Source organism: Pempheris klunzingeri, chromosome 15, assembly GCF_042242105.1.
Source record: "Pempheris klunzingeri isolate RE-2024b chromosome 15, fPemKlu1.hap1, whole genome shotgun sequence".
NCBI lineage: Eukaryota > Metazoa > Chordata > Actinopteri > Acropomatiformes > Pempheridae > Pempheris > Pempheris klunzingeri.
Genome location: NC_092026.1, coordinates 3,340,784 through 3,406,275, shown reverse-complemented (window position 1 = coordinate 3,406,275; position 65,492 = coordinate 3,340,784). Strand labels below are relative to the sequence as shown.

Here is a 65,492-nt window from a genome sequence, read left to right as displayed (position 1 = left end):
CAGACAACGTGCCAGTTCTCTCATACTGAGTCATTAAGACAATGACAACATGGTTTTCCAGTGGCCGATAAATGGCAAATTTGAGCAACACCTTCACAGGACAATCATTGGCTCGCCAGATGTGCATTTACAGGTGTGAAGTGTTGCATAACGTGTATTTACATGGGTGCCAGTCTGGCCTGTAGATGCACAATGTAGTGCAGACATGAAGCGTTTTCACAAGTCTCAGACTCAGTGGTTAACACCCCTTGAACACAGCCTCCCACCTTAACTTACAGGGGACATTTCAGCAGCTCTGAATGTCTGAATGTGCGTTCACGTTCATTGGACAGAGTGAGAAAGAGAGCGACACACTCTTTCTCCTGCATGTGCTGTGATGTAAGTAGCCGAAGCCCAAATGAGTCACTGTGTTTGATTCATGCCGTAGAATGAAAATGAGTGTTCAGTGAGCGTGAGGTGTTTCTGAGAAGAGCATTAAAACCAGCCTGCCGTCTGCTGTGACTGTGAGGCTATAATCACAGTGGATCCCACGCCGACACACACGAAACCCGAAGTTCGCAGCAGCACAGTAGGTGTTGTTTGGTCTTAATGCAGGTGTTACACCAGAGGTTCTCATTACTGATGCAGACATGGCACCAGAGCGTCCCCCCTCTGAAAACACACATGCAAACAGGTCACATCCAACTGGCTTAACACAGTAATGGTTCAGCCTGTTTAACACAGTTTGGGTTCCCAGGTTCCCTCTGTCTCACAGGAAGTGGTTCTTAAAGGTGTGATGAGATTGTATCATCACTTCCTTAATACGACTACAGCCATCCTGTGTGTGTGTGTTAGCATGCTAACATTTGCTAATTGGAATTTAAGTACAGCAGAGACTGATGGGAAGGCCACTAAAGTGTTGGACCTGATGCTAGTGTGAGATGAAAGCTCAGTGGGACACATCCTAACATTAAAGATAAAACACATTACAACTACTTACTACGATTAGATTTTTTTTTTTAAGGTGCTTACATCTGTTTTGCCTTGTACATTATCTATAGCTAATGTCCGTGTCTCTGTCGTTTGTGACACTGTGTCATCTAAATACACGGCGTCGGAGTAATGGAATTCCTGCTCACTGTAATTCCAGTAATACTTCTCAGAGCATCTCCCTCCAGGCGTGTTGTTTTTATAAGTATGGGTTTACAGGATTCCACTGGTTCTAATGCACACGGTTTCAGTAAATTCCTCTTTTCTGACCTGCAACACACGTCATTCCATCTGTGTGTGTGTGTGTGTTGTGTAGTAAGTTGGCTGTCTAAAGGTGTGCGTTATGTAATGGGGCCACTGCTTTTTCCCCCATTAATGACAGTTTTACAACAGGACCCTTCCGCTGTGGCGCAAGTCAGGCGAAAAAAAGAAGTCAAATGTGGAGCCGTGAATAGTTTGCAACCAGGCACGACTCAAACTCAAACATTGGTCTGTTTACATCTTGGAATGACAGGATGTGTCCTTCGCTCATCTCAGTGGCCTTGTAATCTCATTTGAGAAAGGAAGAATGATCAAGGTGAACTGAATTCCTTCCGTGTGAGCTGATCTGAATCTAAGGCTGTATCAAATTCACCAGCTGCATCTGCTGTGTTCGTCTCTTCAGAGAAGAAAACAGCGACCTTAATTGCAACTGTGGCTCGTGCTCCGGTACGGCTCAAACCAGATGCACTGAGGTCATTCGGTGGGCTCGGACGAGGTGAGCAGCCAGCACCATCCTGTCCAAACACGGTGCTGCAATGAAGCATGGGTAATGGATGACTCCGGCCGATGATGGAGTGGCGGCTGGAGACCAACATGTTGATAACTGCTCTCCCCGGCCTTCCTTTGACCTGCGGCCAATAATTTGTTTTCCACCAGCACTGCACCATCTGTCTCTTATTCAAAAGACACATACAATTACAAACAAATGCACATGAGCACACTCGAGCACAACGTGCTGCGTTTCATTGAAGGAGAACTCGCATGCTTCCTGGGATGTTCATTTTCAACCTTCATCCATCCTCCATCTGTACAGCTGGAGGATCTACTGCACTGCACATGGGCCAAGCTGGCAGAATAATACAAACACCTCATGCAAAGGACTTTAACTTAGAAATAGGAGACAACTAATACACATTAAATCATTTGTGCATGTGTTCACGCAGCATAAAAGACGGCAATAGCATTTTACATGCCAGTAGGAACTAATTGAAGAATTATAAATGCACCAAAGTACATTTTTGAGAAACTTGACCTTCCCTTGAGGATTTCCTTTTAGTGCGAATATCTACTCAACCACATCTCAGAGGGAGAAGATTTAAAACGTGCCAAATTATAAGCTTATAAAATATGATGCATTGTTAACTTAACAGTCAGTGGTATTTAAAATGTGTTCTCCCTCGACCAGACGAGCATGGTGTGCGTTAAAATGCTGCCTACACACAAACACATCACTCATGGTGATAAAACATTACAGCATATAAGACTGAAAGGGACCATTTTGCTACAAAACACATTACAGCACATTTCTCTGATAATAAATCTCATCGTATCCTCATAATAGAATATTTGTATGTTTTTGTATTGTTAATTTTACTAGAATAAAAGTGAATTAATATCACTGCTCTGCTACTATACTACAATAAAATACTGTATAGCATTGCAGTACGATGCTTTATCATATAACACATAGTGCATTGTCTTCTATATTCATATATAATATTATCTATAATGTATAAATTGGATGCCAATCAATTCTGTGTTGTTTTATCTGTACTTCTGTCAGCTACAAAGCTACACAAGAGCGATCCTCGTAAATGTAAATGAATTTAAAACACTTTCGGTGAGATGTGAGGGTGGAAGGGCTGTCCTTTGAGTTTTCAGCTCCGCTGAAAACATCTCACGAGCATTAATTCCTGGAATTACTCCAGTCCAGCTCTGAGGCCCCTGAATCACCCAGAGCCTCATTTTAATGGCGTCGCTGCTGTAGGTGGACAGGTCAGAGCCGAAGTTACTGCCAGATCCTGGTCTAAAAACAGGCCCGACTGTAATTTTAAGCCTTAAAAGCTGACCTGGAGACGGACTCTCGGCCACCCCGGATACCTCAGGAAACAGGATCTTTGGCAGGAGATGACAGGGGTGCTTCAGAGAGAGACAGAGAGGGGTCTTGGATTGATGTGTGATATCACCGGATACCCCACAGATGACCCACAGGTCCAGTTTTTATGTCTCTTCACAACATCCTGGCAACGGATCCAGTCTCTGTTTTCTGAAAACACCAGAGATGCAAACACTTTGTGGCAGAACATGCACGATCCTATTTGAGGTCCCCCCTCCCCATGATTTTGACTTTATAACCCTCTGGCATTATCACATTCCTGCTGATCTTTCTTTAAATGATGGCAGATATCAGTCGGGCCCAAATGCAGAGCTGCAGTGGCCAAGTCGTTACTGCCACCTAGTGATCTTCCAGCTCACTGCAGCATGATGTGACCCATCTGTGGAGGCCTGACCATGATGAAAAGGGCAAATACTGACTAAATCAATAAGACTCTACTGTCACAGGCAGACTGGGCAGGAGAGAGAGGGGGAGGGGGGGTTGTGCACAGCTTGGCCTACTATGTCTTCGATTCATATCAGATTTCTGTAGCAGAGAGCAAATTAGATCTCTCCTCGCAGATCATCTCACATCCAGCGGAGGAGAGCCACTTGTTATGTGGCACAGAGGTTGTCCTGAGAGAGGCTGAGGCGGAATGGCAGCGTCCTTTTCCGCATGACCGCCTCCACCAGCCCGGGCCTGCTGTGACAATCTGGGGCCGAGCATCACACTTTTTTTTATGCGTGTGTGTGTGTGTGTGTGTGTCCAGTTATATCAAACCCTTCTGGGCTTTTATGTTTCCGAACGAACCGGGGCCTTTAGTGTCAATGTCATGAAAGGATGGAGCTCATCCACAGCAGTGTTTTTCCACATGCGCAAAGCGAGGCGACATGAAATGACTGTGCCATGTATGAAATTTACGCCAGCTGGTTTCTGCTCCTACTGCGGGGATCTGAAGGAGCGCATCCACCTCTTCTGTTGCAGCGATGCGCAGCCGTGCCGCATGACTCACAACGGCAGAAATGGCACGGATGTAAACAGGGGGCGGGCTCAGGTAGGCCTAACCTGCACCCGCCCGGCCAATGGGGCGCCGCGTCTGCCTGCCTCGTCTCCGATCCCGCCGCTGCCATTGGTCCTCCGCCGCGTCCATATTGGTGTAGGAGCGAGGCGCAGCTTCGCAATTACACCGCGGAACGGAGGAGAGGGCGAAAAAATGATTAATCTGTCAAAGGCGAATTTGTGTTCGGGATGAAACCGCGCTGACACTCAGCCGACCGGAACGCAGCCCACAGGCGGACACAGGAGCGGGAGATCAGGCCGATGCACCGCCAGAGCAGGTGGTGCTTGTATAATCGTCCGCGGTCTTGTCACTCGTCTTTGCTGCCGGATCTGCGCGTCGTTTCAGCACTGGACAGCGACCGGGACCATCGGACACCGAGAGCACCGAGGGAATCCTGAGGCGGGGTAGGCTCCCAGCTCCCGACCACACAATGTGGGATTAATGTGTCCCCCCCCTCCACCCCCGGACACTCTGTTTTGTGGTGTATATCTGCGGTTATCTGCGCGCTTTGTTTTGCCTTTATTACGCGTGTGATTCGTGCGTGATCACCGTGGAGCCCGGAGAGAGGAGCGCACGGGTTCGCTCAGTTTGGCTGCGTGGAGCTTATGGAGCTCCACTCTCCAAATGCCCTTGAAACTATAGGCTTCGTGTGTGTGTGTGTGTGTGTGTGTGTGTGTGTGTGTGTGTGTGTGTGTGTGTGTGTGTGTGTGTGTGTGCGCAAGAGGGGGGCTGGGGTGGTGGAGAGAGAGAGGTTGTGGTGGTTGTGGTAAGCAACTGCGCAATTGTCTGTCCCTGTCTATTCATATCTCTCTTTTCTGCACCCACCCCCTTCCCCTTCCCCTTCCCCTCCCTCCCGCTCCCACAGTCGGTCCGACCCTCGCTTGGCTGGGGGCAATGCGCGGCTAGATGACTTCACTACATCAACAAGCACCGCGGTATCCTGGACTAATATAGCAGCGCCACATCTCCCCCCCCTCCTCTTCCTCCTCTCTCTCCATTCGCTGATCCCGAGTCCCTCCGTCTAAAGGCACCATGGGAAACCGTGGCATGGAGGAGCTGATCCCGCTGGTCAACAGGCTGCAGGATGCCTTCAGCTCCATCGGCCAGGCCTGCAACCTGGACCTGCCGCAGATCGCAGTGGTCGGCGGCCAGAGCGCAGGGAAGAGCTCCGTGCTGGAGAACTTTGTCGGCAGGTAAAATTGACCACCAGAAATAGGATAATCCCTTCTCCTTCTAACCTTGAGGATGACATAAGAGGCCTATGGGGCCAATCTCTCTCTGCAGAGTTCAAACCATCTCTCCCCGGCTTTAAGTCACTGCTGTTGTGATGAGCACAGACCTTCAGCTGTAGTCTGTGCACCACATATATATATATAGATATAGATATTTAAACACAACACTGCCTGAACAGAGGAGGGAAGCTGTATTTGGGTTACAGGAGCACCTTGGGGAATCAGCACCAACTGCAGTCAGGCACCCTCACAGTACTAGAAATATCCATCTCTTTTTCAGTTTTTCCAAGCATCCTTCCAAGGGCATTAACATGCAGCTGACCCTGTAAAAAAAAAACGACGGTGTCATGTTCCCTGTTGTGTAAAACGCAGATTGCAGAGACACGTCACTGCAGGTAACCATTTTAAAATCACCATCCACACTGTAAATGCAGCAGCGTCATCTCCCACTCCTGCAAGCACACATGAATATGCATAATCTCGCCCTGGATTTTGGTCACTCATGACAAATAAATTATGAGCAGCTGCATTTTTTTCCCCAAGATAAGGATCAAGCCCTTCCCCAGCCAGGGATGTGATTCTGCATGTAGCACCAGTTGTAGTGTTTATTTAAGCTAAAACATGGATCAGAAACAGAAGTGCATCCAGGTCCCACAACAACCGACCGACAGCTACTACATGATGTGCTTTTGTCTGCTGCAAGAGCCGAGAGAAACAGTGAAAAGGCCCTTTTCTGTTTTATATTCCTGCATTTCAAAGAGATGGAGGACCTTTTAATTGGGGGCTAGTTATAGTACACATCAATGTTCTAATCATAAAGAGAAGCGCTAATCGCTTAATCTCAGGATTTGCTGAAAAATTAACTGCTTAAATTGATTCACTTATTGCAGTGTCTCTGTTTGCAGTGTGTGTGTCTGTGGCAGCTGGTATAATACGTGTGAAATTAAAGGGTCACTCCGGTGATTTTACACAGAAATGTCAGATTACTCTTCGCTTCTCCTCTGTGGCTCTGGGGGGAGCTTTTTTAATGTCCCGAGTAAGTGACCCTGAATGTGTCATCAAGGTCATTTATGATGTCATCTGCGTTGGTTAAGCTCGGCTTTAGATTGGAAGTGTTTAACGGGAAATGTGTGATATAAACTGCAGGTGTTGAGCTTGAAAGATGAGAGCAGGGAAGGTCTAATGAAAGATGCTATTGAGTTGCATTGTGGGAAATGTAGGCTCCAGTGCTTTTGGAGCTTGACACAAGCTGGGGCCTGAAAGTTAGAACACTTCAGCCTCTGATGCTTCATTGTTTGACTGCTCTTCACGAAGCACTTGCTCTAAATAACTGGATTACCTCTCTGCCCACCATTTTACCAAACATGCAGCAATGTGCAATTAGCTAGATCGTCTTCTTGTGCAGCTTCAACATGCATGTGTGCAGGTCCAGATGGATTCATTGATTTAGTCCTGTTCCAGGCCTCGTTGAGAGGCGTGATGCTGAGTAATGGTCCATCTGTCCAGAACTGGCTGTGCACAGCGCTGAATGGACAAGCAGAGGGCTCGTCTCGTTTTTTTTTTAAAAAAAAAACTCATCCCACTTGAGGGAATTCCGAGGGTCGATATGTCTTAATAAGGTTTCTTGGAACGGACCCTCAGCATAGGAGGTGGCTGTGATGGCTGTCGGGTGTGTGGCATGCTAGTGTGTGGAGCCCCGTAGGCAATGGTGAAGTCATCGTTTTTAAACTAGAGAGCTGCCTGTCAGCGATGCAGCTCTTCATTTTGACCTGTTGTTTACCAGGTCAGATTGTCCTGTGCTGTTGCAGCACTTAGTTGCAGCAGCAGCTAAAAGCTACAGGAGTTGCTGTGTTTTAAAATGGCCCCTATTAAACTGTATTTAATGGGTTTACGGCATGCCAGATGAGTGACACTGACTGCTCTACAGTAGCGTGGCATGCTGTTATATGGGGTGCAATTATAAGAAATGTGCCTTTAAACGGTTCTAAAGAGAAAAGAGGAATAGAGATGTCATTATGCCACCGTGCCTACACTCTTTGATAAATGTTTACATTGGCTGCGGTTTGATATAATGAGTTTTGTCTTTCCTCAGGGACTTTCTGCCTCGTGGATCTGGTATTGTCACCCGCAGGCCCCTGGTTCTGCAGCTTATCAGCGCCACTGCAGGTGGGTGTGCACACATTTTACACACCTACACACACACACACACACACACACAAATACAAACAAATGCAGCATCCCCCTCGCCCTTTTTAAAATGGTACTGCTTTTTCCCCCTTGGCTTTTTTCCCTCTCACACTGGCATTATTTTCCTCTCATACACATGCAGCACTGCCAGCACTAATCTCAGCCTTGTATTCTTCATTTTCATCCTCCCAGAATGGGCTGAGTTCCTCCATTGCAAAGGGAAGAAGTTCACTGACTTCGATGAGGTACGCCAAGAGATCGAGGCGGAGACGGACCGCGTGACGGGGGCCAACAAGGGCATATCTCCCGTCCCGATCAACCTGCGGGTTTACTCCCCTCACGGTGCGAAGCCTTAACTCCGCTTCCTTCCTTTCACTGCAGAGTAACAGCATGCAATAACACTTTTGAATCAGAGTGGACTCTGACTAGCTGTGAGTCACCATACTCTGGCTCCTTGTGTTGTTAGCTGGCTGAAAATGCTTTCAGAAAATGGGTCATTAGAAACAAAGAAAATGGTTTTACCAGTGACATGATTATGCATGAATGGATTTCTAAAAGGAGTCAGCCAAACAAGTAGTAGTGTGAAGGCTCTGCGTGGTTATTACTGAATACTGTACTAATGCAGGACTGATGTCCCTTGAAGTGAATGTGAAATGATGGACTAGTTAATTCACCTTTCTACCATCTGTGACCCTCGGCCACTTGCAGAGAATCATTCAGAACAAAACTGATCGTTATTTGTTTTGGATTTAGCTTTTAATTATTAGCTATTAGATCATATCGTTCATTATTTCTGGTTTAAAAGTGATAGCATGTAAAAAAAAAAAACATTAAAGAACATTTGAATTCACTATATCTGGTTAGGCCTAATTGACAATTAATCACAAATGTATTGATCTTTTTATTTCTTTATCTTATCTTATCTTAATTAAAACAAGTTTGTCTCACAGACGCTATTTTTCACATAGAGGTTACTTCATATTTACAGGTAATGAAACTCGTTGTTTGCTAACATACAACCTGTTCAGGGTGAAGACTAGTGTTAGAAGAGGTTTGTTTCATAAAGATTTTAAATGCCTCAAATTACAAAACATTACGCCAATACTGGTAGCTTAAATGACCGAGAGTCGTTCATTACGTTAGCTAAATCAGATAAATCCAGGTCTGTTAGTACAACTCACTGTTAAACAGGAGAATATCTAGGTTACATTTCTAAAGGATTGTCTGTTAGCTACGTTTATTCTATAGATTCTCCTCCTAAAACTGGGAAGTTCAGTTCATTACTTGTTCCCGACTCATTACTATTATTATTAGTTTGAACCTAAGTAGTGAATTTACAAACAGCTGGTGCAACCCAATCGTTTCAAGGTGAAAGAGTCGTTTGCGTTTGGTTATGGTATTTTGGGCTTTATGTTTTTCCTCTAACTACAGTTCTAACTGTTTTGTACCGGCTAAGAAACATAGTCAAATTCAAATTTAGTTGTATTTTTATCCCAGCTAAAACAATGCAAAGGAACTAATGAAGATCCCCCTCTAACTAACAATAAGCCACATGCATGCCTCATGTTGTGCTCCTGTGACTGTGCAGTGCTCAACCTGACGCTCATCGACCTGCCGGGGATCACGAAGGTGCCGGTCGGAGACCAGCCTGTGGACATCGAGCAGCAGATCAGGGACATGATTATGCAGTTCATCACCAGAGAGAGCTGCTTGATCCTGGCCGTCACTCCGGCCAACACTGACCTGGCCAACTCTGATGCTCTGAAGCTGTCGAAAGACGTAGATCCACAGGGTAAGGAAGGGGCACGGGGAAATGGAGATGGAGAGGATATTGGGAGTAAAGGACATTGTTGCAGAGATGGAGAACGTGGACTGGAAGTAAATTAGAAGCGTAAAAAGGTGGCCTTGTGGTGCTTGATGTGCAGTGTCTGACCTTGTCCTTTGACCTCTCCAAATGTGGAAACAGAACTGCCCCAAAGCGATCAATCAAATGTCATATTATTATTAGTGACAAGGGGCTGAAAGGAGGGAAAATGGAGGCTAAGAAGGCCATGAAACAATAAATTAGGAGAAGTACAAGGGAAAAAGGAAACCTGGAAGAGGTGAGGCTGAGGAGAAAGAGACACTGGAAGTGGGATGATGAGGAAGGGTAATGAAGGAGAAAGGAATCAACTTAATTTAATGCCTCAAGAGGTTGACCTTCAGACGGGAGAGGAGGACGGAATTAGCAAGGAAGAGGAGAGCTTGGACGAAGTAACCTTGTGGGAAGGATGAATGATATCAGACAAGGAGAGCGAGGTGGATACTGGAAGGAGAGAAGAATTAAATACGAGTAAAGAAGAAGAAAGAAGGATGCATTATAAACTGGGCAAAGTGGCCACAGGCCCTCAGGATCCCAGACTGATCTTGTGATAATGCTCTTGTTGATGCTCTAGGTGACATCTTCCTAGTCCAAAACCCCTCATGTTCAATTTACAATGACATACAACAGAAATAACTCACACTTAAGAAGGTGGTACCTGCAAATGCTGCGTTTCTATTGCAGAAAAGTGACCCAAACTATTAATCAACCATCCAAATGTTGCCTTTAAATTTCCAAAAAAAGCGTGTATATCTCAGTTATACGCTTCCTCACTCTTTTTGTTCCCTTTTCCAGGTCTGAGGACGATTGGAGTGATCACCAAGCTGGATTTGATGGACGAGGGCACTGATGCCCGAGATGTCCTAGAGAACAAGTTGCTGCCGCTGAGAAGAGGTGTGTGTGTGTGTGTGTGTGTGTCACACTATCCAATATCTCTGTCCTTGTCTCACCTTCCACTGCTTGCTTTTCTTTTTATCTTGCTCGTGCCGCTGTTGCCTCCGTCTCCCGGGATTATCGTTTCATTATTCCTCTCCATTTGTGTCTTTGTTTATTCATTCCCAGGTTATATTGGTGTGGTGAATCGCAGTCAGAAGGACATCGATGGGAAGAAAGATATCAAGGCAGCCATGGAGGCGGAGAGGAAGTTCTTTTTGTCCCACCCGTCGTACAGGCACATGGCTGAGAAAATGGGCACCCCGCGCCTGCAGAGAGTGCTCAACGAGGTGATCATAGATTTACTCCCAGTGCTTCCTCACGGTGCACTTTACATAATTAATAAGACGGCTGCCTCTTTTTTTTTATTTCCTTTGTATGGCACACCAGTGTGGGTGATGCAGACTGTCAGTGGGTGGAAAAAGCACCCGCTGTTCCCAGTTCAGCTCCTATCAACTTCTAATTTCGCACAGGCATTCCACACTTTCTCCGCGTTGTTGTTGTGCAAACGTTGGCTCGTCTTTGATTACGTGATCGGTAAATCACAATGCCAGTGACATAATCTATGTATTGTACTTTTTTTCTCCTTCATTTTGCTGGCTTTCTGTCTCCATAGCAACTGACCAACCACATCCGGGACACCCTGCCAGCTTTCCGCAGCAAGCTGCAGTCCCAGCTGTTGGCTCTGGACAAGGAGGCCGAGGAATACCGGGGATACCGACCTGATGACCCGTCCCGCAAAACCAAGCAGCTGTTGCAGTCAGTAGCCCCCGTTTTCTCACAACAACAGCATTACAATAGATTTAGTTCATAAAAACCCTGTAAAATGTCTTTCCTCTGAAGACATAATTACTTTTTTTTCTATGGTAGCCATTGCTTACCAGCTTATATATTTGTGTTCAGAAGCCACTGCTGTTTTTTTGTTCACCATGTTTTGCTTGTTGCTGTTGTTGCAGGATGGTGCAGCAGTTCTCTGTGGACTTTGAGAAAAGGATTGAGGGCTCAGGGGATCAGGTGGACACAGTGGAGCTGTCTGGTGGAGCCAAAATCAACCGCATCTTCCATGAGCGTTTCCCCTTTGAGCTGGTCAAGGTGATATATTGCATGTTAAAGACACTGGTCCTGCAAAAAAAATCAGCTCGGTCCAATTATTCGAACACACCTGTAGGAAATTCTGACCTGGACATGAAATGTAGACTCTAAACTCCTTCCTGGTTGCTAAAAATTGCTTTAAAAATGGAAAAATACTCAGTGATAGCCATGGCTCTGACTAATATGCCTTGTTTAAAGACAGATTCCTAAAACAATCTAAACTGCACAGGGAACAAGTGAAATAATGACACCCTCAGTTCACATTTGTCTTCTTTTTCATTTAATTTTATGACAACTAAGTCTAGAAGGCTGACAAAAACACTGAATGACTTCCAGCTCGTCACACACCCTGTACAATGGTTTTCTCTTGAATGATCCCTGAATAGCTTCACTATTCTGTTAAAACTCATTGTACAAGTGAAGTTTTGCTTCGATTCCCCTCTCTCCTCTCTTTATCTCTTTATCTCTGTTATCCACTGTCAAAACTCCTCGTCTGTGTTCCCCTCAGATGGAGTGCGATGAGAAGGAGATGCGCCGCGAGATCAGTTATGCCATCAAGAACATCCACGGTATCAGGTAGGATAGGTGTCTACCCAAAAACATGATCGCTGGGATCTTTCATTTTCTCGCCACACTTTCTGCCTGTTAGCATTATAAATATATAAATATATTTAGGTGGATGTGAAAAACATGATAACAAGTAAAAATTACAGATGTTTGAATATGGTTTGCCAAAAATACAACGTTTGGATGGGATTTATGAACAAGGGAGGAGCATGTTGTCTTTCTTTCTCTCTTATGGGTTACGGTTCGCCACCGCAACCATAAAACTTTAGCCACCAAATAAGAGAGAGTCTGACATTTAAAGAAACACCAATTTTTAGCTTGAGTTCCCTCTAAGAATAGAATATATACTATAATATGACCATATTATTTTCACCAAGAAAAGGTTTTGGCTGTTTCAAACACAGACTGTATGTAGAGTAAAGTCTATGGTTGCTCCTGGTAGAGCCGTCGAAAAGGAACACCACGTTTCATCTCCGTTGTGACCTTGTTTTGTCAGGACTGGACTCTTCACCCCAGACATGGCGTTTGAGGCCATAGTGAAGAAGCAGGTTATAAAGCTGAAAGAGCCCTGCGTCAAGTGTGTGGACATGGTCATCCAGGAGCTGATCAACACCGTGCGCCAGTGCTCCACCAAGGTAACTCTTGTGATCTGTGCGGGTTTGGAAGTTTTTGAAGGGAATGAAGGGTAACTGGAGGAAGACGGGATGGAGAGGGATGGATGAAACAACATTTATATTACTCATTGAGTGATGAGCTGCGTGGTGTGTTTTCAGCTGGAATGCTTCCCCATGCTGCGCGAGGAAACGGAGAGGATCGTGACTTCTCATATCCGAGACAGGGAGAGTCGGGCCAAGGACCAGGTAAACACTGGTTTCACTTCCAAACATACACATTTGTTCCTGAGGGAAGGGCTGTGGCATGTACACACACACACACACACACACACATGCATGTAAAGCCAACTTCTTGATATCATGTTACACACTTAAAAACATGGTACGTTTAATCAAAAACAGATTACTATTAAATTACATACTGTATAGCACATGATATTTTGGGATAAATGTCACTCTTGTGTCTGTATGATAAATATAAAGCTGCCACCTGCAGCTGGTTAGCTTAGCTTAGCTTAGCTTAGCACAGAGACCAGAAGCTAGCATGGCTCTGTCTGATAGTAACACAGAACCCACACACTAGCACGAGCACATCTTGTTTGTCTAACGTGCACGAAAAGCAAAGTAAAAACGGCACATCGTGGTTATACGACACAAGCTAGCTGGTCTCCACTGCTCCCAGGCTTTATGCTATGCTAAGCTAACCAGCTGCTAGCTGTAGCTACATATTTGGCGTGCAGACATGAGAGTGGTATCCATCTTCTCATCTAACTCTCACAAAAACAAAACAACAACAACAACAAATAAGTCTTTATTAATTAAATGACTGTATTCCTTTAAGAATGGGTTCCTTCATGTCAAATGTCTTGTGTTGTTTCAGGTTCTGCTGCTGATAGACATCCAGCTCTCTTACATCAACACTAACCACGAAGACTTCATTGGCTTTGCTAAGTAAACGCTCCATCTATTAGCTCGGCTCTACCGTGATGAATTATTGATGCTTAAAGATGTCAGGCCGGTGAAGACGAACGTTTAGAAGACCTCCTTTCACCCGTGTCATGTTTGTCTCCTTGTCTTCCCTCCGTGTCTCCCGCCACCCCTGTTTTGTCGTCTCCCCCGCCGCAGTGCGCAGCAGAGAAGCAGTCAGACTAATAAGAGCCAGAGTTCAGCAGGAAATCAGGTGAGCATTTGTCACGTCTTGTCTGTCATGCACCAACAGCGGAGCACAAGGTCAAGGAAAGACTGCTCACCCACACACACAGCAGAGGATGGCTGCTGCAGACAGACTAAAAGACAGAGAGATGCTGAAATGAGAGAGATCTGTTCTGAGATACTCTTTCATTTCAGTAAATCCTTTGCATCCCACAAATGTTATGTTGTGTACATTTCATCCCTATACTTTTATTATTATTATTATTATTTCGGATTTTAGTCATGCATGCTTGTATGATGTTTAGTGGGGCACCAGGTGTGTTGGTTTTATGATTTTATCAGTAAAAGAATCACATTGGGTTCTATTACTTTATGCCACCATCATCACAGGTATTGTTGTTGAGACATTTCCCTTTGTTTGAACCCCTCCTGTGTCATCAAGGTGCCACTTTGCATTTCATCCCCATCCCTTAGTGAGAATCTCAGCTGCCCTCTTATGGGTGTCTGTTGGTGAGTATCGCTCATTGTGGGTTATGGTTTGCAATGTCATTTGTGCCTGCAGTAACACTTCTGCCCATTACGTGGTGCTCTCCAGCACCATTACCTGTCATTGTCTCATTTTTTACTCTGACAGGCCAATAATTGGCCGTGTAAGATAATGTTGAGCAGAGGCATTCACTTAATGACAAGTTGCACAAGAAAAGTTGCCATTTTTTAGTGCCGAAAGGTGTCTGAATCCCACACATTCCTTCCCGTTGCAGGCCTCCTCTCCTCCCGCATCAGGCCTGATTGTAAGAATTTACTATCTGACCGTTTACCCTCTAACACCCCCTTCACCCATCAAGGTCCGCAGACTACAAGGGGTTGCCAACTAGACAAATAAAACTTGTATTTTTCCTCGGTTTGGCAGTGAGAATACCATCTGTAGGACTAAAAGTGTTAGAAATATGATTTCTCTTAGTATCCTGCCGTGGATCCAGGCACAAAACAGCCTTCTAATTTGTGCCTATGACAGAAAGGCTTTGTAATGATTTGGGTAACCTCCTTAGTGAGTCTTAGGCGGTTGCAAGACTGACAGTAATCTAACCTAATAATCACTTGGCACTGTGCCCAAAGGCCTGTTCATGTAGGGCTTGTAGCTTTAATACACTTAACACAGTAGACACACACACATGCTTTGTCGTGTGCTTGGAGCACTTAACACAATGGTTACTTAACAAGCTAACACGGGCCCCTGCTTGTGGCATTGTGGAGACAGTTCCTTGCATGAGACTGCACTGACACTCAGTCACATGCTCGGCGCTGCGTGAGTCACAAAGACACGATGACACACCTAACCTGACCTTCACGCACATTTCATTGCAGTTCATGCGTTGATGACTTGCACAGATCTGGGCTAGCGTTAGCCACGATGTGTTGTATGGATTTATTGTTTTAGAGGTTGTTTTTTTTTCTTCTCGTAGTATTGTTTCATTTACCTGTAACATTATTTCTGACTGTGTGACCTTACCTTCCCCTCAGGTCATTCGCAAAGGCTGGCTGACCATCAACAACATTAGCATCATGAAGGGAGGAGCCAAGGAGTACTGGTTTGTGCTGACCGCTGAGAGCCTCTCCTGGTTCAAGGATGATGAGGTGAGTTTATAAAGCAGCTGTAATCAATATATTACTTTTTGTATTGTGAAAGGGTTTCGCTCGTCATAACGGACCAACAGCAAATTATCAACTGGCTCTGCAGGTCCCCTCAGCTGTTCAGAGCATTTTAGTGTCTTTCAGCTGATTGTTTCGGTTTTCTGGTCAGTAACATTATTGCTTTAGTTCAGCTTTAAAAGCTTTATACACTATGTGTTCAGCAGCGTTAGCCACTTTAGCAGGTGCCTGTAGCACGCAAATAGAGACGTTGTTTTCCTTAAGAGTGAGAGGATTGGTCGTTTTTTAATTCATACTGAGGATGAGGATTTATTTTCCAGTGTTGGTTCGATATGAATACATGCCAGGTGTATGTTTCATCTGAATGTCTTCTGACTGCAGGGTGTAAAGATATTCAACGACTCTATGGGATTGCTCCTTTACTCTTTTATTAGGAATATAACCCCAACAATAATCTGATGGATAAGACAATGTGATGTTGTGGAGAATAACTTTCTAGTGGTGGATTAATGCCTCCAGTCTCTCTTTTTTTTTTTTTAAAGAAAGCAGAATTTTTATTATTTTATTTCCGTTATCATTGATGATACATCAGATACATCACACATCATCATACTGCTTTCAGAGGAAAGAAAAGTCCATTGCATCACCAGGATGCAGCATGTGGTCCGTCCTGCTGGCTGATTGGGCAGGCTGATGTCTATCTGCCTGTCTGTGCCTGCTGTACAGGTTGGAGGATATTCTGCACAGCAAGTGTAGATAGGCAGACACACCGCAACTCCTTCAGCCAGTTGGTGCTGTTGCTGCATTGTTGTTTGTTTAGTGGACCTTGTTTAGTCTCTTGCCAAGGTGCAGCTCCACAAAGTAGAGAGCGTAGAGACAACAGTCTTCTCTCCAGCCTTGATTGTAAAATAGATTTTTATGGAGATTGTCTTAACTTGTGGCCAGTTTACTGTCTGTGAGCATTCAGCCTTTGTTGAAGCGTGGATCACCACCACTATAAAGCAGTTTACCAGTTAGATTACATATGTGGCCGTGATCCTGCCATTCACTTGTACTTTCCATTCATCTTTCTCTTTGTCTCGGAGTTTCCCTTCTATGCTCTCTCTCTCCTGTCCCCACCTCTTTCCACTGGGAGTTCAGGCATTCGCCTCTTCTTCGCAAAATTTGGAAGACTCCCAACCCCAACCAAATGTTCACTCACAGACACCCAAAATATATGAAAGCACACTCAGCCCTCAGACAGCACATGGGCCGCACAGCGCTGGGTCCACAGATTGTCATTTGATACGTCAGTGTGGTAATATGGGAAATTATAGACTCTGCGGCTTCGCCTTGTATATTTCTGTTTTTTACACTCCGCAAACTTTCTATAGTCACATACGCATGCACGTGCAAACGCACGGACGCACATACACACATTCGCACACCCTCCTCCCTCTCTTGGTGTGGTTGGCAGTTACTTTGGAACTGCTCACATTCTTGGCAAGAGAGTCACAAGTTTTTAATCCGAGCATCAGCCTTCAGTGTTTCGGCAGAGAGAGAACCCCTCTATTTCATACCAATATCCCCGACTCCCCCCCCCCAAACGCTTCCATTTCTATTTCTGACATTCAACTTCATAACCAGCTATCACTTCAGGACACTGAGTCACCTATACAGTACGTAATATTCCACATACAAAAGTGAAAGAGTTGCATGTCCGCTTTTAACTTGTCCTTCTTCCACAACCCAACAACACCAGAGCTCACTCAAATAGACTCATTTAACTGACTGGTCAAAACATCCGGTGTGTGTATATATATATATATATATATATATATATATATATATATTCTTTGTGCAGTGGAGCTTTTGGATTGCTTGCAAAACACTTTTCCTACCAGCTTTTTACAGTTATTTGACACCACAGCAATCTAGCATACATCAGTGTCCTTTGCCTTAAGTCCATTTTGGCCACCCACTGAAATAACTTCACTGGAGGTGTCTGACTGTATTTTCAAACTCTATTTGATTGATTGGCCCTCGTTCCTTTGGCCTGTGTTAGATGCTTTGCAGCCACATTCGCTCCTCCCCCTTCCAGTGGACCACATCTTCATCAGAGCACCAGGCTAGCAGCCTGCACACTCACTCATTCATGCTATAAATTATGTGAGCTCCCTATTTTGTGAGCTTTGGCTTTAGAGCTTTTATCATTCTGGCTCAAAATTTCGACTCGACCTTTGTTTCCACAGCAAGTTGTCAAATCTGCAGTTAGTGTTGAAAGTTGGTGTTGTATGTTTATTCCAAAAAAAAGAAGTGAAAAGGAAGTGGTGAGTGTTAGAATGCACTTAGGACAAAATACAGATGAATATGGACCACATACAGATGATCAATAGATTAAAAATAGCAGAGGGTGAGGAGGAAGGAACAGATGCAAAAACCACACATCTTGGAGACCTAAAATGCCAACAGACAGACAGAGACAGCGACACAGAAAGACAGACTGACAGAAGAGGGTCCATGCCCAGTCTAACCAATGTGCAGACTACTGTACACCAGTATGACAATGAACAGGTAGTCTGAACACTGGGTGGACGGAGCCGGAGTGTAAGAGCCAGGCCTGGTGTGCTGTTTTCCAGATGCTCGCGGCGGCTCTGTCGTCTGCGCCCTCCCTTCGCCCCTCTCCATTTTGGCAGAAAGGATCCCGTCTATCGAAAAACCCCTCAACGCTGCGACTCGCCTCATCCACGTTTGCCGCCTTCAACAGCTCTTTGGTGCACGTCTCTTGCCGTGTTTATTTGCTTTGCTAAGATGTTTGAGCTCTGGGTCCCCTCGCGGTCCGTTTTGGTCACGCCGGCCATGAAGAGTATCCAGCCTTGACGTGGCATATTCGCTCAGACGACTGGGACAGACTGGCTGCACGCTCAGGGAGGGGATATTACAAAAAAGAGGGAAAGAGAGAGACAGAGGGGGGGGGGTGAGTGAGTGAGAAAGGGAGAGGAAGAGAGAGGAAGAGGGAGGGGACCTGCGTGACCATATTTGGGCTGTAGTGACCCCTTGGGGAATACAACACAGAAGAGTCTGCAGAGTTTTCTTGTCTTCTCTTTCGTCCTCTCTCCTCATCCTCTTTAATTCTTACCTGCGATCATCTACCACCACTCTCCGGACCCTCAGACCAGATGTGGGCTTTCTTCTGCAAATCTTTCGCAAATCCACTTTAGTGTTGCTTCTCCGTGGTCGCTCTCCTCCTCCTTCACCCGCCGTCTCTTTAACTTCTCCCTCCTTCCCTGGTTCTCTGTGTGCTGCTAAGCACTACCAGATGTTGAGTTTTAACGCCAGGCTGTCATTTAATCTCTCTCCCTCTCTCTCTCTCTCTCTCTCTCCCTCCTTCTTCAAAAAAAATCAGGCAGGAAGTGGGCCCCTCTGGAATGGAAAGAAAAAATATTGAAAAAATATAGAGGGGGAGGGATAAAAGAAAAAAAAGACAGAGAGTCAAGAAAGATGGAGGGTAGGATGGAGTAAAAGTGAGGCGCAGAGTCGCTTCAGGGCCAGTTTGAGTGTGTCACAGTCGTGCTCGAGCTTCAGAAGATGAACATTGTGTCTGAGCAGCGCGCTGTCCGGACCTCCAGCGCCACACATGCAGTATAAGTGCCTTTTCTCCGTCTTTACCTCTGCCGGAGAATCCTTCCAGCTCTCCCCGTGCAAAAAGCACCGTGAAGAACGACTGTGTCTTGACCCACACTGTAATGACTTCCACATGTGCTCTCCTTCTCCCTATTTCTTTCTCTGGTTCTGCTTCCCCCTTCTCCACCCGCCGCCCCCAACCTCCCACTCTCATTTCTCCCCCATTCCTCCTCCCTCCTGTCACCCCCTTTTCTCTCTGCTTACCCCCTCTCTCCCTCTTAAAAACCTGATTTCACCTTTCTCTCGTAGACGTAATCTTGCACAATTGTTCGCGCTAAAATTCATTGCACAACAATTGAGAAAAATAACAAACGGGGCAAATTGCATTCGTCATAAAAGTGCCCTCAATCCATACCTTCTGTTTTCCTCGTTTGCAGGAGAAGGAGAAGAAGTACATGCTCCCTCTAGACAACCTGAAGGTCCGCGATGTGGAAAAGAGCTTCATGTCCAGCAAGCACATATTCTGTATTTTCAATACAGAGTCAAGGTCAGCTGCTTAGACCATAAAACTTATACTTCTTTGTGAATTTGCAGCTTCAAATGAGCAAAACCTCTGACAGCAATCGCATGCAGTACCGAGAGTTAGAGAGTTCAAGGCCTGTGTGCTGGTGCACCGAGCGAAATATGTTTTGGATTATATGGTTTGAAACAGTACGTATGTATGCATGTATGCACGACTGCAGGCTCGAACCAAGTCGACCTATTTCTAACAGATCTTCAGCTCACTTTATGAAGTGTTTCATTTCTATCTTGTGCTTTTAAGAATCAGGCAATTACAATTATTAGGAATTATTAGTTCAGTGTAACTTTAAGGTCTTGATGTTGTAACAGTTGGTTGATTGTGATAACAAAAGGCTGGTCGCTGACAGGACTGAAATGCTTCCATAACATGGAAAAAACTGTATTTTGTACCCGGCTCGAGCCTTTAGCAGTTTGTTTTATGGTTATTCAGTTTCCTCATCGATTTGAAGACTAAAAACCGAAAACAGGGTTAAACAACAAAACATCCCGCATGGAAGGAGGCGCATAACCTGATACTATCAATACTTCCAGATGTCCAAGTTGAACTCTTTTGGTAACAATGAGGAGCATTCACTACATGTTGTTAAATAATTAATCATTGATGGATCAGTTCAGTCAAATTATGATGATGATGATTGATTAAATACACTGCCTCCACTTTTCTGTTTTGACGCACGGTGGTGTAGAATGTGAGTTCTTTGATGACCTCCATGAGAGCACGTTCTCCTGTGTCATGGTCTTTAGGAATGTGTACAAGGATAATCGCACCCTGGAGTTGGCCTGTGACTCTCAGGACGATGTGGACAGCTGGAAATCTTCTCTCCTTCGCGCTGGGGTCTATCCTGAGAAGACCACCACGGTCAGCAAATTCATTAATCCCCCATTTAATTGGTCTTTTACTCCCGGAGTGACACTTTCATTGCTTTGGTTCCCTCTTCTATGTTGCTCATTTCATTACTATTTGAAAATAATAGCCTTATTTTATCACCTAGTTTCACGGCTTTTGAAACTTTCCACATTTGATCATAGTTTGTAGGGCAGTATTGGAAAGAAGCTCATTTGGCACTTGTAACATTTATACTTTAGGAGTGCTGTTATTTCAGAACAAAAAGCAAACATCCTGTGTTCAAGACTCAGTCAGATTCATATAATGCACCAAAATGCATTGTAAATACATTTTTTTTGCCATTGTCTCATTTCCTTTTCTCCTCTCTCCCTCTACAGGTTGAGAGTGAGAGCACCACCACCTCAGATAACTTCTCCATGGACCCTCAGCTGGAGCGTAAAGTGGAAACCATCCGTAACCTGGTGGACTCCTACATGGCTATTGTCAACAAGTGCATCCGGGACCTCATGCCCAAGACCATCATGCATCTCATGATCAACAATGTAAAAAAAGATTACTCAGATGTTCTTTTATTTGGGCTGTGAGGACAGCTTTCCTTTGCATTGCTGTATTAGTTAAGTATATGGTGTAGAAGCTATCACATTCCGACTAATAATAATAATAATAGTGACATGAGTGAACCACCAAATGGTCTATACTTCATTTCTGCAGTTTTACAATTGTAATTATCATCCTGCGCTGCCTCTTCCTGCCACCAGGTGAAAGAGTTCATCAACGCAGAGCTGCTGGCCCAGCTGTACTCTGCCGGCGACCAGAACGCCCTGATGGACGAGTCCCAGGAGCAGGCCCAGAGGAGGGACGAGGTGCTGAGGACCCACCAGGCCCTGAAGGAGGCCCTGATGATCATCGGGGATATCTCCACCTCCACCATCACCACCCCCATGCCTCCGCCGGTCGACACCTCCTGGATGGGAGGAGCTAGTCGCAGGTAGAGTTACCGGAGTTAAACTGATCGTATACATAAACACCTGTGCTTTTACTCAACCATATTCAACAGTACCTCCTGTCCTTTCTCCAGGTCTCCTCCACCCAGCCCCACTGCCCCCAGGAGGATGTCTTCAGGCCAGCGTCCGGCTCCTCGAGGGGCTCCACCACCACCGAACCGCCCAGGACCCCTGGGCCCCTTCAATAACAGTGCTGACAGCCCTCAGGCTCCCAGCCGCCCTAACAGGGCCCCTCCTAGCATCCCCAGGTAAATGTAACCTTCACATACCTAATCTGTTGGGAAGACGCTACGTATACTTCTACTGTATCAGAAAAAAGTCATATTCTTTACATAGAACTGGAAATATAACAACACTGTTTGCTAATATAAAGTTACTGATATTCATCATTCTCAAGCTTTACTGCTCAGGATCAAATCTCAGCTGCTCTGTGTCTGGACTTTATGCTGCTGTCTTCATGCAAAGCTAATCTAACACACTGGTATCAATCTTCTCATCTATCCCATAAACTACTACTATCCCATAAAAGTGCTTCGTATGTTCAGTCACATCTTTGTTTCTAACAGTCTTTGCTAATTCTGACTGTGTGTTTAAGATACTGAAAAAGTAACATCTGCTAAACTTGTGTGAAGACTGAAGACTAATGGGTTTTTTTTCCCCCTCCCATGTTCCCTTTCTCTCCTTATCTTCCCTGTCCTCTGACTCTTCACATTATTATTCACTCTCTAAACCAAAGCCGACGGCCCCCGCCATCTCCTACAAGACAAGCCCCGCCATAAGCATCTGAAGGGGTTCCACACACCCATATCTCTCCCCATCACCCACTACATCCCTCCTCTCTTAGCCACGGCTCTGCCGTCCTGGTCTCTCCTTAGTGCAGACACTGAAGTCTTTGACCCCTTGACCCTCAATTTCCTGCCAGGTGACGATGTCCATATATCTATGTACAGTATGGTACTTGTCTTGTGGTGTATGTGTATGTGCGCTTGTTGCTCGCCTGTGGTCCAGGTTTGCTTAGCAGATCCACTACCCAGTATCAGTCCCTGGAACCTCTACCCGTCCCACACACACACACGAACCCCTCACCAAGTCAGCCACTACCCCCACTTGCTGCTTCTACATGAAAATACGCTCAGCAGTCGTACTGCCCTACTCATTCCAAAATGCAGCATGGCACATAAGCTGCTTTTATTGCATGGGAGTGTGTGTATGTAGAGTGTGTGTGCGTGTGTTTTGTGTGTATGTATACGGGGGAGGGACTAATTTGCCTATATGTAGGCTGAGGTTAATTTAGTATTGTATTAATTTATTGTATAATGCCCCCTTAAGTGTTAATTATCAGCTTAATGTTCTCTTAGGAACAGAAGTTGTATCTTAGTATGTGTGTGTGTGTACATGCGTGTTTGTGTGCGAGTTATCCTGTGTATGTGTGTGTGTGTGTGTGTGTGTGTGTGTGTGTGTGTAAGAGTGTGTGAGGACACGTGTGCATGTCCTGTCCGTCTGCACGTTTGTTGGCGTTTCAGTTGTATTTGTTTTCATGGTCAAAGCTGTTAATGACGAATCATAAAACCCTCGGGGGTTAAATTTAATGTTGGACTTTTGTGAGTTGTTCCTGTGTTGTAGTAGCAGCCATACACACATAGCAAGGCTGAGGAGCACCTTCAGTATTCTCTATATGGAAACAGCCTCAATAATACATTTAACCTTCTCATAGGTGTCCACCTGTGCTGTATCAGTGGTCAAGTTGTGACCCTTGCAGCCTTGCGCTCTGATTCAGACGCTGACTTGTGAGATGGAGCTTAAAAAAAGAACAATTCAACATGGCTCCTACTTGAATAAACAGAGAAAACATGCATTTACATGTTTCCATTTAGCCTTTTTCTCAGGTTTGAAACATGCAACTCCATGCACATCACACACACTAGCACTCTATCTCTTTTCTCAACTCTTCTAGCCGCTCTTATTTCCTTCACTCTCGCAACCACTGAAGCCAGTCAGACAGTCAGCGTCTGCACCAGAGCTTAAGGTGCTATTGTCAGCGTTCAAGTGCTTCTCTGTCAGTTTGTTATTGTGTATGTGGGCCTAAACTGTGTTCTGATGTATATAGGTAATGATAAGGAGATACTGTACCTGTGGACTATAAAGACCTCATCAAGGATCCTAGCGCTTTAATCGTTCTCTGTGTCTCTATTCACTAAATGCTCTCTTCTCTCTAATTTAGACTGCCTTATCGGCATGAATTACAATTCTGTATTGCCAAAGCTAAATGTAGAAAGAGAATTGGAAAGTTGAAAAAAAAAAAAAAAAAAAGAAGATAATAATACACCTGCTGAACACCAACGACAAAATGGTTCCAGTTGTAGTGTGCTCATTGTTTAGCAGAGGGCATAATGTTAAACAGGGGAATTGCATCAGTTGTTATTTTTTGTGTCTCTGTATCGCTCCTCAATAAACTTCTTCCTCATAATGTCTCACTTTGTCAACAGAATCTTTATTGGAGACGTTTCTGCAGATCTCCTCCCCGGAGTGCTGCAGAATAATATGTCGTTCACAAACAACGTGCTGTGGCTTGTTTTCTTACTGATGTATACTGAAACTTTGTGTTTTCTCCGTGGGTTTAAATTGTCTACCATGTCCGTGAGGTTACAGCTAATTCTGTGAAGCCTCAACCACAAATAGTCGGGCAGCACTGTAAAATACTACGCAGGCCAAAAGACTACGAGCACGTCTTTATACATTATTAATGGTGTTTTCATTTAGTGGGATTTTTCTTTAGCCAGAGAAATGGCACTCGCAAATCATTTTCAGTGTTGTATACACAAGAGTACAACGGCTAAGTTAAAGCACAACTGGTTTCCATAACATAAAACCTAGGAGCAGTTCAACTCAAAGAAGATGACGAATAGATTTAATCCTGTTTTTTTTCTTAAATACCAGCTTCACTGAATTAAAACACCAGCTACTGTTCAGTATTAATCAGATAAATAGTAGTAGTCTATTGGTTTGCTTCCTGTGCAGACTGTAAGACCTCCAGCAGCACAAATTGTTAGGGTGCCAGGTCTTTTCACCATCTCCTCACCAAAATGATATATATGATATATCGGTATATTAAGTTGGCAGCATTAACTCATTGGGATGTTTGTACTGTATATGCAGCCCACAAGCTCAAAAATGACTTCCTGTGTAATAAACAAGTCAAGTAAAGACAGCAAAACAGCCTGAAAGATTCTATAGGAATCAATAAATGCCTAAACCAGTGCATGTTGTGATGTTTGTGTTGCACAGAATACTATTCATACTGAAACCCCCTCTTTTGAACACCAAACTAAGGCGATCAGTGAGGAGTCAAAGCACGTTTCCACTGGCAGCCACAGGATGGCGGCAGAGTCCTTGTTATTATTAAACCTTAAACTAGTTTAACAAATCTCACATGGTGTCACTGAGGCACAGGGGTTCAGTTTAATGGGGCTTGATCAGAACATTCAGCAACAGGTGGCATATGAGCTGATGATGAGGTATATCTGTAATGTTGGGACTCATGCTCATGTCGTCCCCTGTAGGGTCAGTGACCACCGGCTGCTCTCATCACGCTGCTTTCTGATCACCTGAGAAACGAGCTGAGTAGAGGACTTGCTCCGGTGATCCCAACACAAACATGGTCATGTGATTATGTGTACTTATATATAAGTATGTGTACACATATAAGGGATTCATTTCTTTCAGTTTCAAAAATAATTTACAGGAGGACAGAAATTGACAAATTGACAACAGAGTCAGAAATAAACATGGAAATATTGCACTCAGACAACTAAGGGGAAAATCTGCGTCTATGTAAAGAGCAAGAATGAGCATCAACATACAATATCTATGTATTATGATATACTATGATATTATGACACTACATGAAGTGGGTGGTTGTGCACAGTATATACATGTGGTATATATATATCAGGCAATATTTATATCCAGCACTGATGGATGATATAGACATGTTAAAGCATTTAAAGTGTAAAACTGTTCTAGTGTTAGGGAGTTATTGATACCATACAGATGTAATTGTTTTTCAGAGTGACGGCCTGTGGAAATAAAGCGTTTTACAGTGGAGGACTTCTGGGATTATGAATGCCAAAGCTGAAGACTACAAACAGGATCCCTGCAGACGGTGTGTGTGTGGGGAGTCGAGGTGTTTCAGGGTGTGTGTGTGTGTGTGTGTGTGTAGTTTGAAGCCTGCACACTGCAGGCTGCATTTATATGGCTGTGATTTATGTCCTGCAGGACATGAAGCTCTGAAAAGTGAAAACTGAACCCCCCACAGTTGGAATGACTACAGGACACTTGCTCCTTTTGTTGCACCTGTTTTTTGCAACAAACGGATGCATTATACTTTGCACTAAGTTGACTTTTTACAGAATGATATACAGTATGCTACGCCATGTTTTCAAATGAAATTTTACACATGGATGTATTATTAGATAAATAACTATTGGGATCTATTGCACTCATATCATTCCATTCATTTCATATTCCTGTCCATACTTGTACATTTATGTCCATAGTGTAAATATTTATTTATCATTACAACATATGTTTATTTATTATTGCTTATTTTCTACTGTTTTCTTTATTCTTTCCTTTTTTATCTATTACTTGTTGCTGCTGTAACATGTTGAATTTATCAATAAAGATCAATAAAGAAAAGTCTAAAAGTGGACTGATGTGTTTTCAGGGGGGGTGCATTGCTTTTCATCAGCTGTTGAGACGGCTTCCACGTTATCCACTCACTCATTAGGCAACTCGTGCATGAGTGATATTCATTGCACACATTTATCACATCTTGACTCGTAATTACCACAATTCAGATAACATTTGGAGGCAGGGCCAGCCTCCCTTGCCCGGTTTTAAAACAAGCTCCGCCCACTCGGGTGAGCACGGACGGCGAAACGAGCGCTCCCGACACACACGCATGCACGCACGCTCAGTTTGAACTGCGCAACAGCCTCTCTGGCTTCCTATTGGACGGCTGACGATGACGCGCTGACGACCGGTAGCAGGTTGTGTGGGTGACTGACAGCGGCTCGCCACAACCATCACACCTCCGCCGTGAGACAGCCAGCCAGACAGCCAGCCAGCGACAGACAAGTTGGCAGGAAACAAGCGGGGGAGTTTGTTGCTCTTCGCTGCTCTGGAGGCCGCTTGCTTGGGGGGATAAAACGGTATTTCTGAGCACGGCGAGGATGTCCGACCCGGCGGGAGAGGGATGAAGATGACACCACTGTTATGGCGAGTTGTGTCAGTGTGGCTATGTGTGGCTGTAGCCTGTCGGTAAGTTCATCAAATTTAACTGTCACTTTGATGTTACTGACTGACAGTGACTGTGAAAGCCAACAAACGGCCTGACAAACGGCACCAAAGGTTTAAATCAGACTTAACGCATCATTTTAGCTAGTTAGCTTGCTAGCTAGCTTGCTAGCTAACATTATTTAGTGATGTGGCACCTGGCTGACTTTTGACTTGTTGTCAGTGTCACGAGTTAGCTTGAGTTTCTGACCACAAGTGCTAGCATGTCAGCTAACACAGCTACCTCATTAAACAACACTGTGTTCAGGTTAGCAACCATTTAATACACACACACACACTTCATATGACTGTGCTACCATAAGTTTAAACAGCCGCCACAAGTTTGTGTCAGTGAGTCTCCTTCATGCACCAGCTGACAAACACAGGCTGTGACTTCTGATCAAAACAACCACAGGATCTCTGCAGTCTGCTGGTGATCTGTGGCTGTTGATTCCCACGAATAAGTAACGTTAGCCGACGTCTCGCAGCTTTGGCTCATCAGCTCCTGACAGGATTACAGGCCTCTCACGTCAGTCCTCTTGATGGCTGCTGTTTTCTGGGTCTGCGTGGATCTGACAGGACACAGTAAAGCCAGCAGAGAGGGAGATTATGGAGGATGATTATGGGCTCCAGACATGATGTAGGAGGATAGTAACACGCACTGACTACAGCACTTCAGATGGAGAGGGAAGGGAGGGAGGGATATGATGTAATATGGTATTAAGATCCATGCTGGTGATGTTGCCCTGGCCTACTTTCATGAGCATTGCTTTCGTTCTCATTTTTTAGAGCGAAGCCATATGACTGTTTTGATCCTGTAATGTCTGTCGTCTATCCTCCTGGGACAGCACATTTCAGTGAACATAAAGATGTCGCAGTTGTAATGCATTTAGGTTATCAGTCCCAGGGGCTGCACACCGTGCATGCATGGATAAGTGGACTGTCATATTGGGACACTTAATGGAGGAGTGACCGAGCCGTCGTTAATTTCATTAATCACACCTGTGCTTTTCTTGCTATGACATGTCTGACTGCCCACTGTGAAAAGGTCTGTCTGAAGAATGAACCTCACAAAGATGGATTTTTGTTTTGGATCAAACAGGGGTGGCTGATATTTACTGTGAGATTATATAACTTTGTTCACATCGTAGCCTTTCGTCTCTATCCCTTTAATATATATATATATATATATGATGATACATGAGGTTGTATTAGACTATAGTTATTAAAATTTAAGGAATTTGAATAAGGATTTAGTTTAGTTTAGTTTAAATAGTAACTCATAAAATCCTATGACAGTCTTTTGCCCACAAAAGAATTACAATCACAAATAGCACATGCGATATGCCTCAGTATTAGTGTGTTTCAAGAGATGACATCATGATACTGTATGCCACAATATCAATAACTTGCTCTATCTCTAATTCAACTCAAGTCATCATGTACTAATTTCATCAAATTATAATTCAGGTCCAAAGTTGTCAGTCAAAGGTGTGTCTCACGGACACTTGAACGTGATCTTTGCACTTGTGAGAGACACGTTTATCTATTTCACATGTTGCATAGCATCTTAAAAATTGCATCATCTTCTTGCATATTCTTGAGTTTTGTTTATCCCGTGAATATTGAAAAGTTCATCACTGTATGTACAACATATTTGGCTAAACATATTTTACCACGAAGGATACACCTAATACCTCTTTCTTTTCCTGTCATCTTCTTTGTAACGTCTACTGTTTTAACTCTTCGTCTGTAACCACTTAGTTAATTATTTAGCAAGGCATGTCTTAACACCGCTCGAGCTCCTTTGGGAGTTATATTGTGGCTGCTGGCTTTCAATTAGCAAACAAACCCTCTGTTGTTCACTGTGGCGGTTGTGACTAGTCTAGCCTCTCAAGTCAGATCAACAAAGAAGTTGCGCCAGCCAACCCAGTGGCCAAGTAAAGTACTTGACCTGGAATCCCGAATAACATCCAGATAATGGCTTGGATTGTTGACAGTTTGCAGGTGCTGTTGGCCTTTGGACGAGGACAACCTTTTACCCCACAGGAACGTGCCGTCATTATTGCAATTATTTAAAGCCTTGTTAAGCTAATTATCATTGTTCTCCTGCCAGGGGAGAGGACAGTCACTTTGACCCTGACCATGGTCTGGCACAGCATTACTCAACAGAACTGTGGTGTTTAAAACAAATGAACAGGGTTTTAATATAATCTATATACAGAAAATTAACTCTAATTAAAATAAAAACTATGAAGCAAATGATGTGGAGATAATTCATGCTTTATTTTCACTTAAATGTGTTTTTTTTAGTACAGTACATAGTAGCTTTCAGGCAGTAAACCACAAAGAGAACACACTGACATGTTTTTTTCAAGGCCATACACGTAGGTTTTGAAATGTGCACCATGTTTAAGGTGTATCTCATGACGTTGGCAACATTTCCTTACTCTGCATGCAGATAAGATAAATTGTCTGTGTTGAGGTACAGGCCACCAGGTGACAAACTGGGCCACAGGGCCACAGTCTCCCTTGTGTGTGACTCACTGCACACAAATAAAATGTTTAGTGTGCTTGATTTAGGACTTTATGCCCTACCCATATACGTGTGGTAACATCAAATGATGCATTGATGCATAATCAAATGACTCCTATTCAGACAAACGGACTCTGGTGTTATGACACTGATCGTCTTTGTCTCGCAGGTACCCTAGTTGCTATGTCGGTTGCACAGAGTCGCACCAAGAGGCCGAGAGGCCCTTGTCCTCACAGGACGTCGGTTCGGAGGAAGAGTCTGGGGAAAAGCTTCATCATCACAAGGTAGCATCAACTCTATATTACTAAACTGTTTCATAGGTTTCTGTATGAAAACTTTCATGTGACCATACACACTTTTTTTTAGCTTATTCATCCACACAGGAAAACCTGATGCCACGTTAGACATGTTATCCGGTTAACAGCAGTTTCGCAGCTGCTTAGGAAAAAATGTTGCTCATTCAGCGTTGGGAGTGTTTTTGCTTCTGTGGCTGAACTCTCTTTATCATAGTGTCAGTGGCATCTGTGCACGTACAGCAAGCATTTATATGCGTGTGTGTTTTTATTCTCGAGGTTGAAGAAAGCTGGGTCTTACCTGCCGAGTCGCTGTCTGAAAGTGAGCAGCTGATGGAGGATGATCGGCAAAAAGAGGAGCAGACAATACATGAGGTGGACAAGAAACAACATTCAGAGGTAAACTTAAACTTTGTGAAATGCTACATCTATAAAACAAATGAATTACGTGCTGTGAGGTTTGCTTAATGCATGTAAATGATAATGTCACAGACATAAAGTAAGATTTCTAAAGCTTTTACTATAAGCAGCAGAGCAGCACATCAGGTTAAGACCAGGATAAACAGTCAGATGCATCATCTTGTTATTGATCGTTCCTGGAAGATTTGAAGCTTTCAGTGCTTGGTTTATCACTCACCACTCTGGCTAATGGGCCAACCTCGACAGCTCAGGTATCTCTCTGATTATCCATCAGGCCTTTGAAGTGGAGGAGTCCACTGTAGAGGAAGAGTTGGAGGCAGACAAAGTGATTTCACAACCTGAGCCAGAACCTGAGCAAAGCTCAGCAAATCATCATCCTGAAACGCCCATCGCTCAAGACCAGGACTCAGCCTCCCTGCTGCCCTCTACTGACCCCGTCTCTGGCTTTGCTGCTGAGCTTAAAGACAATCCCATCATCCCTAACTTTCAAGACAACATCCCAAATAGGCAAGACATGATTACATCCACACTCATTTAAGAAAAATGGCACGAAAATGCTTGTTTTGGTGTATCTCGTCGTTGACCATATGAGAGCAAGTTCATTTAAAATATTTGCATTTTGCGTTGATGTTTCCCTGCAAGTGAAAGGGCAGCAAAAATGTAACACGGACTGTCGTTTCATTTCAGCCCTTCAGATGATAAGTCTGACGTAGCGGCGCCCGAGGCCATTGATTCTGACCTGCCGCCAGCTGATTGTGAAGAAGAAGAAGAAGAGAGCAACCCCTATGACACTGACAGGTGGGCACACTTATTCTTGTGCCCTGTTTAGGGAGCTAAAAATATCAAAAGAACAAGCGGGACTCTGATGCTATTAATCAAGGCAACATCGCTTTTTTTTTGTTCCTCGCAGCAGTCCTCCCATTGTTCTGGAGAACACCTCCAACGTTCACACAGCAGGTACTAAAACGCACACCGACTCTCCTCTGAGTTCTGCGGCCGATCAGAGCACACAGCACCCGGACGCCAACGCATCTCACATGCCGCAAGAGAACGTAAGGAGCTCGGATGCCTGCCACGTGAGCTATTTTCCTCTCTGCACCAAAGGAGGTGTCCCAGCTCTCACTTTCTCATTATCTTTGCCAGGACCTGGGCCCCCCTGTCACCACTGACACAGATTCCAGTGTGAGCAGCAAAGACCCCGAGGACATCCCCACTTTTGATGAGTGGAAGCGGAAGGTGATGGAGGTGGAGAAAGAAAAGAGTACGTTTATCGAGCTCGTCTTGTCGAGTTGTCTTAATGTTGATGATCCCAAACGTAACATTCCCATGATTCTTTGCTCATTTCTTCCTCTCAACAGCTCAGTCTACTCATACTTCTAACATTGGGGCTTCTCATACGGTGAAGAAGGTCCAGAAGAACTTCAATAACTACGCCTCAGTGGAGTGTGGAGCCAAGATCCTTGGCGCTAACCCAGAGGCAAAGGTACTGCATATGTGCTGCTCCATCCCACTGAGGACTCTGACGTAATGACAAACACAAGCGCAAACTGATTTGTGCTAATTTGTTGCACGCAGAGCACCTCGGCCATACTGAAGGAGAACATGGACTTGTACATGCTGAACCCCTGTAGTAATAAAATCTGGTAGGTAGCACACGTGCATCTCCTGCTTTCAGTCGACACCGAGAACATTTTTGAGGCTTTGTTTTCTCGTTCTGGCTCAGGTTCATCATCGAGCTCTGTGAGCCCATCCAGGTGAAGCAGTTGGACATTGCAAACTTTGAGCTCTTCTCTTCTACGCCCAAAGACTTTCTTGTCTCCATCAGTGATAGGTATGCACTGCCGCTACCATACATGATTTTAATAGTGTATTTATGTTATATATCAGAAGTTTAATGATCTGTAATGAACTGACTGGTGTGTCGACTCCTGCAGATATCCAACAAACAAGTGGCTAAAGTTGGGAACCTTTCACGCCCGGGATGAACGCACAGTCCAGAGCTTCCCATTAGATGAGCATCTTTACGCTAAATATGTGAAGGTGAGTGTTTTTAATCTCTTAAAGCAGGTGAGCCTCTAAAACTGTGCAGCTGTTTCTGTGCACTTCTTCTCTTAATCTATTCGCATGTATCCGACTCTCATTCTTCCTTTTCTTTACAGTCACAAGATCTGTAGAGTGATAAGACTGTATTATAGGAGGTTTTGAATTCTGCATGTAACAGACTCAGTGTTGTTCATATTCTGGCTAAGAGCACCAGCAGAGACCTGATGCCATCGTGGTCATTTTGCCTCAGATGTGATTCAAATTAAAACCAACATACACTTTGTTTAGTCCTGTTTTGAATGCATTTGTACATCTCTTTAATTTACATGTCTTTTTTTCTGTCTTTCTTGCTTCAGATGTTCACCAAGTACATAAAGGTTAGCCTGCCTGATGTAGACGTCTGTGGTTGAGTGAGCTGAGGAGTAAACATGGAGGGGAAATGTGTTTTGTGTCTGTTGTTTAAGTGGTGTGATCAGCTCTAAACTGAATCAGCTCTAACTTGCAATGCCAGCTGCTAACCCATTATAACTTAAAAGAAATACTTGTTGACTAGGCTCCTATCACATGTAATGAATATTTGATTACCCATAAAATGACTCACTTACCCGTTACTGATGTCATGCTCTCAGTGTTTCTATTTAACCCATTTTGATTTTACAACGAAACAAAATTGTGGCTTTGCAGTTTTTAAATAACACAACCACAGTGTGTGAGTCTTGATTTGCATGTGGGGGGAATACAGCAGTTATTTCCATTCCAGTATCTAATCATTTCTGCTTTTTTTTATTTTTATTTTTTTAGGTGGAACTGGTGTCTCACTTTGGCTCTGAACATTTTTGTCCCCTCAGTCTCATAAGGTATGTAACAATTGTAAGCTGTTCAAAGCGGAAGTGAGAAACCTGTGGGACAAAGTGTAGCTTTGCTGTACTTTTTATTATTGCTTTGTATTGGATGCTAAGCCAGTTGTGCGTTTCTCTATTTTTACTAAACAACGATTAAACCAGTTTGATTCAAGTGTGTTTCCCAAATGATTTGCTTGTTGCACACTGCATGAGCTGTGGATGGTGTCAAGTGACATTACGTAATGTTCGGCATGTGGTCACGGTCAGCTCACTCTCACCCCTCACTGCACCACCAAGGCTTCGGTGGGAACAAGGACGACCAATGCACATATTAGCAGCTGTTCGTCTCTCTTGCCAAATGTAAAGATACATTTGGCTGTAGCTTGCGCAGAAAATGTGAAACGAAGACATGCATCATAGCACCGTAGCTATTTAGGAAGCTATACGGCGCCTGTTATTACTGCTGCGTTTTCATGTACTTCATCAAGGTAAATCAAACACGCTTGAGTTATTGAATGAATCTTGCATACGCTATGACCTGCAGTGTAGCTCTCTGGCCCCGACAGGCTGTCGGAGACTTCAGCGTCGGCCACCAGATGAGACAGATTAGATTTCACTGTCACATGAGCCTGGTTAAAGAGTAATTTTGATTCACCTTCTTCGCCAGGGTGTTTGGCACAAGCATGGTGGAAGAGTACGAGGAGATAGCTGATCCCCCAGAAAGGCCAGACGATCAGGATGATGACTTGGGTCAGAACTAATAAAACATGATGTATATATATAATATAGCTGGAACATTTTCTCCACGTTTTGGTGTTCTCAATCAATCCGTGAGATTGCTGTATGTTATTAAAGGCATTGCTCCCTACAGATTATCCTCCTGGATATGCACCTGGTGAAGTCAAGTTATCCAAGAATCTGATTGGATCAGCAAAGGGTACGCATGGATTTCTACTGCATAAAGATGATCCCCAAACCTGGATTACTGTATTAACTACTCAGTAATGTGGCCTTTACATTTCCTCCTCAGATGTCATCTTGAACATGGTCAATAATATTGCTGTGAATGTTCTCGGCGGAGGCCCAGAGATGCAAGGTATGACCAACACAACCAGCTTGCTGTTTCCAGTTTCAGTTTTGTCTCACAATTTATGTTTTTTGTATATTATCATACTTTGTGTTTATACCCTTAATGTTATTTTTCTTATTTACACTGTGTAGGTAACCTTTCATCACAGGACGTGAATGTGACTGAGCCTTCACCTCAAGTTGAAACCACCAGTCAAACTACCACTACAGACCTTACGCTAGTGTGAGTGCATGTCATGAGTCTTATAGCACATTATTGATGGAATAGAGTTGTATTTATACCGTTGGCATCGAGGAAAAGTGGTAAATATGACCTACTGTTATAAAAACGTCTGAAGTCTACATGAAAACCTCTGTAAGATATGTCATTCTTTGTGAAATAATGGATAATATTGCTTCACATAATTGTAAATTGGTGCTCTTTTGGTGTGGCTGTTGTGTTGGGCCTTTCCTTTACTGTACTGTCCTTCTCCCTCTGTAGTTCAGATTCTGAAAAGGAAGAAATTTTACCAGACCCTGATATCCCTGCAACTGTAGCTCCCCCCTCAGAGGCCACCGTATCAGAGACATCTGCTGCAGATAGTGACAATCTAGAGCTCCCTCCAGTGGAAGAAAACATTGTCACTCCTCTAGAGAAAGATGAGGAAGAACCTATCAGCTCTACAATCACACTTTTGGAAAAGGAGGAGGAGGTGGATGAAGAAAAAGAGCAAAGGGATCAGCATGAGCGACAACAAGCAATCCAAAACAACTGTTCAGTACTTCCATCATTTTCTTCCTCCTGTTCTTGCACAGCTTCCCTCCAGGAGTATCTCCAGCGGCGGTGTTCAGCCCTGCTGGCCAACAAAAGGAAATGCCAAACTATGGACAGAAAGCAGCTGATTCCCTCCATCCAAACACCCATCTGGCACCAACTCCTAACCCCCTCCGCTTGCCCTGAACCTCAGCAGCACCACAGTGAGGCACATCAGCCCCATGAAAAAGAGCAATCTTCTGAACAGGAGCCAGAGAGCGGAGCCAGTCCTTCAGAAACGCCACAGCCTCCAGGGAATACAGCACAGTCTCATAAAGAGTCCGTGCCCGAACCTCCTCTGCTGGAGCCCAGTCAAACCTCAAACCTCCCCACACCCAGTGCCACTGATTCATCCTCCGCCAAACCTACTCCTATTGTGGAGACACCACAATTGTCTTCTGAGGAACCAACGAGGGAGCTACGGCCGTTAAAGAGCCAGGATGTAGCGACAGAAGAGAGGCACACGGAGCCTTCAGCCTCTCTCAGTGGCTCCGTAGGACCCAGTGTCAGTGCCACGGGGGACGACACCTCAGTGGAACCAACAGAGCAGAAGACTGATACTGATGTTTCTCAACCAGACGTGAACGCCCCCATCCAAACCCTGGAGAAGATGGATCAGTCTGAAGATCTCACTCCCACCACCACCCCCCATTTAGAACATCACCCTGACCCACCAGCTGTACCTGAAAGTGGTGCTGCTTCCACTGAAGTATCCCACCCGGCTCCAGACACCGTCACAGAACCAGAGCCCTCTGGAGGTCCCCCGGTCATCACAGAAACTAAAATGGAGGACTTTACAGAGGACTTCTCTACGTCAGGTGGAAACGGTCAGCTGCCCCGCCCCTCTTCTTTGGCTCCCTCTTCCTCGCCCTCCTCACCGTCCCTCTCAGACATCTATGCAGAGCCCCTCAATGGCACGGAGCAGAACGGGAACCCGGTGCATGGCTCCAGCCAGAAGGAGTCCGTGTTCATGAGACTCAACAACCGCATCAAGGCCCTGGAGATGAACATGTCACTCAGCGGACGCTACCTGGAGCAGCTAAGCCAGAGGTGAGAAACGGACACACACACACACACACACACACACCAGTGTGACTGTTGTCCTTCACATATAAACTGAGTGAATTATAGTAAAACTTTTATGCTTTGATTGAAGGTATCGAAAGCAGATGGAGGAGATGCAGAAGGCTTTCAACAAAACCATCATTAAACTCCAGAACACCTCTAGAATAGCAGAGGAGCAGGTGAGAAAGATCACAAATTGCCACAGATTTTCTTTCCCATAAAGCTTTCTGCTTTGTGTTTAATGCTGCACCAATCAATGATTTGATTCACTCACACTGCTCTTACAAACCTGCAAAGCTAACAGGAGAGGGAAGATGTTGGACTTACATTTGGTAGGTAGATAAAAACAGGGCTCTAAATGAATGTTAATGCTGCTCCGTATCTGCTGGATGTGTGAATAGGCAACTGTTTGAAAACGCATTTGCCTTATCAACTTAATATGGTGATAATTCTGTGTGTCGATGTTTGTTTAAACTTTGTTGCACTGCCCCCAAGTGGCCCCAGAAAACACTGCTTTAAACCCTCTACCTTTTAAAGTATGTATTTCTAAAAACCTTTACTTAGCATTTCAGTGATGTGAACGAGCGCGTTGGTGCTTAATTCGTCGTCCCTTTTGTCCCACAGGACCAGCGTCAGACCGAGTCCATTCAGCTGCTGCAGGGGCAGCTGGAGAATGTGACTCAGCTGGTTCTCAACCTGTCTGTCACAGTCAGCCAGCTGCAGAATGAGGTAGATACATTGCTCCTGGCACAAAGCCTTCATCTGCAATCAGGGTTTTCAGCCTGATATCAAACTGAGTGAATTTAGTCTTTTCCTGGGACCAAAGTCATTACAGTGTACTGCTAATGCAATGTACTGTCCTGGCACGAAGCTTGAGGGTTTCTGAAATACATGTCTGAATGTGTGCATGTGTAATTGTTTCAGTTCTGCTCCATTTTCTCTTTCTCCAAATCAATGGTCTGTCTCGGTGTCTCCAGGTGTCAGACAGGCATAACTACCTGCTGCTGTCGCTGGTGTTGTGCATGTGTCTCGGCCTCCTGCTGTGTGCCAACCACTGTCGCATCTCCGCCATCCCTCCAACCACAGAGCCAGAGCCACCCATGCCTAAGAGCTACACCTACTGCTGTCCTGAAAGGTAGCAACTTTCTACTGAAATACACTGTACTTACAATGATAAATGCTACCGTGCGCAAACGCTGTCTTAATGACAGTAGAGTAAAAATTAAGATGAATCTTTGCAACACGATGGCACAGAAGAAGCTCTAATTGAAAGGTTAGATGTGAATGAGTGGCTGTTATGGGCAGAGCAGAGGTAACACGACCTTGAACGACTCCTGCTCATGAGGACGGCTTATTAATACAATTTTTCATCTGGAAGCTGGAATCTGAAGCGATCACACAGCTGTGACTCATGTCTCAATAAAGGTCGTTCCCCTTCAGCCATTACTGTTTCTTAATAGGCAGTTCTCCTCCTGTGATGAGACGGGCTTGAAGAGGAGCGCCTCCTACCCACTCATACACTCGGAGTCCTTCCAGTTAGCCACCACTGAAGGTACACTTCTTCTGCACAAGTCACACTAATCTTTGTGTCTTTAAGTGTTTCCTTTATGTTGGTAGATATTAACTTCATTCTCTGGCTCACAGGCCCAGACATGCTGTACGCCGACGAGACACAGAGTCTGTGTCCAGCCAACAGAAAGGTGTGTAAAGACTAATCTATTTCCCTGCAGCACATTGGTGTAAAACGCACTTTTAAAATACTGGTTGTAACTGTTGGTAACTGTCTGGCTAACCCTCTCCCACAGAGGAGACGCCGTAAGATGAAACCCGCTGAGAAAGTGGAGACTCTGAAACCCTCTTTTCATGCTGCTCCAGAACTGAGTAATGGAGCTGTTGTGTGTAACGGTCAGCCCGTCACCACGAACCCTACGCCTTTTACAAAAAGGTTACTTCAACCTATGTTCAGAGACTCGCCTTCAGAGGGCAGCTCGGAGGGATCTTCACACTCCGACGACCCCTCCTTCTGTGGCATCACCGCAGCATGCACCCGAATCTGCGATGGGCTCCCTCCGCCCAAGACCCGGGCGGAGAAACGGGCATTAAGACGCAGGCGTCCAAAGCCCACTTGCACTGTGGCGGACTTGCTTCAGGCGTCGAGGAGGGACAAGAGCGAAGCGTTGCCTGTCTCTACCATACAGGACATGACGAACAGGAAAACGGAGCAAAGCTCTGGGACGTTTGGGGTAAATGTCGCCTTCTCAGGTCCTGTTTGACGTTTGACCCTCCTTCTCACTTGCCGCTTCACTCTTTGCAAAAGAGGATGGATGTTGATGTAGCCACGGGCAGCTTTAAGCTTCAATACGAGACAATTCCTTCACTCTTCAGTTTTATTTTCTGTTTAGTTCTTGTCAGACTTTTGTATTTGTTATACTTGAAATCAAAGAAACGTCTTCCCAGTTCGCCATCGAGACATTTCTCTTGTTTGGAAGGACCGACTGCGGCCTATTGGCCTTAAAAGTTTCTGAAAATAATAGAGTTGCATTGTCTACATGCTGCACAATAGCCACGCAAATGTCATCTGTTTTTCAAACCCCTCTCAGTTTTCTATCTGTACCTTCTTTTTGTTCCATAAAAATCATTTCTGACATCTTGAGTCAACCTGCTGTCAGGACTTTGCTTCAGATTCACAAGGCCGAGAAGAGGACTTTGTCTTTTTGCATAAGCTATTAATTTGGCACGTAAAGCACAGAAAACATATCAAATTATTTGGGAATTTGTATCGTGAAAGTTGAAAAATAGAACTGTGGGATCAAGTTTTGGCCATTAAAAGTTGGGAATAGATGTGAGTTTAAACCTGGTGTTAAGAAGATTCATTCAGTTTCTAGAATAACCGTAACGGCCGTCATTTCCATTTGGTAGCAGCGCATTAAAGACGTGAGCCAACAGTTGCAAATGACAGACAGGAAAAGCCTTTTTTGTTTTACTTTTCAAACTTGGGATTGAACAAAAAAAACGAACAAGTTGTTAGAAAACAGAATTTCTGCTTCTGCCTTCAGTCTTTGAAACGCTGACGCTTTGAGATACCAAGTTCTCCCCTGAAGTTGCTGCATTGTTTTGTAATCTGAAGCGCGGCTGAATGGTGTGACTGACAGTCCTGGAACTGCGCAATAATTGTACGCACATTAAAAATGTGACTTTTCCACCTTCTTCTGGAGCAGATCGTAGCTTAAATCTGATTTCAAGCGATGCTGCGGATGTTATCAAGGGGAAATGTAAATCCAGGGTTGGGGTGGATTTGAGCTCAGACCATCTTAGAGCTGCGAGCATCCATTTCCCTGAAGTACCCCGAGCATGTGCCCCTCCTCCCGGCTTCACAGCCTCAGGAGCTTTGTCCTGTAAGTGACCCTGAGCCCTGAGCAGTGGAGGAGAATAATGTTCCCTCTCAGCCCTGAGGGAGAATTTCCTCTGTGAGATAACAACAGTATTATTTAAAGGTAACGCTGACAGCTCAGGGTTGTTGCTAACTATTGTCAGTCAGATATTTTCTGCTCGTACTGCTTGTGTGCGGCTGAGTTGAGGGCGCAGTAGGTTTGATTTACAGGAGTATGAGCACCACAGTTGATTCTACTAAAGAATGCAGTGTTATATAAAAACACAACGGGGCCAACTGTGGAAAAAAAGGCCAAAAATAAGGCTGAAATCCCAAATCAGGTCACAGAATCAGATGGGTCACAGAACACGGTGTAACACCTTTTGTACGTCGCTGACATGCAGATACTTTCCTGTGATTGGCTGAGTGATTGTGTACTGATTTATTTATGTTTTTGGTTAATTTTGCAAATCCTGTCAACCTTTAAACAGGTTCAAATGTCTTGGAGTTGAAGCTGTGCAGGCTACTAAAACAGAGCTGGGAGTAAAACCACACACACCTGCACACACCTGGGTTCTGTGTCCCAGGACTGCTGGTACCAGAAAACTAAACCACAGTGACCTCTCTTATGTAAGTGTTGTGTTGCTCTGTCCAGCAGGGGGCAGTGTAAGCCTTGACTAAAATACCAAAAAAAAAACCTACATTGAATGATTTTTGATCTACAATCACCATCGTTTCCATGTGATGAGTCATTACTCAGGATGAAAGTAAATTAGTTCAAGGGCTAATGCTCCATCAGCCAGGACGACTCTTTTTCTTTTGTCTCTCTTTTGCCCCCGTGGAGCCACTGAAGCTACTGTCCTTATTATCCCGTTTGCGGCCTGCTATTAAAATGTACTTGTTAGGCTCTGAAACAAGGAATATTATAACCAAATGAGCTCACTGCACATTCAAAGTGTTTTTACGGGGGGGACAGACTGGAGATGTGTTTGAAGACAGCATCTTTTGATGTTGCCTCAACCAAAAGCATTTATCGTATGGCTCCAGCTGTGTTTTTCAAGTCGGAAAAACTGGATTAATTCCATTACTTTTGCACATAGTGTCTCTCGCTCGCTGTGGTCAGCCACGGTCAGAGCCGAGTGGATGTGAGAAATTAGGTTAAAACCTCTTTATTCATCTGACCCGGTTGGGTAGCAGGAGCCTTTCAGAGATAAGCGTGCCTGATGCTCTTTTTCCCCCCTTCATTTTGTTAACAGAATTCCTAGGTTTTCTCTTTGCCCTGCCTCGTTCCAAAGATTATCTGTAAATGCAGAGCTGCAATCCTCTTTTCCCGGGCACTCTGTTTTTTATCCGAGCTCTGTTATGGCCTGAGTATGCTCAGTGTGCTGTTGTATCTGTGTGATTTTTATTTGGGTGTACAGGTGTCTGCTGTATTACTGATATGCAGCTCGCTCACTTGACTGATTCTTGTCAAAAAAAATAGAAGAAACTGAGTCCAGACTCTCAGCAGAAATGATTTTCCAGCACTCTAAACACTCATTTAACATGTAACCTGTGAAAGTGTCTTCTGTTTGCTTGGAAGGAGGCTTTAGGTGTTTTTTAGACAGAAAGGAAAGCAAAATTTGGACCTGTGTTATTTGCGTGAAATTGACTGCTGGATGATTTCTGCAGTGTTTATTTGTCTGTGCCAACTGTACAGATGTTAGCTGTAAGCTAGCGGCCGACTGTGTGTTCCTGTGTGTGTTATTTCCGTCACTCTCCTAGTCTGTGTTCAGTCTCATGATGTAACTCTACATTCATGAAGCGCAATTTTTTTTTCTCAAGTTGAAACATTTTAAATTGGCACCGCCAGTCTACGTCTTTACGCCTGCTCGCACCTTTCGGCCCCTAAAAATGCACCTTGTGTTCTGTCTGAGGAGGAAATAACCCCCGGTACTGTCACGGGGATTATTTTAGTTTGGATTTGGAGACCAGTAGAGCATATATCACTATATTACAATGCTGCATTATGGGAAATGTAGTGTTATTGAAAACATGACCCAGTGTAGGCACTAAAAATCAGGATATCTTGCCCTCTGTAGCTTTGCTTCTTTTTGAATATGAATCTTGTGAGTCCTCAAACTTTATAGGAAATTGTCGGATTATTCCTTAAAGCAGCACTGATGTGTCACGCTAGCAGCGTGGCTCTAAACGTGGCACTATCTAATTCTCAGTCAGTCCACAACTTTGGTCCAGACTGAAACATCTCAGGAATTGTTGAACGGATTACCACGAAATTCGGTTTTAGGTTTCATCCTCTGGGCACCGTGCGAGTGTTTGGCTGGTTTTAGCATTATAGTTCATAACATCATGTCAAAGCACCGCTGTAGCCTTGTCAACCCGCTAGCATGGCTGTTGCAACCCAGTGAAACTCTTACAGCACCTCCCGTTTCTGTGTAACATAAATCAGAACAAAACTTGGCATTTACAGTACAGACGTTTTCTCTTGTAGACTCGGGCTTAAATTCAGGTCTGGACGCCGTCTGGAGCTGCTGTGCTTTCACATGTAGCACGCTACAGGATATGTTCCAGGTCTGATGGGATCTCATGTTCTTCTGGAAATACTCTCTCTGGTTTAGCACAGAACACAAAGGGTGCTGTAAAGTACTGTTAAGTTCTGCTTGTAGCACAAGACCACCGGCTCATCTGTAATGTTTTTGTGTCAGCCATGTGTGGATTGCAGTTATATCTGTGGGCGCCACAGTTGATCTGTGGATTGGGCGGGAGGGTGCATGGAAAGCTTGCTCTGCTCGACACAGTTTAAACGGTAACGGAGGTGGGGATGTCCAAGCAAGCGCAGGACTCCAATCAGAGAAAATAATTTGTCAGGGTGGGTGGCAGGTGGATGATTTGTGTGTGCAAGTGGATTTGGATCACGTCGGGGCCGACCTGCACAGCACTACTTTGGGTTGACATCAGTACTGCATGTATTTGGAGAGAGTACGGATGTTTGTATCCTTCCGATTTCATCCCAGTCACATGATAGAAATGTTTCACCGCTTGCAACCCTCTCTGAAGGGAGCTGATGGAGTAAAGTCCGTTTAATGTCCAGATCCAACTGATTCGGACATGTGCCTTCTCCCAGACGGCTCCTCCGGGTGATGTCGAGATAAGTTCAGGGTTGCAGTTCATGTGTGAAAGGGACTTTTGTTTCTCTGTAAAAAAAAAAACAATGATGTTTTGGATGCTGTAGGACGGAGCAGGTCAGCATCAGGAGGACCACTTGTGTGTGTGTGTGTGTGTGTGTGTGTGTGTGTGTGTAGGTAGGTAAAGGTTTTCGAGTGCCAGCTCTCATTGGGCCTGAATGCTCATCTGTCCTTTAAAAGGGCAAACACTGTAACCCTCCCTTTCTTCTTCCATCTGTCTCACTCTCACCTCACCTTCTCTCCACATATCCCTACATCTCTGTATGGATCCACTCACACCTTCAGATGCACACTCTCCCCCCCCCTCCCCAATGCTTTTCCTCTCACGACACATGCTTGTCTCTCTCTCTCGGTGTGTGGGGGGGGTCTGTTAGTGAGGAGTGGAGGATCCCGCCAGTGTGAGCGCATGCGATTGGAGGGGAATAATCCTCTGAGTGCTTTGCTTTCTTAGATTTTTGCGAGAGGGGAATTGGTGGTGGTGGTGGTGGTGGTGGTGGTGGTGGGGGTGCTCTTTGATGTTCTGCGGATACCATTTGAGACCGTGGCATTAAATGCGGCTTTACAATTTCTGTCATAGATCCTCCCACCCCCTCCCTGTGCCATCTCCACACAGTGTTATTGCTCATTTCCTCCTTTTTCTTTAAATTGCACCACTCATTATATTTCTACGACTCAATTTCCCGCACTTCCTCCCAGTGTTGGACACCACAATAAACACACTTGTAGTTGTGATTTAGGAGCAGTTAAATCTTCCTCATGGCTGAGCTACAATGGCATTCTGACAGGGTCGTTTAGCAGGGTGCTTAGCAAGAGGCCGATAAGATGTTGGCAGCCACTTGGAATCAATTCGGCCATGCCTTACCCTCAGTAAGCCCACAGTTGCAGAAGTCTCATTCCCATGCGCTTGTGATTAAGCCCGGTGCGTAGGGCTGAAGCAGACATTCTAAAAGCTGCAGCAGACATGCCACATTTGATAAGCCTTTGGTTGGAGATGTATGTATATGAATAACAGTCTCCTCCAGGGAAGCTTCTGCTTAATGTTTCATGGACTTATTTCCTCTGTGCTTCTGTGTCATCTGAGATTTGCTGCTGTCTGATGCGACGCACAGAAACACGAGGTGTTCTCCGTGAGCACGGCTCGTCTGACACAGAGGCCCGAGGTGTGCGAGGGCTAATAATGGATATACTTTTGCATACATGCTCGCACATCCTGCATCGGCGTGGCGCGAGCGCACACGTGGACGTACACTATTCAGTCCACATTCACTGGGTCACACTGTGTTCTCACGCGAAGCCCGCACGGGTGAGACACAGCTGAGACACATACGCACACAGATGAGATGTGACATGTTGACTAAATACAGGATAGGATGCACACCATTCAGCCTAGAGTAAAGAATGATCATGCATGACGTGCACTTTCACAGAAGCATGTAGCCTAACCTTTTCCCCTGCTGATGAATGAGTCACAGCCCAGATGCCAAAGGTGACCTTACTTCATGTGTGCCTCTGACGGCAGCCAAAACCTGTCCTCAGCACATCTCTGCACTTTTCAAACCGCCTCACATTGTTCATTAAGATTTGTCATTTCCAGTCTTTTCACGTGGGAGCTTTTCAACCAATGTCTTCACTTTCACTGAGTAAAGGTAGTGGAAGATTAGACACACTGGAGCACTTGATCTCAGTCTTGACACGTCTCGGCTGCACCATTTAGCCGACATTTACTCTTAATGTGTTAACTGATTAGATGCCGTACGGTATGGAAATGAATATTAATGCTAATGGATGGTGTCATTCATGAATTAATAGTGAATTCCTGGTTAAAACTAAGATACTGCTCCATTTAACATGAGAGAGCAGAAAAAAAAAAAGATAGAATTCAGACTATGTCCACGTTACACCAGCGACGTTTAACGGACAAAGGTTTGGGTGTGACAGTGATGAGAGAGGAGACGTGGCTGCTTGTCCAGAGGTGGGAACAGAGGTGGGTAAGTAACACCACTAACCCACTAATGTAACACACTGAATAACAAAGTAATGTGATTATATTTTCAATGAGTAATTTAATACAGTTCTCACATGACTTGCCCAACACTGATTAGAGGTGAGAGTCCGTAGTCAGGCTGAAGTTATGGCTCAGTTTTCTCTTTCTACCCACTTTATAGAAGGAAAGAAGAGATGTGTTTCCCAATGCTGCCTGCCGTACAGTATTAATACAAGTATTAATGAAGAGGGCTTGACAGTAGCTGCTGCTGATTCAAAGTTGATTGGGGAAGTTTAAAAAGAGGGAGTGTAAATTCACAGATATCAAAGAGCTGCTCTTTACTGGCTCATCAAAATCATTATCTACTACCTAGTCATAGTGCTTGGTTCACACAGAGTGGACAAAATAATGGAAAAACTATATATAATATATAATATATATAAGATCCCTGCAGTAAATTTTAATTTTAATGAAGCTTAAAATCATGTTTTCTGTTAAACCTGAATAAACTTGATGACCGTTTTAATGCACCATGCCGGTGATGAGAAGCATTACATTTCCTATTTTCATGAATACAGTGAATTTCTTTACATTTTCGAACAAACTTGGACTCAAGGATGAACTGATCTGACACGTTTTTGGCCGAGAATTCAGACAACATTTCACAGAAAGGTGTGTAGTAGGATGAAATAACGACGTGAGGACGTTTTGTATAAATATAAAACACTTTTCTGGCCTGACTGAGGAACAGAGGGGGGACTTCTGTTTGGATCCTGACTTGGTGACACTGATCTTGGGTCTGGACAGACGTGGATGTAAGCTGCTACTTGACTGGTTGGCGAAGACATCTGTGAGGCAATAGTAATTCTAGTTGACACTGCGTTGTTGCTAAGGAAGCCTAATTCACCAGAAATATAGACAACAACTGCCTGGTCTCATGTGTCTCTGTAATGTGCTAATTAGTATTTAAATTAATATGAGCCTCTTGTGTAGCTGCCTCTGTAATTGTGATTTATAGTGCTTGGAACAAACACCGCAAAATGATGTAGTGTGGCTCGGGGAGAACGCCTCACAAAATGGCATATATACTGTGTGTCAAGGCAGGAGAGCTGAGAAATCATCTCCACGTTTGAGAGTCACAGGAGGAGAAATATCCAGAGCGGTCGGTTAAAGGTGTTCGATAAGAGGGTCACAGTCTTATGAAAGCCTTCCTACAAAGTATTTGTTTTTACTCGCACAGCGGTGCAGAGAGGCAGTCTGAAGGCAACTGCTCTGACCCTGACACTGCACCAACCTGCAGGGCAAGAGCCCCCGCCCTCTCGCTCTGATTGTCGCCATGGTTACACACAATGGGGGGGCGGGGTGCTGCAGACGAAGATGTGATGATTATGATGATGATGGTGATGATGATGACGGTGTTGGTGCTGTCATAGTTTGTCCTCGGGGCTTCTGCTTTCGCAACAGGCCCACCATCCTCTGCTCATGACCCCTGTCACCTCCCCCGGGGTGACGCTCGCCAGGTGAGAGAAGTACGCAACAGGAATTAGAAGGACCAGGTCGACTGTCTGTGCGCCCCCCTCCCCCCCCGAGCAAGGTTGTGCTTGGCTGCTATGTCTGTCCTTTTTGTTCACTTCACATAAATACAGAGCAGGTTATTTTCTTCCACCTAAAGCAGGACGCTACCAGACACACAGCTCGCTACATGGAGTTGTTCTTAAGAAGATTTTACTGTCTAATCATATTAAGGTAACTTCAAACATCCCAACTCATCACATTGTGTTTAAACATGTAAGATAAAATGAATCTAAAGGCCATAAAAACACATTTTCCTTATATAAGCGGTATAGGATCCATCTTAAACACCATTTTACAGTCAAATTTAGAACAGTAGTCTTTTTTGAGTATTGAATATTTGACTTTCAATTTATCTTGTTTATAAATATTTAATATTATAGAGAGTTTTCAGGGAGTCGAACAAAATTTTATGAATGTATTATTGTCGTCTCTCCAGCTTGAAGCTGTAAACACGATCCCTACGATCCCCTTTAGTTTTAACAAAGAGAAACATCAGCACTGATGTGGAGTTCTGCTTCATACGGCTTAGTAAATGTACTCCTCTCAGCTCTGTTTTGGTCTCCTCCAACCACTGGAGAGAATATCCAGCTCTTCAGCTGCTAAATGCTTCACTATGTTCACCGTCACTTGGGGCTGGGTAGGTAGTGTACAGTGGGTTTATCAGAATCTCCTCTCTTAACAGTGGACTGTAATAATGAAGTCGTAGTCTGACAAACTAAAACGATGAGAGATACTAAAAAGGGAGATGGAATCTGCAGTCAGGTGGTATTTACCTGAGGATTCATCACCTCTTTTCTCATACTCATGTTAACATGAGAATATTGGAGTGCAGAGCTGATGCTCCACCATCCAACAACAATCTGGACAAAGCCCGTGGCTGTCCTAAAACGTTTACTGGAGCTTTTAAAACCAAAGCAGATTTTATTGCAATGCAATTATAAACCAGAGAAACTTGCCCAGGAAGACTGGTGCTGCATATCCGTGCTGGCGGTCTCCCATCACAGTGGAACATCTCCAAGAGTTTCCTGGGATGGACCATTTGGCAGTTTGTCGTCTTTGAGTGAGACGTGAATGTTCACATTTTTTCTCTGTGAGGGTTACAAAGGAGAGAGAACTACATTAAGGAGCAGCAACCTGACTAGAAAGACCGTAATTGATATGTATCTGGAGTGAAAAAGAGCCCCGCAGTGCTCTCTGAGACCATCTTAATTAAACCTCCCCCCCTCCCTCCTTAGTTTAGGGGTATGCAGGATGTTGTTGCTCAGGTTCATACGCTCTAGTCTTATGTTGGATCATGCCGATGCCATGTTGGCCCTTGGCTCACACACAGTGTAATGAGAGGGTGATTATTTGGTGGGGGAGAAAACGCCCCAGCAGCTTTTTCTGTGGCCAAACAACCGTCAGGTTGCCATGAAATCTTGCTCAGACATTCGTGGTTTTAAGTGGATGAATCCCTCCGACTTTGATGACTTCCTGACTTCTCCTGTTGGTGCAGATATTCATGGCGCCCAAAGGATGACTGCTGATGACTTGTGCAATCCCTTAATTTCTCCACGACTTTTGTTTACAACCAAACAGCTGTGAATCTAATAACATTTCCAGCAGCCAGTTTGTGTTTACTGCTATTGTTAGCATGTTAGCACTCCAAACTAAGATGGTGAACATGCTCAACATTATACCTGTGAAACAGTGACATCATCTAGCATGGTCATTATGGCTATATTAGCATTTAGCTCACACCCTCGCTGTCACATTGGACTTATAGTAATTACAGTTTTCCAACATGTAAATAGCTTTCATATTAACTTCCACATCCCACTTATTGTGAGTGAGAAACTTTTGATAAATCCAACTTGGCAATGCTACAGAAGTGCCTGAAAACCAAACAAATATAGATGCCTCACAGCAGCCAAAACCCAGCGTTTAGTCTAATGAAATACAAATGTAATGGTCATGGTGTGATATTGTCGATGCTCAGTATTTTTAATCCTCACCTGAACTCATGAACTCATGAAATGGGAACCTATCCCATCTCTGCAACATAAATACAGTCTCAAACAGCTTCTAGCATGGATGCACACTTCCACAAATCCGTGCCATTTGATAACCCTTCATGTGGTCTCTGGAGGCAGCGCTTCTCCTGAACCACATGGTTCCATCTTTGTGCACGTGACTGCACGTATATGTACATTCACTGTGTGTCACTGTGTGTTCCCTCCCACAGAGACCTTCAGTCTATTGGGCTGTGCAACAGTACTCACAGTAACTCACAGAGACGTTTATGCTAAAGTTTACATATGAACTGTGCTTGCAGACAGTACAACGGGCTGTCTTATACACTTCCCCTGCCAAAATGATTAATTCAGTATTTTGCCTTTGGGTCCAAGTTCATTAAAATTCTGCATTAATCTTCTTGTGTGTGGGCCAATCAGGAATGTGCCTATGACTTATTTTGGATTTCAACTCCTCGGCTACGACTGACTCAGTGATCAGTGATCGGTGTATGTGCCCTTACATGATGCTGTGTCCCTGGGTGGGCTTTGAGGAAACAATGGCCTCTGTCACATGTCCAGAAAAACTTTTCTCACTGACTCATGGGGCCATTCACGGACCCCGTGTGGAAAGAAAAGCCAGGCAAGAGAAACGAAAGCCTGACGACAATAGATCTGATGCATCACGGGGATCTAAGACTGCACAGCCAACAGGAGGTGTGGGATGCTCCACATTACTGTACAAGCGGACTCCTTAAGACTGCTTTCCGACATCCCCCATAAGCAATTTAATTCCTCCAGAGTTACTTTGTGCTACGGTCCTATCCACTTGAGAGCCTTGACATCATTAATCCATTAAACTTTAAATTCCAGAGGATTTTTAGCCCTCCTGCTCCCAGATTAGCAGTTCACTGCGTTTCTGTGTCAGTTCACTGGGTTGAAATTAATTTCTCGACTAATTTAGTAATTGCACGCCAAATCTTTTTTATCTGTGCGGAGCATAAGCTGCATCGCACAGCCGCTATACTGCAGGCAGGTTACATGTTGGGGAAAAACTTGTTTATGTTCACTCCGCCACACAGGCTTATTATTGCTCTGTGGTACCAATATTACCCTCGTCTGCTCATATCTCCTCACGCATGGGCAAATAACTGACTGACCCGATCAAAGCCTGCAAAAAATAGGCATTTTCTACTCAATCTGTGAAATCCAAATTGCAGAATATTGCACACTATGACCTGTCACTAGGAGAAAGCCTGCATCAGGATGTAGACAGAGATAATTTGCTCAAGCTTTTAACCACCTTCTTTGAATGTCTGCTCTAGCTGTGAGTACTGTATTATACAGGATGGCTGCTCTGGCTAAGTGCATGATTCACTGCCACAGCCTGCTTTGCCCATTATGGATAAACTCCTCTGACACACCGATGTAGAGGCCACTTCTTTCATATGCAGTAATGTGTGTGTGAGTGCGCACGTGAACTCGGTGTGAGCGCGCTCTTAGTGCTGTGGGTGGCGTGGGCTGTAATGAGGGAGGGGGATGATGTGGGCACATGTGTGATAATGACTGACTCTCAGTCCTTCTCTCTGTCCCGCAGTCCCTTTCCCATCTACAGTGTGAGTCACTGTTTCTCCCCTGACGCCCACTCAGCTCCCCAGAGAGGATGTAGACACACAAACACCAATGACAGTTTTGTGCTGGCACGGGACGGCTGGACACTGTCCCCGCTGATCACCGACCACGCCAGACATCTCTGCCTCTCAGCGTGACTCCGGCTCACAGGGGTCGCGGGTGTCATGCGCGCACATCACCCAAAAACTGGCTGTCTCCTCAGCCGTGGATCCGCTAGCTCGCAGCCTTTGAAAAACGTGACAGCTCTTGAAATGCACATCAGCGCTGTTGTGACACTGACTAGAATTACACTAAATTACCAGTTTGTAGTGAGGTGTAATAACAGCATTGCTAGTCACTGTTCCCATGACGCCAGCTGCGCTGCTTCACTCATATGAGGCCCATCAGGCAGCAGAGACGTGCAGCCCTGTCTTACAAGGTGTACGTGAACATGAGGTGCACCCCGTTATCACAGCTCCCTCAAACACACACACACACACACGCACACACACACACACACACATGCGTGCTTGCCTGAGGTGTGAAAGTTGTGATAATGGTGTGTCTTGCAACACCCAGTCATCATGTGTCACTCCTGACAGTCATTGCTCTCCTCCTTCGCTCACATACGCGGGCATACATGCACCTGCCGTCTCAAATATGTGATTGTTGTCACAAAGGTATGAACAACAGAAAGGAGAAGGCTGACGGGTTGTGATGAGTAGTCCTGTCGCCTTCTCGCACAAGCCACAAAACTCGGAGGCACATTCTCCTCAGATATTTAGGAATTTCTTGAACGTACCGTAGCCACACTGAGTAATGTTTACGTCCCTCCTCAGCCTCTTTCCTCAGATTTCTTTAAAGCACACATCTCTCCCAGAAACAGTTATCATCTGTTGATAATACTCCTGGTGTGATCTCAGGTCTCTCTAAGCTGGCATTTGTGGAGCCGGTGCCTGGTGTTGTGCAGTTGGTTAGAACAGTGTTTTCTCTGCCATCATCCCTAGTCATCCCTAATCCTGTGACTGCAGCTGTACACACAATGGGTAATCCTATCATGACTCAATTGTGTGTGGAAATAAAGACACACGTTAGCTATGAAGAGGAGAGCTATTTGTTGGGAGCTCAAAGGGGACAGGGTCTGTTGTTGTGTGTTCACTGGGGACGAGTGAATAGCATTAAATGTTCACCTGCCAGTACGTCTCGGCTTGGATGGGCTCCAACATGACTCTTGCTGCAGCTAGAGGAGCAGGAAAGGGTTTTTTTTCCCTCCATGAAAAGAAGGTGTCAGTCTTTTCAAAGAATTGGAGCTGCTGGACAATACAGACTAATGCACACAGTGTGAGGAAACAATTTACCCCACATGGCAAACGCTGACTTTGCTGAGGGTGAAAGAGCCTTTAATTCGGTCTATGTCTTCTGCGAAATGCATTATTGAGGAGACAAACAAAAGTGCATTGTAATATTTTTGCTAGCAGGTTGTGTGCTCAGGGACAGAATTCCAAACTGAAGCCAGTAATTGCGATAGTGTAGCCGACCAATTCGCTGAGGGATTTCCTGTTTACAGAGGGAAACATCGCACAGCTTGAAAGCTCCGAACGACCACGGGCTGTCTATGTTGATGCCTGTTTGTGGTGTGCGGAGCCACTGCCCGTGCTAGTATGTGTCAGCCTGCGTGGCCTCTATTTCTGTTCCTGCCTGACTGAATTTGGTGCACTGGCTCAGATAATGAATAGTCCAACCCAAAGGGGACAATTAGCTTCTTAATGTGTCTGATCTGATAGACGTTTGCTCTGGTGAGTGGAAATCCTGCGGAGGAGCGAGTGCTGCCACGCCGAGGCCGTCGCAGCCTAAGAGGCTGGCGCCGTGACACAGAGAAGATCAGACTTAAAACACAAGCCTTCTGTGTGACACCGCTGTTTCTCTCGGCTGTACAAGGAACATGAACCCCATTATGCATCTGGGAATTGTTGTCTGAAGATTTTTTTTTTTTTGCAACGTGCACCCCCACCGATTCCCAGTGCACTTAACACTCGAAGCCGACAATCGCCTCAAGGAGTTGAATCCAGTACCTTTTGTCTGGCAACCCCCTTGACACACCAATCTGGCAAAGAGGCTGGGCAGATGCTTGGAATTTTAATCAAAAAGAGAATATTGAATTTGTCGAATTTGAAAATGTGGCTCTCAAACAAAACGCTCCCAACCCTCTTTGATATGGAAAGCTACCACTCCTCCCTCCCTCCCTCCTTCATGAATGAAATTATTTTCCCTGTCTGTACAGTTAAGTAGCCCGGGGCACTTTGACCCTCATTACATGAGTTGTACATATGAGAGAAAAGCCTACACATCTCTTTATTTGCCCTTCATTTTTTTTCTATTTATTTTCTCCGGACTCTCTACAATGACTCCCCTGCCGAGCAGTGACAGGGTGGTGCTCCACGCTGACGGGGTGTTAAATAGGTTGTGAGGAGGTCTAGAGGTTTTATACGATTAACAGTTTAGTGTACTTTATTACTCAGGGGTTCAAGATGTGTACATCAACCTATATTGTAATTAAACCCCTGCAGCAAAGAAGGAAGCAAGACTATTTCTATTTTATTGAATTTATTTGCACACACCTTAGACTACATTAAATCCAGATAAGGAAAAAAATAAGAAACGTGTTAGGAGAGGAATAGTTAAGATTGTAAAACTAAGCTAAACTAGGCAAGAAAAGAAAAAAGACAGGAAGTACACAAAATGAGCAGAATAAAACTAAATGGAAAAATAATAGAAATGGGAAAGAAAGAAAAAAACGTATATGTCAAGAAATAATGAGACATCATGAATTAAATGTGATGACAATTTCCTTTTTTAAATTGAAAATACTAATAAAATAAAACAATGTACTTTGGTGCTCTGTATCTGGACGCCATGATATCTGAGGGAGTACTGGCTGTGTTTAGTTAAGAGGAAAGTAAAAAAAGATCAACCTGTGTAGTATTTTATTATTTAGTGCATGTGGGCACATTAAATCTGAGGAAGTTGACAAACATTGACAGCAGAGAAAAAGGCAGGAACGTACTGTATCTTTTTACATAAGCACACATATGATGAATATTTATATTGTAAACATAAAGAATATTCGGTTGTCTGAACAGGGAGACAATCTTACAAACCGTTTTCGCAGCAAATAAAATTTAGGAGGATTGTAGCCCACACAGTTTTAGCTACCATAAACAAATAAAATAAATCAGAAAGTTAATAAACAAGAGATAGTGATGAATCAAGTAGTTTGCTGATGATCCTCAGTGACTTCACAGTCTGTTTCTGGCCACAAACGATTGCAAATCCCATTTTCACTCTCCTTTTAGCTCATTTTTGGTCTCCACCATCTGGATCATCATGCTGCTGAATCTCACTCTGTCCATCAGATACTTGTTCGCTCTGTCTGCCATTAGAGTAAAGTTGTTTTAGGGCTTTTTTGTTGAAAACAGCTCTATAGAGCGCTGAGGGTGAACCAACCAAACCCGCTATGCTAACCGATGCTAACTCCTGAGGGAAACTGGAGAGCTGTTGACGATCCACAGTGGCAAGAAGTCATTTGTTAACATAAAATAGCGACTGTAGCAGCTTTAAAGACATTACTGTCATTCCCGTGCTTTAACGACGGACAGTAAAAACTGGATCGTCTTAGGTTGCTCTCACCATCTGTATGCTAATTATCTGTAACTGAGTCAGATTACTCTCATCACTTGGCTTGATGGACTGTGGAGCCACAGAACTGGATGTAGTAACCTAAGTTAAGTATAAAGTCTGTATGTTTTAAGCATGTTCAGTGTTATGCAAAGGGCCGTGTCTCCCACATTTAACTGACCTGTAGTCTGTTATTTTAGGATGGATTTCAAGATTTACTCTGCATGACCTGCTCACTGGTTATTGCTAAAGCTTCTGCTCTTTTATGAGTCTGTGAGCTTTCTGCAGGTCTCAGCTGAAACTCTTTTTTTTCTGTTTTCCTTAATCAAGATTAAAGGTGACCGGTGCTTTTCGCCATCAGGGCCCCCGTAGGCTCCGTCGCCTGAGGCGCTCAGGCTGCCAGAGTGAGTATCATGTTTTAAATCATGTCTAATAAAGTGTTTTATAGGGAGGCCTGTCTGGACTCTATGATGTCTTATTCATTTTTATTTTCTAACCTGCAGTATTTATTATTTTTTCACATTCTTTTTATTACATTTTCATCTCTGTGCAATCCTGTGAAAATATTAGCAAATATCATCCTTTGTATATGATGCACGGTAGCACATTTATTTCTATGCGCCATGAAAGCACAATATGACGCATAGTGAGTTAATATCAGTTAAAGGGGATTCAAGAGGTTTCCTGATTTGGCTGAGGAGAGCAGAAGGCTGTAATGTCTTTTAGTTCTACTCTAACAGCTTCAGTATGTCTGATGCTCCAGGTTGTGACACTCTGGAGTTACTGTTGGCTAAAGCATATGGCGGGCTCTCACTCTGCTTTGTGGACCCTTTAATTAGCCCAGCGGTCCAAATGAGGTTACTGCAGTGAAGGAAAAATCTAACGAAAAAGAGCAGGAGAGAGGGACATAGTGTGTGTGTGTGTGTGTGTGTGTGAATGAATAGGGTGATGTGGGGCAGCAGTGGGGGTTGGGCATCCTGAGATCACAATATGTTATGTAATTCAGTGCGGAGTTATGTAAGGGATCAATATTGTAACTATAACACAAAACTCAAGCCCCCCCACCACCTTCCTCCTTCCCCTATCTGTGCGCACACATGCTAATCATTGTTCTCCTCTGAAGTTCATAGCTAATTGTTTCTCAGGAGAGGGGCCTGGCATCCTCTGCTGCTCCTGCTGTGGAAGCAGAGCTGGTGTTGCATGCTCTGTTGTCAGACATGCACAGGAAGAACTGCAAGGCTTTATTAGACAGGTTTCCCCCAGTGCTTTTTAACATTAAAGGGAAGGGTCATAGTGAATTTGAAGTGACTTGCAGAAGTCTTGCGAACCGTGTAAGTCCAAATGAAATTTTTTTTTTTCTTCTTCTTTTTCTTGTGCAGCATTCATGTCTCCTCCGAAAACGTCCTCCAATGTCCTTTGCGGAAAAAAAAAAATCCCAGATAACTTTCATATTTCAAATTTGGTTTCATGATTACGGCTTTTATCCAGCGAGCAAGAAAGAGAGAAAGCAGAGTCTTGGTCGACCCTTTCCTGGCATATATTCTACCTCAGCGTGTCGAGCGAACAACCAAACATTCGCTGCTGACATCCCTTTGCACAGGTTAGCTGACTAATTGCTCTCACCTGCAGCAAATTACACAACATAAACCTGCTTGCAAATGTTATTTCAGTGAGTTTAGATGCTCAATAGCCCTCAACTCTTCCACACCACTGCTAAAACACCATTGCATGTAGGCTGGAGTTTCCCCAGAGTGGACTGGGTTAGCTGGTAGCCCTTTTCTTAGTCACATCAAAGTCTGTTTACGTGTCTTAGGGAGCACTACTGCATATGAAAAAAGTTTTATAAAATCTTTTTAAGGCTCAAGTGGGAGCTGGGTAAAATTTGATAAACTGCCTCAAGTCATGTCATGTGAGGCTGCGTTGGTTGGGACTGAAGAAGGAGTGAGCTCAGCAGACCTCTGCAGCTCGCTCCTCGTCTCTGCTGGAAACTAGCGGCTCCAGGCTACATTAGCCCCTACTAGCATAGCATACCCAAATGTGGAGTTGCATTGTGGGTAACGGGGGTACCAGGTTTTGACAAAGAAGCAGAATGCTCTCTATGGCAAAAGATTTGACACCAAAAAATCTAAATTTTGAAGCAGGCCCAGCTGAGTACAGTGCACTGCACAATTGGCATCTCCCTTCAACTGAATGTCTATATATGTGAGTCAGAAAGCCGACATCATGCACTGTGTAAGTCTACATGACACCTGTCAAGACGGGGAAATGGCTGTTCTCTGTTTTCCAATTCCCCTGCTCCATCAGGGCGGCCTTGTTCCTTCTCTCGCTGTGGACAGACAGAAGATCACACGGTTTCCTTCTTCTCACATCTCTTTCATTCTCACACTCTTTTGTCTCATATCTGCACTTTTGCTCTCCCTTTTGCACTCTTATATTTCTCTTTCATTCCCCTTCTCTTTTGTCTCATTTCCCAGCTTCTGCTCTCTCTTGCACTCTGTTGCCTGCTGTCTCTTTTTGTTTTCTGCTCTCTCTCTCTCTCTCTCTCTATGCCTCTGTCTTTCTGGCCTGCTTGGCTTCACCTCTTTCCTCTCAGCTGCTCTGGGATTGTCCCTGATCATTCGACATCAAAATATCTTCTCCTCACTGTTGCCCTGTGTTCCCCTCATCTCGACCATGTAATATTTAAGTCAGAGGGGACAGCGCTGCTGTTTTCAATGAGAGCTTGTTCACAGCGGAGGAATAAAAGACCAAGAGCAGGAGAGGGGAAAACGATGTCACCCACAGCCGAGCCAGCGAGATGAATGCACTTTGACTAAATCTCCCCCTTAGCCACTTATTATTATTCAGAAAGTCCAAACCCAGCTCTACCGCAGCTCTGAAACTGCATAGAAAATGTGAGGGATACATTCGTAGACCATCAGCAAACAAAGCTTTTCAAGGCAAAGCTGAAATTGAGAACGTTTCGACCTTTTTGATTGATTATGCACTAAAATCACGACTGTACAACTGCCATAAATGCAACAGATTGGCAAATGTGAAGGAGAATTATCTTTATTTTCCTGTCGAGATTCAAATTTGGACTGAATTCACTGAATTTCATGTTTCCGCTTGATGGGTGACCAACTGTTTTTGGTAGCAAATGAACCACTCACATTCACCCATTATCAGGGAAACCATAGGGGACTGCTTGCTGGGAGAGAACACACTGACTTGTTATGAGTCCCCCTGTAGTGCAGCCCACCAATGAGGCTACATAGCAGCACATGTGCAATTAACACAGGACAGATGGTCCAAGTTCACATCAAATCAGCGCCGGGGATGAAGTGATGGGGAGGGAAGGCCGCATCGCCCCATGAGGCCGCTGCAGCTTCACTGTCACTGATGCGTGGATCAATTTGACGTGTTTGATCAGGTGACTCCATGCAAAGTGCGTCCACTTTGAAATTGAAATGCATGCCAGAAAGTATTTACAGTGCCCCCTCTGTGTTTTGTAACACGCTGGAGTCGCATTACAAAATCTATAATTTTATATGGCTCTCATACATTATGCATGCGACATGCCATTAGTGAAGACAGGTAGGGGTAGGGCCAGGGGGTTTTAATGAATTTTTCAGTTGATGATGATAGGAGGATTTGCATTTGCAGGAGGTGACATTGTGTTTGTTCTGGAAAATTGGTTGAGATTAAGTTTCATGGTCATGGTGTGCCTGTGTCAGTTAATACTTTCATAAAAAACACATCAGGCTGTGGTAGGTGAGTTTGTGATCCTTGTATCTGGTAAAACTCATAAACCTCTGCAGTAATCCCGACCTTGTTAGGTTAATTTCCATGCCAATGAAAAATGTGGCGCTGATTTCTAACACTGATTAAATACAAGTGCGACGTGTCGAGTCACACAGCGTTGCTTCACATTGTGTTTGACCATCATGTCATTTTGTAGTTTATGGTTTCATTTTCTTATGTTTTATTATATAACATCCTAAATGTTTGAGTTACAGTAAGAAATTAACACACATCAAGCACCAAATGTGGGTAACTGGCATTGAAGGTAACTGCTTTTACAAAAATATAATGTTTCCTTTGGAATATTCTGTATGTCAAATATTTTAGCGTGCTAATATTTGATAATTAGCACATAATGCAGAGGATTTGTTATACTTGGTATACAAATTAGACAAAACATCAGTCACTTGTATGTCGATCCACCCAATAGATTAGACAATGTCATAATTAGATTTTGTTTCAAATCCAAAATGTCAAACTCGTGATGGCGCTAGAGGGAAAAGTCACCAAGGATCACAAAGGATTCATCCTGAGGGAACCATCCTTGCTGTCCAGTCAGTAGTTGTTAAGATATTTCAGACTAATATTATGCTTTGACACAGCCTTGTTAATTTTGTTTATTTCCTCTCGTATAATCTGATTTAGTCAGAAATATTATAATAACAGTCTTCACAGACAACAAGTTCAAAACTTCACTGATGCAAATTTATCTCTAAACTAACCCTGGATGGTAAATATGTTATGTTTCTCTGCCATTGGCAGCTGAACCAAAAACTTAATTTCAGACTCTGTCAGTCATAGATTAGTTATACATGATAACGGTGTAGCCTCCTCCTTCCTCTGACAATGAAAAAGACATCAGAGGTCATTAAGAGGTTTCTGCATTTGCCACACACTGTTAATATTCTACCAGAGGCTGTAGTTTAAAATCAAACACAGAGAAGAAGAGAATATTTATATCTCAGCCCCTGCCTGTACAGCGTCAGTGCTGAGCAGCCCTGATTGTAGCTGAAGCATTGCGATAATGACCTTGCTTCGGGTAGTCAACAAAATATTAATTAGAGGTTGCTGTGTTTATGAGTCAGCTGTGGTCGTTATGCAACCTAGGCGAGCAAAACAACCAACTGTTTGGATGTTAATTCACCAAAAACCACAGATCTGTGAGGTCGGTCTTTGTGTGCAAAACTGTCGTTAAAATAAGGAACCACAGGACCTTTAGTTGGTGCAATGTTTTTTTGACACATGTTCATCAATAATGAAAAAGCTAAGAGATGAAAAATCAATACAGTAAAAAAAAAAAAAAGAGGCATTGGCTTTTATGATAGCGAGCGTGTTGCGTGACTCCTGATGATTTCCTTCAGCACCTGCAGTCACAGAGGAAGCTGTTTGCAGGGGAGGGGAGGCGTTCGAGTCGGTGGCATTATGAGCATCCCTGTTAATTAACAGTTTCTAGTTCCCTAACCTAAGACTGCAGTCTCTCTCTCTTCCTCCATCGCTCCTGCCCCTCCTCCTGTTCCACAGCACAGTCTGATTTGTATTCAGGTGGCTTCCTCTCCTCCCTGTGTGTGACTCTGCAGAGCAGGTGTCCATGGCTGTGGCTCAGACAATGATAGCCCACTGATAAGCTGCTTTGCACAGGCTGATAGATAGGCAGAGACCCTGTGTTCTCCGCTGACGAGGATGACATGTTTTCAGCCCGTATTTTGCAGTTATGGAGGGTCATTTAAATGCAGGGAGCATAAACTTGCAAATCCCCACGGACATGGACTCTCTCTCCACACACAGGCTTGTTTAACAGCTACATGGTGCACATGACTTCTTTAGTAAAAAAAAAAAAGAGATAAATTTGCTTGTACGATACAGCTTCAGTGTATGAACGTGTCTGATTATTCCTTGGAGATATTACTGATGAGAGCAAGCAGTAATAGCAGGGGCACGACTGGCAGACATACAATATTTGCCCACAATAACGATGATACCACGACTCAGGCGATTCTTAATCATAATACGACTTTCACTGATGTCTGTGCAGGTCATCTGAGCTCAAACAGCAGATCGGTTGTGGCTGCTCCACCCACAGATGCCTTTTCTATGAGTCTATGGAGCTAAACACACATTTTACCAACAGAGTGAGGACATTTTTTGTTTTTAGTTTTAGGTTAAGGTTAGGGTAGGGCCACTGGCTGAGGGTAAGTGGCTGGGGAATGCATTATGTCAATGAGCATCCTCACAAAGATACTAGTATGAGTGTATCAGTCTGAGAATGGGAGAAAGTGATGAGAGACAGAGAGGAAGAGAGGAAGAGAGTGTACAGAGCAGACACACTTCAGGCTGTTGACTCGAGCTCAACCTCCACCTTTGCTCTTGTCTCTGCATACAATGGTGTTTTCAGTGAAGTATTTCTTACGAGGCATTTCATATCCTGCATTCAGGCTCCAGAAACACTCATTTTCAATGACACTGTAAGGTAGACGTCTAGATGGTGCATATTCCTTGTGTTTCCTGCGTACTTGAGTTTAACTCGACAGGTTTTTACACACCACGTATTGTCCGTCGGTTGTGTTTGTCCCATCTCTGTAGAGGAAAGTGAAGCGTTCCCTGACTTTTGGTGCTTTTCTACATCTTTTCCTTCTCCATCATCGCCGCCGCGCTGCACGTGTTTACTTCCTGTATATAAAACTAGTTCTCATTTTGCTTTGCATCAATAAGTCAACGAGCAGAATACAGGAAAATGTAAATCAAATAAAAAACACTGATACTTGATGCACGTGTATTGATGATGCATCACAGAAAAATTATGATTGTATATCATTGTATGGATTATTTGTCCCACCCCTAATTAACATATAGGATATAACATCTACAGTAATTGTGTAAGTGTAAGGTCTTTAATCGCCCTTCAGTCAGTTTGTCAGTGTGAGCTGCAGGTTCCAATCCTGTGCTTTGAATTTTAGTGGTGGGTCGACCCTTTTCTTTACATTCGGACTGAGGACTGTACCTTTAATCTCCAGAAACCACGTCCGGCAGCACGGCGTTATCTTTAAGCAGTTATCAGACTTATGGACAGATCCCACAGGTCGAAGCGGCCCAGTATTCCCCAAGTGAACTGTTCAGTATGTGATGATATTGTGCTGCCTGATCCTGGCACCCGGCAAGATAGCACAGCGATTATCTCCTGTAATCTTTAATAACGTCCCAGGGAGGAAGACAGAGAGCAATAAGCCGCATCTGCTGTTACCAGCCCTGGCCGAACAAGGTGAGAGAGGGGGAGGGAGGGGGAGATGGAGAGAGATGTAGTGTTAGCCTTGAGTTGCCTGTAGGTTTGCTGTGGCAGTGAATCCTTTATAAAAATGTTCCCTACCTCTGTTGATGCTCTTCGTTTTGCAGAGGATTTGTGGACTGGCCCACAGACCTCATTCTGCAGGGTTTAGGTGAACTCATTCTTCTTTTGCTTTGTGGGTTTTTTAAGTCTACATGTGAATCATTTTTTTTTTCATTTAAACAAACTCTGTGACTTTGAGGTCACAGGAGCAGCGTTTGTGCCAAAGTTTCTTTAACAAATGAGGCCTCGGGGTTTGTCGCTCCCTGCTGAGCTGCTGCATTAATGTTAAGCGTGTGCATCTGGGTGTATAATTGAAAAATGGCTACATATAAATTGAGGGTGCCAAAGCAACAGCATGGCAATGTGATGCAAATGGAAATTGAAGGAAAAGCAGTAAAACATTAACACTTACATTGTTCTTTGGAGCAGAGCCCAATATGGGCTGTAACATGTAGTTTCAGGTCTGTGGAGGAGTCCGTAGTTGACTTTGTACTAATCCACTAATCTCAAAAACATGCATTAATGGAAACAGGACCTGAGTACAGAACTTTAAAGCTAAAGTAATTAATTCCTTCGCAGTAGATCAAATCGCTTCATGACAAACCTGCACAGAATGATCATCCCAGCTCTTTTTCCAACTCGTTGTTTTGGTTTTGTCGACGTGGCAGCTTTGATGTTTTACTCTCATCAACGTTGGTTCCAACCACAACAGGTAACTACTTACAGCTGAAAGGAGGTGGTTCCCTTGCTGCATTCAGCTGCTGAAGAGACAGATATCTCCAAATCAGAGCTAAAAGGCAGAGCTAAATATGAATGCTAATGTCTACTGTCTGCTTTTCACCATAGCTAGTTAATAAGGTCGTAGTTTGTTAGTGTTGTGTGCACAACTTGTTTTGCTGCCCCCAAGTGGTCAAATGCATCCATTAATGCAGGTTCAGCAAGGATTCACAACATTGTGACTGTAACAACCGGCTTATCGTTTTCATCACAAGTAACATAGGTAATAATGCCAGATGTGGCCTTTGAGCTTCAGAGATAACTTGCTGGCTGCTTGTTTTAATTCTTTGTAATGACTTCTTCTGTGATTATGTGTTTGTTCCTGAGATGGTGGAGCAGCTTCAGGCTCAAAAGGCAAATGAACGGGGCCCCACATATCTACTTTGGCACTTCTCTGTCCACTGGCTGAAATGACAGGCTGTCTGGAAATAGAAAAAAATGGGCAAACAATCAAGAGTAAGTAATAAATTGACAGTATTGATCATGTTGTTTGCTGAGGGGGGGTGTTTGTGGGTGTCGGGAAGGTTTTCAGCCACGCTGATGGGCTCGTGTTTTCCTGCCCGTGATAATGGATGAAGATTCATGGTGGCCACGGCTGCTCCATGTCCACCGTGAATCCACGAAGGATATTTATGTTGACAGCGCTCCTTTTTCCACCGAGCCCGGAAGGAGGATCACACGAGCTGTCACTCAGATTGATGTCTCCCCTGACGGCCCAAGTTAAAAGGAAAGGAGAGAAGGTAATGAATAGATAGGGATAGAGGATGGAGAATGCTCCCAGGGTTAGAGAAGTGCGAGGATGATCTCTCGCCGCTGCATCATCTGTATTCAATTCATCACATTGACAGTCACATACAGTGCATCCACACACCGTAGTGTACTGTATGGACTAGGAGCTGCTCCCAGAGCGCACGAGTGAAGAGCAAAGCTGCTCTATTGCACAGAGGATTTGCTGAACATGTCTTTGATGTGTGGACTGTTCCTGGGAAGGAAAATAAAAGCACGATGGGAAGAGCTCGATCATACAATATGGATCAAATGAGAAGGAAATAAAATATACAATGTAATGGCAGAGATGTGACCTCATTGCGTATTGTTGCAATATTTATCATTCGGGATACGGAGAGATGGGCGGCTGCACGAGGTAACTGATACTCAGTCCCATCATCTTCAAAAAGCGATGTGGTTCGCCTTCGCAGGTACGCCATTCAACCACGACCACGAGGGAATGTTCAATCACGGCCTGCTTTGATTTTTAGAAATGATTTGTTTTCACATCTGCTTTGTGCAACAGGCAATTTTTGTGCATGGCGAGTGCCTTTACATAATGATGAGAGGAAACATAATCTAATTTCTACTTTCATTTACAGGACAGATTGTTCAAATGGAGCAATAACTCTCTCCTCTGCCCCTCGCTGCCTCTCCTCGTCTCCTCCTCATCCGAGCCCTCCTCCTCTCGCTCTCTGCCTGTTTCGGGCCCCATTCATTCCTTGAAGAACGCATTTGAAACCATGCAAATGAGAACAAGTGAACAAATGAATGTTTCATGAATGCTTTTATGATGAGAAAATGTAAATGAGGATGAGTGAATGAATGAATGTTTAATGAACGCTTGTTTAATGAAAAGGACTTATTAACTAGAGCGCTGACTTAGCACTGCGCCACAGCCCGGGCCTACCACGCATGAAAGGATCACATTATATTTTGGCAAGGAGGTGATACAACACATTTAGAAGAACAAGCGCCGCTAATCAGTTGGACCTGATTGACAGGACAGGGACATATTGAATTAGCATTTAACTGTCACTTCCCCAATCGCCAGCCTCTGTTTGTTTTGGATTATATCTGACGAAAAAAAAAAAAAATACAATCTGATGGGGTGAAATTGGATGGGCCGTGCCAGCCGAGCCACATTTTTGGCTCCTGTGGCCGAGCTGGGGATAGTGGCCCACACATGAGGGAGATATATCATTCGCCTCATTAGCTGCTGTTGTCATATTTCCTCACATCTCACACAGGGAGGCAGAGAAAAACAATGTTTTAATTTCACCCTCATGTCCTCTAGAAGATGCTTGAGAGAAGAAGTTATGCGTGTGAACATGTGTGTGTGTGTGTGTTTGTGCTTAATGAATGAGTGTTGCCTGCTTGAGGGTCTTTAAGTGTAAACTTCTCTCTTTATGGGACCTTCCTGCTGCCTCATCACCAAGGTAAACCCAGTAGGAGTGATTGGCTGATACACTGGAGCCGACTTAGATATTTATTGGGAAGAGGTTTGCAATATTACATAACGGTTACAAAAACTAGAAACATTCATATTTTCTCCGTCGTCCGTGCAGCCCAGAGGATGAATTCATGCATAGCTTTGTTCTGGTGTCAATATTTTCTTGTATGATCTCCATTATCCTCTTGTAGTCTCATCATATTTCATATTAGAAGAGTTACTGGCTTGAGGGTGCCACTCTTCCTGGATTCCTATTCCCATTGTCATGTCTTTTATTTGAGATTAATTACATTTTAACTATCTTTTCTTTCAGACACAGTCCAATACAAATCATGCAGACCTTATACTCTACTATACAGTAGTTCTCTAGGTACTTATCCTTAATGGTTGCGGGGGAGGCTGGAGCCAATCCCAGCTGACATCGGGCAAGAGGAGGGGTTCACCCTGGACTGGTCGCCAGTCAATCACATGTCTTTGGACCGTGGGAGGAAGCTGGAGCTCCCGGAGTAAAACCCACGCAGGAATGTGGTTTAAGGTACTTTCTAATTTTTCTTTTAGATATTTAGTTTATCCATGATCAGTGCTTGATTTAATGCCAATATTATGTCTTATATATATATATATGCGTTGGCTGGAGTCTATATTCCCCCAGGGCGAAGAGCTCCTCAGCTTTTATAGCATAGATTTATTTTATGTAACAATTTGGAAACCGGGGTGAATCACTAAATTACTAATATAATGTCAGCCCCAAGTGGGCATGACCTATAACTGACTAATAGCTAATATATGAATAAATAGTCAATAATGAAAACCTCTGAATGTATAAGATATTAAGTTCTTCCTGTGCCTACTGGTGTTCCATCATTAGCCTTCATTTGGAGCTGTGTTTAGCTCTGTGTCCAATATAGATGCTCTGTTTTGGCCTCCACCAACTCCTAAGGGAAATGTCTCATAGCCATTTGATAAATGTGTTATTGCAGCATTTGGAGATTTTGGAGGCCTAGAAATAATAGTTGTTCAGTACTGGTGAGCTACAGCTACAGCACCTACCACACTATCTTGCCAGAGTTCCTCTCTTTTCACCCAAAGCTGGAAGTTTTGAACATATGCACTGACATGGATGGATGCGTATCAACGCAGCAGTGCATTGCGTCGTTCAGGTCAGCTGGTGAATGTAAGAATAAGGCTCATCATGTAGCGGCAGGGTGGCACTATTTTATAATCCCTGAATGAATTTAAACCTTTCAACTCTAAGCGGAACTATATTATTCCAATAACCGTCACTATCGCTCACATTAGCTTAGCAGAGAAAACTCGCCAAATGGCAAGGGCCACTCTGTCTCCTGTTTGACCTTCCGCACTCTACGCTAACACTCCCTGCATATGCCCTCTCTCTCTCTCTCTCTCTCTCTCTCTCTCTCTCTCTCCCTCCGTCCTCCGGCCCTCCCCATCTCCCCATCTCCTCTCTCTCCCCTGTTGCTACAGTTGTGTTAGGAGGAAATGGGGCTTAACAAAAATATTGTCAAACTGCCTGGAAAGCCGAGGGGAGGAAGCTGGGCGAGCATATCCAAATAGCCTCCATTTGAATTGCTAATTTGAGCTCTGACATAAAAAAAAAAAGAAAAAGTGTTGACAGAGCTGAGAGCAGAGGAGAGGAGAGTAGGTCCTTAATAAAGCAACAGCGTTAACTCTTGGGTGAGCGGCTTCAGAGCGAGATCAAAGCATTTTAAAACAGGGCAGACTTAAGCTTCTTCAGGGGACCTTCCTCACCCGTACACACCTCCCTCCCCCTCCCTCCCTCGGTTTCCCACTAATTCTGTCCCTTCGGTCGCTAGCCTCCACAATCCCCTTTTCTCACAGCTTGGGCTTTTGGATGAGAACCGCTACTTTCTCAAAGAGCATGCAAATGTGCGAATGTATGTGCGACAGAGACACAGAGTGAGGCGCAGAGGAGAGGGAGGAAGAAGGCGAGCTTTGTTAGAGATGTCTAAATTGGGTTGCCTTTGTGCAAACCCACTGATCTCTTTCAAATGAAAGGGGAAACATGTGCTTTTGTCCCACTAATAGGCTGTCCGCACAGGAGCGACCCA

The 65,492-nt window shown here is 44.3% G+C and overlaps 2 protein-coding genes across 2 annotated transcripts; both read left to right on the top strand.

Annotated features, from left to right (window-relative positions):
• The first annotated feature begins 5,198 nt into the window (after positions 1 to 5,198).
• LOC139214083 (dynamin-3-like) lies at positions 5,199 to 22,508 on the top strand. The gene is made up of 20 exons (XM_070844823.1): positions 5,199 to 5,359; positions 7,491 to 7,564; positions 7,778 to 7,927; positions 9,174 to 9,377; positions 10,242 to 10,340; positions 10,509 to 10,669; positions 10,996 to 11,138; positions 11,336 to 11,471; positions 11,980 to 12,047; positions 12,535 to 12,673; positions 12,812 to 12,898; positions 13,533 to 13,603; positions 13,778 to 13,832; positions 15,326 to 15,439; positions 19,495 to 19,604; positions 20,384 to 20,498; positions 20,864 to 21,028; positions 21,245 to 21,474; positions 21,565 to 21,738; positions 22,499 to 22,508. The coding sequence occupies exons 1-20, from the start codon at positions 5,199 to 5,201 to the stop codon at positions 22,506 to 22,508; spliced, it is 2,466 nt and encodes an 821-aa protein (XP_070700924.1).
• Positions 22,509 to 26,564: 4,056 nt separating this feature from the next.
• On the top strand, positions 26,565 to 38,566 carry LOC139214887 (SUN domain-containing ossification factor-like). Its single transcript, XM_070845834.1, has 24 exons — positions 26,565 to 26,812; positions 29,533 to 29,647; positions 29,936 to 30,055; positions 30,351 to 30,583; positions 30,764 to 30,874; positions 30,987 to 31,128; positions 31,220 to 31,337; positions 31,435 to 31,559; positions 31,652 to 31,719; positions 31,800 to 31,907; positions 32,011 to 32,116; positions 32,476 to 32,496; positions 32,921 to 32,976; positions 33,629 to 33,711; positions 33,833 to 33,898; positions 33,992 to 34,057; positions 34,183 to 34,273; positions 34,532 to 35,893; positions 36,000 to 36,087; positions 36,533 to 36,637; positions 36,886 to 37,043; positions 37,369 to 37,460; positions 37,553 to 37,608; positions 37,714 to 38,566. The coding sequence occupies exons 1-24, from the start codon at positions 26,748 to 26,750 to the stop codon at positions 38,179 to 38,181; spliced, it is 4,023 nt and encodes a 1,340-aa protein (XP_070701935.1). The 5' UTR covers positions 26,565 to 26,747; the 3' UTR covers positions 38,182 to 38,566.
• The last annotated feature ends 26,926 nt before the right edge of the window (positions 38,567 to 65,492 follow it).

What these genes read in the sequence shown, in the direction of transcription:
- LOC139214083 (XM_070844823.1), top strand. Translation starts at nt 5,199, where the DNA reads ATGGGAAACCGTGGCATGGAGGAGCTGATCCCGCTGGTCAACAGGCTG. An exon ending in GAAAGACGTAGATCCACAGG is followed by an intron (nt 9,378 to 10,241) that starts GTAAGGAAGGGG and finishes TCCCTTTTCCAG; the next exon opens with GTCTGAGGACGATTGGAGTG. An exon ending in ATTTTCAATACAGAGTCAAG is followed by an intron (nt 19,605 to 20,383) that starts GTCAGCTGCTTA and finishes CATGGTCTTTAG; the next exon opens with GAATGTGTACAAGGATAATC.
- LOC139214887 (XM_070845834.1), top strand. Translation starts at nt 26,748, where the DNA reads ATGAAGATGACACCACTGTTATGGCGAGTTGTGTCAGTGTGGCTATGT. An exon ending in CAAGACAACATCCCAAATAG is followed by an intron (nt 30,584 to 30,763) that starts GCAAGACATGAT and finishes GTTTCATTTCAG; the next exon opens with CCCTTCAGATGATAAGTCTG. An exon ending in CCCTGTAGTAATAAAATCTG is followed by an intron (nt 31,720 to 31,799) that starts GTAGGTAGCACA and finishes GTTCTGGCTCAG; the next exon opens with GTTCATCATCGAGCTCTGTG.